This window comes from Vipera ursinii (assembly GCF_947247035.1).
Source record: "Vipera ursinii genome assembly, chromosome: Z".
Classification (NCBI taxonomy): domain Eukaryota; kingdom Metazoa; phylum Chordata; class Lepidosauria; order Squamata; family Viperidae; genus Vipera; species Vipera ursinii.
The window spans coordinates 95,958,006-96,030,094 of NC_139517.1; the positions used below are offsets into that span (position 1 = coordinate 95,958,006).

At 38.2% G+C, this 72,089-nt stretch overlaps 1 protein-coding gene across 1 annotated transcript; it reads right to left on the bottom strand.

The window, feature by feature from the left end:
• Window positions 1-2,593: 2,593 nt before the first annotated feature.
• Window positions 2,594-48,162, bottom strand: SCIN (scinderin). Its single transcript, XM_083377962.1, has 16 exons — window positions 47,825-48,162; window positions 41,837-41,991; window positions 40,385-40,546; window positions 36,568-36,717; window positions 24,812-24,904; window positions 22,423-22,555; window positions 21,368-21,456; window positions 19,602-19,817; window positions 18,184-18,305; window positions 16,919-17,009; window positions 13,733-13,903; window positions 12,637-12,814; window positions 12,403-12,524; window positions 10,523-10,600; window positions 8,830-8,890; window positions 2,594-4,258 (listed from the first exon to the last, which is right to left on the bottom strand). Exons 1-16 carry the CDS (start codon window positions 48,024-48,026, stop codon window positions 4,125-4,127), a joined length of 2,157 nt encoding a protein of 718 aa, XP_083234088.1. The 5' UTR covers window positions 48,027-48,162; the 3' UTR covers window positions 2,594-4,124.
• Window positions 48,163-72,089: the final 23,927 nt, after the last annotated feature.

Here is a 72,089-nt window from a genome sequence, read left to right on the forward strand (position 1 = left end):
GAGCCAGCAGTGTGTGGTGGCAGCCAAAAAGGCTAATACAATCCTTGGTTGTATAAACAGGTATAGAATCAAAATAATATGAAGTATTAGTACTGCTTTATAAATCCTTAGTAAAACTATACCTGGAATACTGCATCCAGTTTGGTTACCACGTTATAAAAAAGATGTTGAGACATTGGAAAAAAAGTGCAAAGAGCAATAACTAAGATGATTAAGGGCCTGGAGACAAAAACATATGAAAAACATTTGCAGGAATTGGGTATGGCCAGTCTAGAGAAAAGAACGACTAGGCAGTATTGAGGAGCTGCCGAAGAGGGGATCAGCTTATTTTCTGAAGCATGAGAAGGCAAGGCAAGGCAAGAAACAATGGATGGAACTAATAAAGGAGAGAAGAATCTGGAATTAAGAAGAAACTTCCTAACAGTGAGGACAATTAACTAGTGGAAAAACTTGCCTTCAGAAGTTTTAGGTGCTTTAGAAGACTGGACAGCCACCAATCTGAAATGGTATGGGGTCCCCTGCTTGAGCAGGGTTTGGACTAGAAGAACTCCAAGGTCCCTTCCAGCTCTATTCTGATTGATTGATTGTATTAAAAGGTTCCCAAACTAGGTACACATTCCATAACTAGTGTCACAAGTGTATTCTGTTGCATAATATAGTTCCTTTTCATGTTCTGGTTAATCCCTGTATTGAAAAAAATATTCAGATTATATGCCACCTAATGAGAAGATAGGATACATCACAAAGAGTGAAATATGACTTGACTTGTGTACAATAAATGTAATCTGAGAATACTGATTGATACAAGTGATATAACAAATTCCCATTTATCTGTATCACTTTATAGGCATTTGTTTATAATATGCCCTTATTGTACTTTAAACTTTTTAAAATTACTAATTAAGAATTTCATTTAGCTAGAGAAATTTCATGAAATATAATTTCCTTCTGATCTTGCCAGTAAACAAGACGCTAAACCTTCTTTAACATTTTTCTTCAAAAGGGCTGAACATACCATGTGTTTCTGTTACCTGATTCAGCTATTATACATTTATTATTGTTACAGATATAAAGAAAAATGAAGTGATCCCTTCTCTAAATTTTATCCTTCCTCTGCATTAAGGTATTTTTTTAAGTTTATGTGTTAAACATTTTTGTCTGACCTGATTTCTGATACAAAAATAAAATGGTCGTTACAGGTAACAATTTAAAAAGCAATCCACTTCCATGTTCTCCCAAAATATCTTTGTGTATAAAATTCAAACATTATTTCAAAATGCAAGGTATTCAGAATGTAGGGATTATCATTGCATGCATACATTTCCAGGCCTCCAGCCTCTGGAAAAATGCACAGATGATTCTTAACAAGGAAAGACTTTCATATTAAGCAGCGTATGGCTTTAATGTTTAAAATCAGCATGCTGAATTGGGCTTGGATGCCATTCAGTAATCAATGGAGTGAATTTGGCACAAACAAGTGCCAAGCAAATGGACTACTGCATTTTGAATGAATTACAGTTCCCAAGTAATTTTCAAGGAAAGCCCCAAGTCACTTGACATAGACTAGCTCCAAGGTAATGAACATGAAATACGTCATCAGGCACACACAGTTCTGACTTTTACCACTTTGCCCCCATTTGCTATTCTTCATTTGCCATATGACAATGGGTACTTGTTTTATCTAATAGTATGATTGATCGTGCTCTACTGGATGAGGTCTGTGGTGTTTTTTCCCCTCACTTCAGAACCATGAATATGTATTGCATGCAGACAGCTTTAGAATTTTTATCATTGTTTCAGAAAATCTATGTAAGGTTATTACATATGTGCTCCATTATTATTCTTTAAATGCAAGTTTCTAGAATTTTGGAAAACTTTAGTTATTTAATATCCATTGGAATGGAAAATAGTTATTGCAGTTAAATCTCTGTCCCCAAATACTGCACAAAGTGTTTGTCGATTGCCTTTATCAATTTAAGTATAATGTCTTCATTATAAATATGTGTGTTAAAATTGTTCTTCAGAATTTGTTATTAGATTGACTTCTGACACTGAATCAAACTACTCTTAAAATTATACATTTCTCAGTAATTAACCTGCAAATATAATTCTTTAATGGAATATGCCACAATAAAAGAATATTTAATAGTGGGTTTTTTTAAAAAGTATATTGCTTTCCTTTGATACAGAAATATAAACATGAGTAAACAGACATGCACTATGCAGATAACTATAGAAAAACTGCTAATAATTTTAGATATCTCATTAATGTCAGAATTTACAACTAAAATGGAAAAAATAACACATTGCTGTACTTCTGCTGACTGTATTATGCAAGGAAATAGGTAATCCAATCTCATTTTTCTATATTTGAATTTGACTGAATTTATATATGATATATAGATCTTTTATAAGAATTACCTACTCATTTTCCTGATTGAGTTAGTGTGATATACAGTGTTAGACTAAAGTGTGAAGCTTAGCAAGATGTCTTGTGTTTTTGTTAATCTGTTTCTCAGACTTGTAATGATAACGGAACAAGTAGAAATTTATACCCTGTATTCTGAGATAGTTCGGACAAAACAGGTAAATGATTATTTCTTCTGAAATAACTATGTAGGTATATTGTAGACAAATTCTTTAGAAGATGATCAAGATAATAAACTATCTGAATATATAGGTAAATCAAAAATAATTATATAAAAGACAACAGTTTAGTTCTAATTAAGAGGCTTTATTAATTGGAAGTATAAAATCCATATTTAAAAGCGTATGTTTAATTTACCATAAGCTGCCCCTCACCAATGAGAACTGAACAATTATTTTCACTTTTTGATCATCTATATTCACCTTTATCCTTCGTGTTCTCATCAAACTTAACACTTGGGTAGTTGGTCATGTCAAGAAAGAGAATTATAGGTCAAAACAGGCTTTCATATATATTTTTTAATCAGAAACTGAACATATAGTAAATAGATCTAGAGTCTACATACCAATCCAATTAATAATGCATAATAGTTTTGTTTCTCATAAGTGCTACAATTTCTGGAATGTAAACCATTTCAGAGCATCTTTAACTGGAAACAAAAAATTAATACTATTAAGATACATTCATACACTCAGTAAAAACAGGATTACCAGATCAGTACATTGGAAAAATTTCAATGAACAGCAAATAGCAAATAATGAGTTTTTCTGTATTTCTTTCCTGCCATCTAATGGTCACCACGTTGTAATTTTGTGTTTGTATGAAGGATGAGAACAGAATCATGGTGGCTCAACAAGTTTTTCTAAAATGTTTTATTCAGATGTCAAAAGAACAAATTACATTGTTTTTGACAACTCTTCATTCTGAACAACATAGTTTTCTTCCTACAGTGCTTTATAAGATACATGGGTTAGAGAAGTATTTAAATAACTTGAAATATTAAAACCAACTATTTTCACTTCCTTTCCTAATCATTGACAACAAGCTCAGGTATTGCCCAGTTGCCTCTTTCAAAAATTGGGAGTTTCCCTGGGCTGTACAATTCTCTGGGTCTTTAAATGTCAGGTTTGAAGAGTTAAGTTGTGATTATTGTCCAGGACTTGACGTAAAAATAGATGAAAAACAGATGTTATATGACTGAAGTATAAGCAAAACTAAAATGACTGCACCAACATGATGAGTCAGGAGAAATGTTGGCACAACCAGACTAGTCTTTCTTAAATACTTAATTAAAAAGCTATAAATTACCGAGCTAGTGCTCAGTCACACTGGGGTTAATAATAGACAAGTGCATGGTAAGCCAAGCTATAGGCAGAAAAGAAGGCTATGCTGTGGGAATTCCATAGTCTCTTTTCAGAGTGGAGCTATGTTGTTCAATCAATGAAATTGACGATAGCCCTAAATGTCACCCAGAGACTTGGATTTCTTTCTTCCTGAACAATGCATTTATGACGTTTTCTAATTATGCTAGGAGCATGTATTTATACTGTGACATGTTATATTTCCTAAATATACACCCAAAATTAAGGCACAGATCTCAATAATAGTTGTTTTTAATTCCCTTTGCAATCACAGACTCAAAACTGTTGAAGAATATGCAATGATATGTTTTCCATGGTTCAGTGTTTTGTAGCTATTAATTCTTCCATTTGTTGTAATCCCAGCCCAAAAACCAGCCTGTGAATATTGGAGGTTCAAAACCTTGTTTTACAATAACAATTGGAGTCCTTTTATCTCTTCCAGAAGGATCAGTCTCAATGTAGTTTTTGGCTGAAATACATGAATATGCAAAGTAATACTGTAATAACGTATCAGAGCAAAATAATTTTCTATTTTAGCTAATTTCTAAATCACTTTATTTAATTTCTACATCATTCTTACCCTTAAGAGAATCCTAGAGCCCAAGAGAAGTATGAGAAATCAAGCATAAAGCTATTCTAACAAAATCATTAATGTTTGAAAATAAGGGTTTTTTAAAAAGTTCATTAGATAAATAATCAGCAAAATTAAAACAGAATACTGAAGGAGTAATTGTTTTCCCATACACATAAATCTTGAATTGTTTACAATAAAGAGAGCATTCTGGGGATCAGCCAAACATCTGAAGAAAGAGTCCCATTACTGGACACTATCACTGAGATGTTCCTACAAACACAGCCAAACACACCAGTGGAACCAGAAAGAGGACCTCCCAGCTGATCTTAGAGCACAAGCTGGGGGGTATTGAATGAAATATTTTTTTAATATATCTAAGCCAAACTGATATTAATTTTATTATTAATTTCATTATCAATAACTGAACTTTCTGACACAGTAGTTCAAAATATAACCTTAATTTTTATATTCCCATATTTATATGATGATACCCAACTTTTTTTCTCCACCCCGAGCCAACCCAGTGATGCCCTCGCCGTGATGTCCCGTTGCCTGGAGGCGGTCCGGGTCTGGATGGGGAGAAACAGGCTTCAAATCAATCCCGCCAAGACTGAGTGGCTGTGCATACCGGCATCTCGGACTAACCAGTTCATTCCACCTTTAATGATGGGGGGTGAGGTGTTACCCCCCGTCAATAGGGCTCACAACTTGGGCGTCCTCCTGGATTCACGGCTCAGTTTTGAAGACCACATAGGAGCCGTGACCAGGGGGGCCTTTGCCCAGGCTCGCCTGGTGCGCCAGTTGCGGCCCTACCTGGACCGAGATGCCCTGCGCACAGTCACTCATGCGCTCGTGACCTCCCTATTGGACTACTGCAACGCTCTCTACATGGGGCTGCCCTTAAGGACCACTCAGAGGCTTCAGCTGGTGCAGAATGCAGCCGCGCGGGTTGTGATGGGGGTTTCCCGATACTCCCATGTAACACCTCTGCTCCGCGAGCTGCATTGGCTACCGGTTGCCCTCCAGGTGAGATTCAAGGTGCTGGTGATGACCTATAAAGCCCTAAATGGCTTGGGTCCAGGATATCTGAGGGAACATCTGCTGCTGGCATCAAGCTCCCTTCGTCCTGTGCACTCCCACAGGGAGGGTCTTCTCAGGGTACCGCCGGTAAAAGATTGCCGGCGGATAATACCTAGGGGGAGGGCCTTCTCTGTGGGTGCGCCTGCCCTTTGGAACCAGCTTCCCGTAGAGCTTAGGACTGCCCCTGACCTTCGCTCATTCTGCCAGGACCTGAAGACTTGGCTCTTTGAGCTTTCTGGCCTGGACTGAGAGTATTAATTGGGGTTTTAATTGGATTTTAATTGGGGTTTTATATTTATTCAAGGTCTAAATGTAATCATTTTAACTGTTCTTAATTTTTGTAATTGTTGCATTGTTATTTTAAAAACCTTGTGAACCGCCCTGAGTCCTACGGGAGAAGGCCGGTATATAAGTCTAATAAAGATAAAGATATATTAATCTCATTTTGGTTGTATTGGCCAGCATCCGCCTAGCTCTCGCCGCTCTGCCTCTCGCTGCCTGCCTCCTCGGCCTAACATGTCTGTCATATAGCGTCAGACCAACTGATGTTACCACATGATCACTCCCCCCACTATCACATCTGATGGTCTGATGCTATATGACAGGCATGTTCAGCCAACGGGGCAGGCAGCGGGAGGCAGAGCGGCGAGAGCTAGGCAGATGTTGGCCAATACAACTGAACCTGAGATTGAGACATCCAATCACGTGTGGGCAGTGGACTGACGGACCTATTATGTGCTCAATGGCCAAATTACCGACACTTAAAGGGCTATAAAACAAAGTCTTTCCAATGTTAGCTTACACTTTGGCAATGTTAGCAGTAGCTAACAAAAGCTTTGTGCTCAATAAAACTTTCTGTCCCGGAGATCAGTATGTCAGTATGTCTTTTTTACATACACACACACACACACACACACACACACACAGAGAGAGAGAGAGAGAGAGAGAGAGAGAGAGAGAGAGAGACTTGCTCCTATTATTGATTTTAACTGTTATACTTTCAGTTGTATACATCAAAGTTCTAAGGGATTGTGAAACAACTGTAATATTAAAAGTGGTCCACAAATCAGAAGACACACATGCATGGCATTTGCAAACACACAATGGACTCTTTTGTCTCTTATTAGCAGGTAAAAAAGAATAGGAGTGTAATGGTGTAATGTCTGCCAATTTTATATAAATTGTTAGCATTTTGAAATACAGTATACCATTTTGTATTGCAGTGAATTGATATAAGAAAGCTAATATGGTGTAGTTAGAGATACTAGGCTACAAACCAGGAGACCATGAGCTCTAGTTCTGCTTTAGGCATAAAAACAAATGGATGATCTTCAGCCAGATACTGAAGGAAGGCAATGGCAAACCACTTCTAACAATGTTGTCAGGGAAGTACATCCCACTTAATGTTACTAGAGTCAAGACTGACTTGAAGGCATACATACACAGACATGCACACAAAGATAAAAAGATCACTGCCTTGCTAATGACAGCTTAGAGAATAGCAGCTTGAAACAAGTAGCGAAGAGAGGCTGAAAATGTCTTAAAGTGGGGATTAACATCATGCTAAGCTAAAGTGTGATTGGCTTATTTGTGGTAATATGTGATCTCAACCAATATAGTTAGTTTATGGGTGTGTTATTCAAAACTAGAACACCAAGTTAATCCACTACAGGTAATCCTCTGTTAATGATGGTAACTGGACCAGAATTTCAATTGCTAAGTGATGCAGTCATAAGTGTGACATCACGTAATCATGTTTAGCAACAGCAGTCTCAACACCCCCATTGCCCCATTGCAGCAAAGTCAACAGGAAACTGTCAGGAAGTTGCAAGTGCCAGGCAGCTCACAAGTAGGTTGGCAAGCAGGTAAGGGACTGCTGCAGTCCAGCACAAATGCAGCTGCTGCTGGGGGCAGGATGGCATGCAAGGCACCCTACATTCTGCTGCTGTCATCTGACCTTTGCCATCATCTTGCTCCTGCTTCTGATGAGACATGCCTAGTTTGGCTTTTCAAAAAATGGCTGATGGCTGTATATGGCATACCAAGATCTCACTTTCTCCAAATCATGTAACCTTCCTGTAAGGTTTTGGAAGGATTCAAAGCCTGGTGAGAAGGCCACACACAATTTGAACAAGCTTGGGGAAAAAGGCCTTGCATCATTAGCAGGTTCCTTGCAAAGAGTCAGCCTGGGAGTACCTCATTAGTAGCAAGACAGTGAAGGTGCAAGGCCAGCAAGGGTGGAAAATGCAGGACACCCCAAAGGACAGTGAAGTATGAGGGGGAGGGACAAAGGGAGAGAAGTTGAAGAACCCCTGCAGTTGTAAGTGCAGCTGTACTGTGCCAAATGCATGAATTTGGATCACATAATCATGGTGTTGCAGTGGTTGCAACAACCATTCATTCAGCACCACTGTAACCTCAGTCACAGTAGGAATAATTGTTAAGTGAGAACTTCCTCTATGGTTCAGTAAATTGTAAACCAGGATGTTGCATAAACATAGTTTAAAGGTCTCAACAATCAAGAGAAATTATTCTAACAAATGTCAAGATATTCAGAGTAACAGCCAAAGAAAAAACTTAAAATAATTTATTATAACTACAAAATGTAAGATCAAACAATGAACCAATTAACCAGTGATGTAAAGAGAACTTGTAGTTAAAAGCCATCACACTTCAGTAATTTTAAAACACAAGTGACCCATGCTTACACAAACCTTATCTTTCAATACCTGTTTTCTTATTAAAAAGCAGCTTCTATTAAACCATATATTTTGAATGGCATCATCATTTCACTATAGAATCAGTCTTTCACAGAAAAAAACTGATTAACTATGTTTTCAGTGTGTAGTAATAGTTGTATGCAGCTGCAGCATATCTACCAGTGTGTTTAAAACACTGCTACCATGCAAATTTAGCCTTTAGATGGCAGCAAACAGGAAGAGAAAGCTATAGGGCTTTGCCACCATATCTTTGGAGCACATATTAGATAGGCATTAAAAATAGAATTACTGATTTGCAAAACTGATTAAATTTATTTAATGAACAACTGAAAAAATATGTAACAGAGAGCCATGGTAAAGGATGATGGTGACTGTACAAATGTGTACTCTTCAAAAGAAGCAACTACTATTTACAGAAATAATTGGTTTATCTTACTCATCTACTGTCTTCTGTCTTTTAGGAATAAATATAGCTGAATTAGCAATGTACTTGAAAAAAATTAACTTACTGAAAACCATTCTGGAGCTTAATAATCTTCTGAATAATTTGCTTTCATTTGTTACATTGACAGGAAATTATAGGTGCACATCTGAAGGGAAACACTGAACTTAAAATATGAGCATCCCGCAAATCAATCAACTATTTGGTCTTTTTTTTTTCCTTACCAGATTTAACTGATTCAGCACGTTCGGTTTCGTTAGCATCTTTGCCAATCCAGACAAATACCTTGGCATAAAAGGAAGAGAAACCCCCCCGATATATTAGCTTTTGAAATGGAGTTTGGAAATCTACAGATTAAACACAGGAAACTTGTGTCCAGTTTTAAGCATTATTTTTTCTCATTTGCTAAAAGACTACAGGTTGTACTTAGCTTTACTACCAATTGGGACCAGAATTGCCATTGCTAAATGAGGCAGTCATCAAGTATGCTTGATCTTATCACTTTTTTGCCACAGTCATTAAGTGAATCATCATAGTTGTTAAGTATATCACGGTCATTAAACAAATTCAACTTTCCCATTGACTGCTTGTCAGAAGTCAGCTGGAAAGTTTTCAAATGGCGATCACATTACTCTGGGATGCTGCAACCATAAATATTTATGAGTTGTAAAGCATCCAAATTTTGATTATGTGACCATGGGGAAGCTGTGTTAGTCATAAATGTGACAGCCAGTTATATTCATTTTTTCAGTGATGTCATAATTTTGAATGATCACTAAACAAGTAGTCATAAGTTAAGGATTACTATACCTGCAAATGCATTCTCATGTTTTATTTTAGTATCAAATTGTACATGTATCTTCATGCATGAAGCATTGTCTGAGTGTTTATTTTGCTATGCAAACATATTATTCCTTCTTACATTGAAAAACCAACTATTTATTTCACAGCTCATAATACAGACATATTCATTCAAGTCCTTCACTTTCCAGGAAATACTTCTCCATTCTAAGAGTTCCCTTATTTACTTGAGTAATACCCTACCATCTAATGCAGGAGCGTCAAACTGTGGGCCCACGGACCAGATGCATCATGAGGAAACCACGCCCACCCCATTGCTGACAATGGGGGAAAAGTTCTGATACATTGCGCGACATCACATGATGTCACGAGTTTGACATGTCTGATCTAATAGGTCTCTGCTGGGTAGCTTCCAAAAGGTTAAAAGTTGTAATAAAACAAATATTAAAACATGAACATACAAACCCAGAATATATAAAACCATATAAAAGCCATTAGTATTAAAGCATTAAAGATTAAATTATAAAAAATTATATAAAATATAAATAATTTTTTAAAAGTTTTCCTGTGCCAGCATTTTAAATAAGGATTTGCCATTGACTAAACAATGGAATTGAGTAATATCAAACAAATTTCCTGTCCCCAATTTGATTTCAGTATCTAGTGCAAGTTTTTTTTTTAAAAAAAGAAATCTATCTTACATTTCTTCCTCAACCTCATTTTCACCATATGACATTTCCTCATATACTTAATAGTTTATTGCAATATTCTCCTAATCTCATCCATTTAAATAGTTCATTTTGACATTAAGTTTGTTGTGGTTAGGAATGAGCTTAGAATCAAGGTGAATATTACTTTCACTCTTTTTCTAGATTTTTTTAAAAAATGAACAAATGCAGCTATCTAAGAACAGAAAGTAAGCACTGTGAAGAATTGTTTCTAAAGCTACCTATTTCCTCCTCTCTTCTATTTGCTGGATACAGAAATTCAAATTTTGATTGCCTATCTTTACCTTAAATGACACCGTTCATTCTGTCATGCACACATTCTGTACTTAGCTCTTGTGTAGTGTAGCTTCTGTCATACAGAATTCCTTTAGTAAGATAAGTATCTTACCTGATCCCAAGTATCTAACAACATGACATCATCCTCAGCCAAATCTTCTTGAGTGAATTCTCCAGGGACTTCTTCAATCTATAGGAAGTAATATTTTACTAAATCATATATTTCTCCTATTAAAAACACCCATTAAACTAAAATATCTCCTTATTAATTAGATGAGTTAACATCACATATTTTTTAAGATTGACAAAAGGTATATAATAACAAGGAAAAAATAGGTAAGACTGCAAAAGCTGAAAAAGTAAAATAGCTAGAAGGAGGCTGTGGTCATAGTCAAATGACATCAGCAATTCAGGTCAATTAAGGGGAGAAAGTTGTCAAAAGCTTAGTATAATATTAATCAAACAATAGTTCATGTACCCTGCAAGAGGATATATGAGTTAAAAGCAGTACACCAAAGTGGGTTAGACTGCAAGATTTCCCTAGAAATCTTAGCCAATACCCCACCATCTATAATTCCAGAGATTCATATGTGAACAAACCAAACAATGTGATACACCTCCTCTTGGCCAGTCTAAACAGAGGACGATACATTGAATAAAAATATTCCAATGGCACTATAATTACAGGCTCCAGTGAACATATGTATACTCCTGAACTACTTTCATAAAATATTTTAATACAGAATAAACAGCCCAATAAAATTAATTGGGTACCAGCTTACTGTACTTAAAGAAAAAATGATTAATTAGCAAATGTTCATGACAAAAACTTTTAGTAAAAAACATTTATGTTTTTATAAATGAGAACAGACGTGTGTGGGAATTTGTGTTGCACGTGTTATTTGACTCACAATTATAGTATTCACTTTTAATTAGTTATAAGCCTACCATATGCAGATACTGCTAAGATGTTCTCCTGTCTGATTTGTATCATTGAATATTCTCACTAGATGTTACAATTCTTATCATTCTACTTTAAACAGTTCAAAATTAGTAATTTAAACAGTATAGAACTGAAATCTAGTCTTGAAATTTCATTAGAAAATCAGAAATATTATTTTATTTTGATAGTGTATGTACAGTAAGCTTAAGTAAAAGATAAAAATATTTCATTTGTTTTAAATTTTGTCCTGATCATTCTGGCCACATAAAAATATTCTAAGGACTTGCACACTTTAAAATCATCTGAATTTGGCTCAAGTTTTACTTGACAGAATTCTTAAAGAATGCAATTATTTTACTATATTTCTAAAGTCGTTTTATATAACTGTATCAAGAACACTAAAGCTAAACATCTGGCTTATATTTAGAATATTGCATATCTCTTTGATCAGGTTTAAATAAATGTACCATATAGTAGCTTAGCGAATGAAGTTTATATTTCAACAGGAAGAAAACAAAAAATGAAAATTAATGTGTAGCATCCCAATATTATTCTATCAAGCGCAAGGCAGCAACATCTGTGGGAAAGAATCAAAACAGGCAAGATGACAGTACAGCATTGCAATTGAAATCCTGCCTTTTTGAACATGAGATGTAACATTAATGCACATAGAAAAGGAACAGGATTGTTTCCACCATCATTTTGCCTGGGGCACCCTACCCTCCCTTCCTCAAGTGCCTGAAGCTGTTGTGACAAGACCTAATATCTGAGTCTTTATAAAATGTTCTTTCATATTTTATGCTCCTGCAAAAATATTTTTATTTACTTCCAACATATACAAATAGATTTACTAAGCCCAGTGCTTTTTTTGTAAAAGAAAAAGGTGCCGGAACTCACACATCTCATACAACCTGCCTTGCCTACCCTACAAGGTTCCATCCAAAAAAAGTGCCGGAACTCCGTTCTGAGCGTTCTATGAGAAAAAAAGCCCTGACTAAGCCCAAGAAATAAACAACCATAGTAAGCCAGAAAAAATGTGTTAAACTTACTATAAACCTGCCAGTTTTATTAGAACAACCATATAGACGAGGAGGATGATCTTCTGACTCAGTTTGCAAAAGGGGTGATGATTGGTATTGTTTTTTTCCACCAAGCACAGTCCAAAATTCCTCTAAAAAGTAACCACACAAAAATTATTTAGTAAATTACCCTACAGAATCTTAAGAGACTACCTTTCTGATTGCCATGTCATGTTTTATTATTATTATTATTTGCACACTCACGGGGTTCATGACCTTCTTCAATTCTTGAAGTTTGACATTTTAGGATACCAGCCACATACTTTGCGCCTTTTTCTTCTTCCTTGCTAGCTCCTTTACCAATCCAGGTATACCCAGATTTAGTTGGCAATTTCAAAACAAAAACATCATTGGAATTCAATGAAATTGCATCAACATCAACCTGAGATAAAGAAAAGATAGATTCATTTTTTTTCTTTCCCTTCATTTTTGAATTTTATATTGTATGCAAAATTCTTTTTTCCCCAAGCACATATGCTTGAACTATGACGCTAAGTCTTTGAAATCAAACACTATGTAAGTAAAGCACAAATTATCAGTTATAATCTTAAGAATAATTAATCAGGAAAAAAGTACCATTACACAAAGAAAAAAATAATAAAAATAAGAAAAGAAAATATATAACATTCAATGTAACAAGCAAATCAGAAGTATAGCCAGTATTTCATGCACTTTAAATATATCAATATTCTAATGATGACATTTTGGGGGGAGAGGAAGTGAGAAGAAGGTATTTGTGTTTAATTAGACTTGTCCTTAGTTTATCAGGTTGCAGTTTGGAGACAAGTTGGTGTTTATGGCACTGTAAATTAAAATATGAGTTGTGGTCTCACAGGCACAAGGAACATGGGGAGATCTTAAGCAAAGAATTGTATTATCCCAGCTGCATTCATCTCAGTTGTTTTGTTCAGTTACTTATTTTGATTACCCAAAGTTTATTTTATTCCAGTTTTGTACCCATTTGCAGTTTTTAAAGATCTGTGCATTTTTAAAAAACATTTTCCCCAATGTTATTTCTTTTATAAAATGGTATTTACTAATACAATGTTCTGCATAATTTTAATGGCTAAAACTTCTCAAAATGTGTATTCAGTATATGGATATTTGCTGATCAGTGCAGATGAGTTTAAACTGCAATTTTACTGGATTTACTGGAGTAGTTTATAGCAGCAAAAAGGCATATATACCAAAAGTACAAGTCTGAGACAGATCTGTACGAAAATGCCTGGCCTTCAGTCTGGATGCCAAGTAATTATATCTGGTTACACACAGAACAGATTTCTGAATGGGAATTTCTTACCTCTACGATCCTGGTGATAGTTCCAAGGTTTCTGCGAATTTGGAACAAGCGGGTTGCAGCAGGGGGTACTTGGCCAGTTGCCTTAGAGGTCCCATCCTTGTAAACAATGAGTGGCCTATCTTTGAACAAACTCAACAAATGTGGAGGTTCCTTCCCTTGGCTCACTCTAATCTGCAGAATATTTTAATATAAAAATGCAGGAACATTTTTACAAGTCATATGGGTGAAAATCTATTGCTCAGTGCTGGCCTCAAAAATAGCTCTTCATTGCATTTTGGCAGGAATCATTTCTTGAATAATTTAAGCTTAAAATAAGATTTAAAATAGGATTGTAGCAGCATGTACTACAGTTATAGTAAGTCTCTTCTCTCTCCTACCATAGCCACAGTAGGACAGGCTTGCAACAATTTAAATATTCCCTTAAGTTAAATGGGGTGAGTGTATCTGTGTGTGATTCAAGAAGATTTGTAAAGAAGAAAGCAGGGGTGTTTGCCACACATAGGAAAACCCTACATCTATTTCAAGAATAACATTCCCTCAGCACTGTCTTGTTCTTCAAACATTGCAAAAATAATCTAAACGTATTGCCTTGCTAAAGACCAGAGACATTTTTTGAACCATCAGCAATATATATGAAGAGCAATGTACACTTTTCAATCCATATGATTAAAAATGTGGATTAACTGATTTGGCCAAAAAATTATCATAATAACAAAGAGCTTTGGAAAACTGATTTCTAGGTTATACTGAAAATATTTATTTTTTTTTTCTAAAAGATTACCTTTATCTGGCAAGGGAACTTAATAAGAATCCCTTCTAACTCCACTACTCTGTTCTGTTATTCTTTCTATGATCATGTGCTAGTTTGTACACTTCTTGGCCATAGACAATTCTGAAGGAAAAAAAGAGCAATGCAAGCATATACAGAGAACATAGAATAATAGGGTTGCAAGGGACCTTGGAAGTCTTCTAATCCAACCCCCTGCCCGTGGGAGGAGATCCTAACCATTCTGGACTTTCTTTCGGCTTGATGGGATCAAGCCGAAAGAAAGTCCAGAATGGTTAGGATCTCCTCCCACGGGCAGGGGGTTGGATTAGAAGACTTCCAAGGTCCTTTCCAACCCTATGTTCTCTGTATATGCTTGCATTGCTCTTTTTTTTTCCTTCAGAATTGTCTATGGCCAAGAAGTGTACAAACTAGCATTTGACATAGGAGAAAGAAGAAAGGCAGGCAGGAAGCAGTCGTTCTCAACTACTGGACTCTGTTCCTAAAATGTATGGGTGCTTTCCAAGATATTAGTCTTTTTTCAGGCTATTTGTGTACTGTATTTTTATACATCTGCTTGAATTCTTTTAAGTAACTTGGTTGGGTTATAATGCAGTTTCAAAAAGACAATTTGAAGCTGGCTAATTGTACCTTAAAGTAAGTCAGTTGTGAGTGGAGAAAAAGAATGATAGGTAGAAACAACACAAAAGAAAAATCTACCTCACAGGTTAAGGAAGGAGCAATTTTTTAAAATGTATTGTGGGCATCATATGTTTCACAGGCATTGAAGAGTATCAAGGCTTCTCTCAACAATCTACATTGACTGCCAGTTTCCTGTGAGTGTTGCAAACTTTCAAGCAAGATACACAATATTATACAGTATTATGGCTTACTAGGAATTTGATATGTATACTAATTCCTGGTTTCTCACCAGGCTTCCAAAAGTGAGAGCTGTCTAAGCACATGTTATATCTTCTCAGGAAACTTCCCTTGAGTTTGGTGTGGAAGGGGACAGCCAAATAACTGAAATATGAATTGGAGAGAGAAGAGTGAGCACAGACGAAATTTGATGTTTCCCTACATGCTACAAATGGCATTTCATCTTGCACAACACTAATCTCTCTCAAACAACCTTTTAAATATTGTTTTGACATTTGAGATCTCTACAATTTTATTCACACTTCTAGTGTGAAGTTTGTCTTCTCTTTTGTTGGTCCTCATATGGTTTAGTACAGGGGTCTTCAGACTTGGCCCTTTTATGACTTGTGGATTTCAACTCCCAGAATTCCTCAGCCAGGCACACTGGCTGAGGAATTCTGGGAGTTGAAGTCCACAAGTCATAAAAGGGCCAAGTTTGAAGACCCCTGGTTTAATATTACTATGGACTTATCCTCCCAACTTGCATTTGCAAGACAAAAACATTCTTGTTCTATCATAGTTTTAGTCCTAGCTGACTGTGGGCCCATGTATAGTTGATAATTATTAATGTTATGTTTTGCTGGTTTCTTAATTGTTATTATCTGGCCTTGTTTTAACTGGTTACTTTGTTGTATGTAATCCAGAGTCTCACCATGGAGACATTTAACAAATAGAGAGCGAGAGTAACCATGATCTTCTGGAGATTCCCAGGAAAATACAGCACAATACTATTTAGAACTTAACATTTGGAGTTTTGTGTTTGTTGTAAAAATAGGCAGCAGTGCCATCTGGTGACTGATAACCTAATTGCATTCTAGATTACCTAGTAAGGTAAAAAGGATTGTTCCTTTTCCAAAATATAATTACCGGTAGGACATAAAATAATAGAGTTGGAAGTTTTCTAGTCCCACCCCTTACTTGAGCAGGAGCATTTCAGATAAGTGGCTGTCCAGTCTCCTTAAAAGCATCCAGCAATGGGGCACCCACAATTTCCACTAATTATTCTCACTCTTAGAAAATTTCTCCTTGCTTCTAGATTGCATCTCTCCTTGATTAGTTTCCATCTATTGCTTGCTGTGCCTTCTGGTGCTGGGGAAAATAGGTTGACTGCGTCATCTTCCTGGTAGGCCCTCATATTCAACACTGCCATCATGTCTCCCCTAGTTCTTTTCAGTAGACCAGACATACCTAATTCCTGCAACTGTTCTTCATAGATATTATCCTCCAGACCCCTAATTGTTTCAAGTGTAACAAAGTAAGGGGATACTTTTGTTCTCTGTAAGGAACAAGCAGCATTAAAAATAGCTAAAAAATATCTATGTAGACCAAAAATGAATTAATGATCTTACTGAAACTAATTAGAAAAATACGAACATATTTGGTATGTAATTTAAAAGTAGTTTAAATTACATACCAAACACTGCTGCTTTACTTGTTATTTTTCTCATGTTTTCCCAAGTTTGCACCATCACAATTTTCATATTTCCTAAGAGAGTTCCAACCTGGACAGCGTGTCCATCAAGAGATCGATCAAGTTGGACAGTTAAGAATGCTGAATGAGTAAGCTCATCTTTAGTTGCATGAATTCCTTGCCTGTGGACAGAAGAAATACAATTAATCATTAATCATTTCAAACCATTCTCCCCCAAGTTTATATAAAGCATAAAGTCAACAAGCATAAAGTAGTGAGACTAGAATACATTTGGGGGAAAAATGAAATCACAGAAACTCAAAACATATAATCTTATATATCATCAACAATTTACAGGATTATTACCAAGGCAGACAGTAATATTTCTATAGTAACAAAGGGATTCTTTTCCCTATAGTAATAGAAGAGACGCTGGGAAATCCTGAATTATGTCATAAAAGTATGTAGTTTGCTATACTATGATTTCTTTTTATATCTCATTGCATTACAAATGTATTACATTTCACAGTTTGAGTGAGGACACCAAAAGTCAAAGGACTGAGGCAGTGTATCATTCATCTAAAACAATGTTAGTCTTTACTGTAAGTGGAGTTATTCTGAGAACAAAACTAACAAGTTTTCTCTCTCTTTGGTTTTCAGCTGCTTGCCTGTCTTGCATAAACCAGGTGGAAATTAATACAATTTAAGAAATACTTTTCCAGATTTCAGTGATAGCCAGATTCTTCTATCTAGACCATGAGTAATTCAGCCACAATTGTTACATTTCACTGTTCTTTCCCTTTTTCATCCATATCAGAAAAGCAAAGGTCAGTTGCTTTCCCTTTTGTGAGCATGATTTTTCAGGACTGATGGGTGTAAAAGCAGTTTAGCATACTTCCTGTCAGAATATGAACTGGAGTGATTTCACTCAGTTAAAACAAAACCAAAGGAATAGACAGCAGTTCCCCAAAACAAAAAGGTCAATATTTCCTGGTAGGCATTCAGCAACCTAATACAAAAATGCCTGCTAAAGGCAGAGTAGAGATAGGGCATCATATCAACCAATCAGAATGAAGACATTTGTTTTTTAAAAAATGGAATGAGGTATCAGCAACCACTTTTGATGCAGCTCAGAAAACTCAGGTGAAGGTCCTTTTCTGAGCAAGCTGAGAGCTGACAAAGGATGATGCCATCCATTCCAGCCATCCCAAAATAAGAGGAGGTCCATCCTTGTCCTAAGACAAGCTGAAGTACAGTATTATGCTTAGTATGACTCTATGCCTGCAGAAACCCAAAGTTTTCGGACAGACTATTCAAATCATATTAACACAGTAATAGCACATTAACTAAACATACCATGTGTAGATAATCTTGCCCCTAGGGTAGGTATACAATACGATGTAGCAGTCACCACCATAAAACTGCCCATAGCTACCCGGTTCTATAGGGATTCTGCCATTACTTTCAACTCGCCAAATCTAAGAAAAATAAGGTATCAATGGGAAACTACTGTAAATAGCTTTTTGTAGATCCTCAAACAGAATTTTTGATACACTATTATTTCCTGACTGATAATCTGTCTGAAATCTTTCACAGCAGAAATAAGTATATTAAGGTATAAGCTTAAGATTTTTTTCTATTTAGAGACATTAAAAGCACACTTAAATTTAATTTGATACTTAGATGTCAAAATAATAGCTTGTTCACATTTACTTAATACAGATTTGGTACCTTACACATCTGTGAGGGGGGAAAAATAGTATCCAACAACCCCTTAAATGGTCTTTTATTTGTGGCTTCACCAGAGGTCTCTGGTTTATAGGAACACTAATGAGGAAATCATATTATGTTTTGTTAAGAAATCACACAGTATAAATAATTCTTATCTTCCTGTGTAACATGTTAGAAAGGGAGAAATTACCAGGTTTTTTTTTTAATCTGCAAGGGATTCTGCAACTGAGGAAATCCTTTTTCCAATTTATTGGATTCGGGTTCTAGATGTCTTGGGAGTTCAATGGAAATTTTAAGAAGCATAAAATTGAATGAGTGCTATTAGAAAAAGAGTGCAAGATAATTTGTGTGTCTGATGCATTTCTGAAGGTCATATCTGGTTCACTGATTGGAAGTGTGGTAGGTAAAGAAATTAGATTGATCCTAGTTAATGCAAGGAATATTCTTTGCTGTAGAAAGAATAGTACAATTAAATGTGTCTGCATATTCAGAACATCTTGCAAATTCTTAATCTTGTTAACTTTAATCCTCAAAATATAAGTATGTCTCACTTCCCTTCTTTTATTAATTATAGACAAGGGAAGTGATCATCACTGGGAATGACGCATGCAGGGATGGCCAGGGGGAGGGGGAAGATGTTTTTCTCTCTCTTCTTTACTTGTAGTTGAAATAAAAATTACGCCTCCCCTGGTGTTTTTCTCTTAACAGTTGGGGGGTGGGATTTCCCCTTAATACGGTACCAAGAATGCCTTTCTGAAGTCTGGGTGGGGAGGCAGAAATGAAAGAACAATCAATTGCCCTTCCCATGATTCAAGGACCCAATGTAAAGTTTGCCTCACCTGCACTTGTTTAAATAGTTAAAGCATTGTGCTAAAATGTGTCCGTGTATCTCACAATAAAGTTTTATATTTACGAGCCAAAATACTTCCATTAAAATGTGAATTGTAAGAGTGTCTGGGATAAAAATAATATCATAAAGCAAAACAACTGAAACAGTAAGTATTGGAATTTGACAGCAATATAAGGTCAATATACATAAATACCTCCACTTTCCCAGAGCCATCATCTATCATGTTGTGCTGGGCTGCCATCTGGGGAGATTCATGTAACTTGCTAGCATCAAATTCAATTGGTTCAATTCTTGCCACTCTCTCCATGACATGCACTTTTCCAAATCCATTGCTTTGATCTTTGTCTTTCCAGTCTTTAAAGAACTGTTTGAAGATGGGTGTCTCACCTCCTTCTGGAAGAATCTGAATCTGTATGTCAGATCATAGAATTATATAAAAAAACTGAAATATGTGTAATTACCAGTACTATTATTTTCCTATACTATACGAAAATATATCAAATAGTACTTGATCCAATCTCTAAATATGCCCTACATCATAGGGCATATTTAGAGATTGGATCATATTCAACCCACCTTTGTCTGCAACAGGGCGGCAGGAAGGCCCCTGCTGGGCTGGGGATGATGGGGAACTGCCCTATGCAGAGTAGGGACAGAGTTACTATGGTCCCTGTCAATCAGGCTTGATTTCCTTTTTTTTGCTCCCGCCTTCCCTGTAGCTTCCTCTGAGCCTCTCATTCTTGAGAGTTAGCATTTCCGGCATCTCTTTCTCCTGAGCTCCTTGTGCTAGGTAACTGTTGTCACCAAAGAGCTGTTTTAAGGTTAGGGAATCTTTGGGGGGTATAATCAACTAGCACCCCAACATCCCCCATGCCCCACTTCAACTGCAGAAGCTGCACCCCACGCCAAAGCTCCTGCAATCACCTATCGGCAATCGCATGCTACTCCGAGGAGGAACGCTGGAGGCAAATGGGTGGAGGTGGGAGGCTTAAGGAGAAGAAGGCGTGGCCAAGGGTAGGGGGCAAAAGATCCTAGACCCACCACCCATCAGCTGTAGCTGCACGTGCTGATCCTGGGCTCTCAGCAGAACATAGGCAAACCTCATGCAGCTCCAGCTGAATCTCCACCCTAAAACTGTGTGTGGCTCCTTGCCACCCCCAAGGCCACCACCGATCAGCTGGAGCAGCACACCACCAATCCTGGGCTCTCAGCAGAGTCCCAGCAGTACCTCGCACAGCTCTCCCACAGGCCTGTGTGGCGCTGCTGCCGCTTCACCTCATCTACTTTTACACTTTTTTTTTACAATGCTTTTCAACCTATCATATGCATACCACCTACCAGGTGCTGAAATACCACCAGTGGTATGTGGGCCACTGGTTGAAAAGTCCTGTTCTAGGTGCTTATAACACATTTTAATACTAGCTGCTTGAGAAATTTCCTATTTGTTTAGAAATGCCAATAGCATATTGTCTGACTTCTATTTTACAAGCTTTGCTGCTTTCTAGTTCACATATATCTAATATATTTTGTATAGTTTTTGATCTGATTTTATTGTGCTTTTTATTTTGTTGTAGGATTTTATGTTGTGCTTTTAATTATTTAATTAATATTTATAATATTATAAATAAAATTAAAAATTTAAGCCTGCTCATGAAATAAACTTTTTTCATCTGAATATTTGGAACATTTTAATATAGAGGTCATATTTATTTTTATTTTTATTTTTAATTCCATTTATATCCCGCCCTTCTCCGAAGACTCAGGGCGGCTTACAAGCTTAGCAGTAGCCTTCATTCTATGTATATGCCTGCTTATTAGGGCTTTCACACACACCCCAAGCGTCATTATTACAAAGTCAGCTTAATATTGCTCACATCAATTGGGTTATGGTAGCCTTATAACTGAAGGTAATACACCTTTAGAAATCTTAAATAGCAGGTGTTTCTTAAATAAGCATACCTGTGTGTTAGGAGGATAATTCATTTGCTGAACAAATTCCTCAGCTGATTTCATGGCAGCTCTCCTCTCATCTGGATTAGCATTTTTACCTTATTAATATAAAGTGATAGTTCACATTACAACAATGAAGTGGTTTGATGAAAGGAACAGTTCAGAAACTCCTTCAGAACATGACATAAAAGATCCCAGCAAAAATATTTGAACTGATCCCTGATTTAGTCAACATGGCTTTTGATGTGCTAGTTATGAATTATAATAAAAAAATAATTTAATTTGATCAGGTTTACAGTATTCTTTATTGACTACAGGAAAGAAACCTATCATAGTAGATTTTTATAGCAGCTTTTTCATACTTGGCAACCTTAAAATGCATAGATTTTAACTCATACTATCCCACCACCAGCATGTTTAACAGTATTCCCAGGATGATGCATGTTTTACAGTATCAAGACATTCCAGGAAGCAAAGAAAAAACAACGAAAACAACACACACACAAACACATAAGAGAATCTATGCTGAGTACAGATTTGACATTTTCCTTTACAATGTCCTGAACAGTTTTAGTTTTATCAAAGAGTCAATTATAGAGAATGATCTACCAGGAAAACAAAGAAAGACCTTTCATCTCTTCAGATACAAAGACTTCAGACTTTGTATCAATGTATGTCCGCATGCTAAAACAAAGGTTTTCTTGGAGGACTACGATAGTGGAACTCCCGAAAGCTCAATTGCTCAGCAAATTCTTTCTGACAGATAAAAATCTTAGGAAAAATGTTTGCATTTCTCTCTTTCCTTTTGGTCATTTTTTTAAAAAAATATTTTTTACTCTGCAATTACAGTAATAAAGCAGGAGGCTAGAGTTATCTGTTGGATCCAAATATTCAATGGCGTTCCCACCTCAATTTTGTTTTAAAAACCATCTGACAAACTTTTCTAAGAGTTTCCTAGTCTGGCTAGGAAAATAGTCTATGTCAGATTTTCTCTTCTGAGGTCAATGTCTTCATTTCCATCTTCTGTTGGCACTTAAAAAGAAAGCAAAAAGACTTCCATTTACCTTTCCATACAAATATCTGTCTAGCTGCACCATAATCCAATATAAAACATTCTTCGGACAAAAGCATTGCTCTTGAGAATGGATTTTCTTCTGCAACAACTGTAATCTTCATAGAGCCACTGGCATCAGACACCTGAATATGCAGGACATTCACATTAAGATCAACTCACAGTTCAAGTAATTTCACATGGTTACTACTTCTAAAGTTCATGTACGGTATGTATCTTAAGTAAGGGATGTACAGGGGATGCCAGTGCATTCCACTCTGAACTTTCAAATTTGTGCTCCTGATGCAATGAAAGACAACAAAAAGCTAGAATCTGGTTTCTCTTTTTTTATTAGTTTCATTGGCTTTGCTTTAGGGTATTGTAATAACCTTAGATTAAAACTATACAAATTAAATTTTAATTATTTAAATTAAGTAATCTTAACGTTAAAAACAAACTATTACAGAGGGAGCTCTGCAAACAGGTTGGGAAGAGGCTGAAGGTTTACTAATAACATTGTTTATCACATTATCTCCTAATAACCCCAATTTCTTTTCCCATAGTAGAAGGGAAGGAAAACAATTGCTACCTTCATCTCATTTGTTTCAGCAAATTAGCGCTATAAAAAATGAAAATGCAAGAAGCCAAAAATTAAAGCTTTTCCTACATACACTTTAATTTCCTGGTCATGCTAAACAGGAAGCATTAACATCAGCAGGGACTGCAAAGTGGAAGCTTTTCCGTTACTCTAAAAATCCTTTGGCAGAATACAGTCTATTTAGAAATAAATATATCACACGTTTTGGAAAGGGGAACCAGCTCTACAGGATCATATATAGCGCTATATTAAAAGTATGCAAATCTTTTCCAGTTACTTAAGGTAGTTTTTTTGCAGTACCAAACACCTTTCAATAAATATGTGCCAGCTTTCCTTTATGTAATCTACTCCAGACATAAAAAGAGGACGAATCAGTGTTTCATTCCAATTCATTTCCCAAAGAAACAGCTATGCTCTCGTGCTTCATCTCCTCTTGTTTCCAGAAGAGGGAGTTGAACTATTATACTTTATAATTGGGTAATTTCTTTTTTCCTTATAATACTTTAGAATTCAAAAATCAAAATGACTATTTGATAGCATTAAATCAAGTCACTGAAGTTCTTTAGAGAGATTCTTATTCTGAAACTGTATGAGCAATTGTTTTAAGTCACAGACCAGAAAAACAGGATTAGTAGCTTATAGCTACCAAGCTGCTGTATGTGAAGTAGTTTCCTATTGTTAGTCACTATGTGATCAAGAATGGCTGATACCGTTTTCTTGATCACCTCTTTGTAAGAGAAGGGGAACTATACTAAATAGTGGACTGTCAGTTCCCTCCTCCACCCGTGCTATTTATAAATTGCTTGTGAATACATTTGTAATTACTTAGGCGTATAACTGCAGGCAAATATTAGCAAATGAAATTTTTCCTGGAATGGAGAACTATAAAATGTTACAAGTCCTTTTCTGCTATTCAATTGATAGTGTGGAAGTCTTCAAACTGGGGAGAGAATCAACATGCATAACAGACTGTTCACTTTTCTCTGCATTCCCAAGGTTTTAGTTGGATGATCTCAAAAGGAGCCAAACTTGCATTTACTTCAATGTAAATACACCCCCTCCATATTTTTTTTCCTTTATGAGATTATACTGTATGGAAACCAGAGGGGAAGCTTTTAGACAGGTTTAAAGTGTCACAATCAAAATACCAGCATTGGATACTTGAATCCTGACACTGATGCAAATTGAAGTGCAATGTTTGTGTGATGATTTGTGTGATGTTTGTGTGAATCATTTAATGACCACAACTGAGCCCATTATAAGTCATTGCAGTCATTTGTTAGATCACCATGTGACCTCTCAATTTAACAACTATTTTTATTACAGTCATAAAGCAAGTCAAAAAAAATCACAAATTGGGATCATCTGACTATAGGACACAGCAACCAGTCATGTATGCAACCCAAGCACCTGAAATGTAATCACATGATTGTGGAGTGTGTGTGTAGCAGCTGTAATTTCATAAATAATATTGTCAAAAGGTAGTCATAACTACCTTTTGGAGGGTCTGACAGAACTGAACTGTGATTAAGCAACTGGTTGTTAAGCAAAGATTACCTTGAAGCATGTTTCATCAATTTATGTACTTGCCACACACACATACCTGGTGACTGTGGATATACATTGCATACCTTTAATGTGATAAATCTGTCACAGATTTAAATGAGTAAAAGCATTTGAATAACTGATTTAGACTGAGAAGGGTATGAATGTAAGTTTAACAAAGTAGCCATATCAAACAATTAAAAGAACATGTCTTCATTGTTCTATATAAAAAGATGTGCAGAAAGAAAAGGATTCTTACCATGTAGAGTTTAGCATTTCGCCTATTAGTAATATCAGCAGTCTCATCATCATTGTCATTGCCTTCCTGAAGATTTTGCTTGGGACCCAAAACCTAAACATAAAAAAAAAGTTGGGGCTGAAAGAAAGATAGGATGGCAAAATAATATAAATAAAATGTCTCTTTTTACTTATGGATTAACAATCTTGAGCATTTTTGGTGATGTTGTTTCAAAGTGGCAGCAAATAAGCCCACCTAAATTTTACAATTTCAATCAGATGCTTTGATGTCTTTGGAAAGATGGGTGACAAGGGGTTTATTTGAAACAGCCACATGCTAGGAAGGTATTAGATATTAATCTTTTTCATATAATTGCAACATATAACTATATCTGTACAATTAAAATGAGAAAACCACAAAAGCAAGTTCTTAAAATTGTGTTATATATATATGCATCAAATGTGGGAGACTGCTGGAAATTCACTGCCTAGTAAATATATCACTGAATTCTCTTCATATTTAGTAAAGAAAAACTAATCTCATTTGGCTTAATGTCTAACCAGAATATATTTAAATAAGATAACTGCAATGCAATATTGCCCAGGGCAGGGTATATATTTATGAAGCAGCGTTCCTGTTGACAATGCAAATATTTGATAAGGGAGAAACAGTGAAGCTGTATAATATAGATAATAAAAGTACCTTAAATATATTTCAAACAACAAACTACCTCTATATTTTTCTGCTCTAGCATGATATTATGCAATAATGCAAATAAAACTGTATTTGCCAGATGTATTTGCCATTACTTAATTCATGGTATATGGCCCATTCTTACTTTGCTGAGGAGATTAGGAGCAGACATTACCAGAATATTCTATTCTCAAGGTAATTGGGAAAATGGTCAACTACCAAATTAAACAATCCCTCCAATAAACCCCCATATGTCATTTTTGCATCAGTTACTATATACTGATAACCATTGTGTTTTTAGTTCTACTTTAAAGTTCTACTTTAAACTACTATTGTTATTTCTGAAATTCCTAAATTGTTTGTATTATCTTTGCCTCTACATATCAATTTTTATGTTCAGTTTCAGGGACCTTCCTCATATGTCCACTATGATGATGAAAAATAATTTCCTTAGCTCTGAGATATTTTCAGTTGAATAGGTTATAATCAATGGAACGACATTTTGATAAAATCTGAAGGTACCTTTTAACATGCATGAAAATCCTTACTGGGCCTAGTCTCAAAGGATGTGGGTGGTTTTTTTTTAACCATGATCTGGATTACTGAGAATCTCCATAGACATTTAATGGGTCCCGGCAATGTTGCTTTCAGACTAGTACAACATAACACTTCCTTTGTAGGACACCAAGGAGCACAATGAGTGAGCAGGGTGATAGCTGGAGAAGATAGTCCCAGGATGGCCTTGGTAGTGGTGGCAGCATTAAATGGAATGTGCCAAAGTGAGTCACTGCTCATTCAGCTGTTTCTCCTTGGGTGTTCAACAACAGTGGGCAGAAAGTGAGATGTGGCCAAGAAAGAACAAGAGCAGCAACCAATGGCCTGTTCTGATGGCAGAGGCAGTAGCATTGAGTGGAAAGGCAAAAGGAGGAGGGGCTTATTCAGCTACTACTTGCCAGTTTTCTCTGGTAACAGCAGGGCTTTTTTTCTCATAGAACGCTCAGAACGGAGTTCCGGCACCTTTTTTGGATGGAACCTTGTAGGGTAGGCAAGGTGGGTTGTATGACATGTGTGAGTTCCGGCACCTTTTTCTTTTACAAAAAAAGCACTGGGTAACAGTATTAAGCAAGAAGTAGGAGAAAGAGCAGGCAAGTAGCCTCAGAGACATCTATCATGTTAAGATTATGATGGCTATGGAGTATACCTTGGCCTTTAAGGCACACACAGAAAAAGCAACAGAAATGGACAACTTGGAGTACAATAGTTTCATTCTGATCAAATAAAAATTAGTTCACTAAATCTAAGGTCTATTTTACTATAATTTCAAACTGGCTTCCAAAACTTTTTTCAGGTATTTTTGCGCTCCTGCAATTGTTCTTGTGGGAGGGAAGTTTGAGATTTCTGAGCAGTTTTAAATTATATTTTAATGCATCTGGGTTTTTATTATAAAGTTTAAAGTATTCAAAAGAAAGACACTATTTTTCATAACTGCTTAAAGGCTGAGGATTCAAAGATTTTTAAATATTTTTTCCACCTGCTCTTTTTAACAAGTAGCAGCTTCCAAAACATGTCGTAATGCTTCTTTATAAAGTGGATCTGTAAATTATTGTCCCAAGTAAACTTGGTCTAAGGTCCCTCTAAGCATGGCATAACCTGTTGTTCCAGCAAGAACCATGAGTTTAGACATTCATGGACCAACTCTTTCAGAAGTAAATAAATATCATGATCCACCTAAATTATCCAGGACTGAGTTCCTAGGTAGCTCAGTTACTTATTAACAAATAGCAAATCTGAGGTAATTTAATCTAAATCATCCCTCCAGCCTCTTACAGACCAGTTCCAAGATTTTCATAGAATCTCCAACTTGGCCTGGAATGGTAGTTAAGAGTTTTCAACATACTGGGAACACCTCACCCCTAAGTAATAGATATTTCCCAGCAGTTTTATAGAAATGGTAAATAGAATAGGTCAGGGGTAGGCAACCTCGGCTCTTTTATGACTCATGGACTTCAACTCCCATAGCTTACTCAGGAATTCTGGAAGTTGAAGTCCATGAGTCATAAAAGAGCCGAGGTTGCCTACCCCTAGAATAGGTGAAACCCGCCTTGAAATAAGTCTTAACTACATCCTGAATCTAGTCATACTTGCACTGCCCAACTACACAAAAGATCCAAGAATATGGATTTATTCTAACGTGGCCTCCTAATCATCTAACATTAAAAAATAATGCAAAATTTGTTTGGATTCAGCAGAAATTGAAATTGCAGAAATATGGTTAGTTCCTGAGAAAAATAAACGGTCTTCAGCTAGCAAACATCCTATTTCAACCCAGGTTTAATTTTCTATATTTGGTGGAACTAACAACTTTTACTGTTTCACTTTCTTCCAGTAAATTGCAACTGTTTAATAACAGCTTTATGTGTAAAAGAAGCCATGACAATATCGATAATTGCAAGGTAGAGTCATGAACATAATTTATAGCTGTCCAAGACCCTCTGAATTTATAAGTAGTTAAGATACCCAGGACACAATCATACAGAATGGATGAGTAGATTGAGTATATAATTTAATTTAAGTGTTGAAAAAGTGTAATTTCTTAAGAATGCTGTTTAATCACTTTATTCAAGAATGTCTTATCTTGCCTGAAGAAAGAAATGATATGTGTAACCATTCATTGTACATTTTCACTTGAAATGCTTGATCAATGTCCATTTACTTGAATAATTTTCATATGAGAAATCCTTTAAGAAGTCCTTTAATTTAATATTTAGCTCACTAGGCAGTTCTGCTTTTTCATGCAATTTTATATGTATCAACAAAAATATGTTGTAATTGATGATAGTATCTTTTTTAAGCATTCAGTGCTTTAAATAATTGGGAATTTATACATACATCAATTAACTTAGCATCTTTTGGCAAAAATTCAAACTTGCCTACTGGAACACTTAATATAGAGTCCAAGAAACATTTAATATAACAATGCCATAGGATAACTCACAGGGTTGCCTAGCTTCACACACACACACACACACACACACACACACACACACGGTTGAATCCATATATAATGTTGTTGTTAGCTGCGAACTTGAGTCCGACCCATCGTGACCCTATGGACAACATTCCTCCAGGCCTTCCTGTCCTCTACCATCTTCTGGAGTTCATTTAAGCTCACACCTACTGCTTCAGTGACTCCATCCAGCCACCTCATTCTCTGTCATCCCCTTCTTCTATTGCCCTCAATCTTTCCCAGCATGAGGCTCTTCTCCAGTGAGTCCTTCCTTCTCATTAGGTGGCCAAAGTATTTGAATTTTAGCTTCAGGATCTGGCCTTCTAAAGAGCAGTCAGGGTTGATCTCCTCTAGGACTGACCGGTTTGATTGCCTTGCAGTCCAAGGAACTCGCAGGACTCTTCTCCAGCACCAGAGTTCAAAGGCCTCAATTCTTTGGAGCTCAGCCTTTTTTATGGTTCAACTTTCACTGCCATACATTGTAACTGGGAAGACCATAGCCTTGACTATACACATTTTTGTTGACAGGGTGATGTCTCTGCTTTTTAGTGTGGTGTCTAGATTTGCCATGGCTTTTCTCCCCAGGAGCAAGCGTCTTTTAATTTCTTGGCTACAGTCCCCATCTGCAGTGATCTTGGAGCCCAGGAAAATAAAATCTGTCACTACCTCCATTTCTTCCCCATCTATTTGCCAGGAATTGAGAGGGCCGGATGCCATGATCTTGGTTTTTTTAATGTTTAGTTTCAACCCAGGTTTTGCACTCTCCTTCTTCACCCGCAACAAGAGGCTCTTTAGTTCTTCTTCACTTTCTGCCATTAGAGTGGTATCATCTGCATATCTTAGGTTGTTGATGTTTCTTCCGGCAATCTTAATTCCAACTTTTGATTCATCTAGCCCTGCCTTTCTCATGATGTGCTCTGCATATAAGTTAAATAGGCAGGGCAACAGTATACAGCCTTGCCGGACTCCTTTCCCAATTTTGAACCAATCGGTGGTTCCATGTCCCGTTCTCACTGCTGCTTCTTGGCCCGCATATAGGTTTCTCAAGAGACAAATAAGATGGTCTGGTACGCCCATCTCTTTAAGAACTTGCCACAGTTTGTTATGATCCACACAATCAAAGGCTTTAGCATAGTCAATGAAGCAGAAGTAGATGTTTTTCTGGAACTCTCAAGCTTTCTCCATGATCCAGCGTATGTTGGCAATTTGATCTCTAGTTCCTCTGCCTCCTCGAAATCCTGCCTGTACTTCTGGTAGTTCTCGATCCACATACTGCTGGAGTCTAGCTTGTAGGATTTTAAGCATAACTTTACTAGCATGAGAAATGAGTGCAATGGTGCGATAGTTTGAACATTCTTTGGCACTGCCTTTCTTTGGAATTGGAATGTAAACTGATCTTTTCCAATCCTGTGGCCACTGTTCAGTTTTCCAAATTTACTGGCAAATTGAGTGTAGCACTTTTACTGCATCGTCTTTTAAGATTTTGAATAGCTCAGCTGGAATACTGTCACCTCCACTAGCTTTGTTGTTGCTCAGCTTTTCTAAGGCCCACTTCACTTCACATTCTAGGATGTTTGGCTCGAGGTCAGTGACCACCTCATTGTGATTATCAGGGACGTTAAGCTCATTCTTGTATAGTTCTTCTGTGTAATTTTGCCACCTCTTCTTAATCTCTTCTGCCTCTGTTAGGTCCCTGCCATTTTGGTCCTTTATCCTGCCAATTTTTGCATTAAACGTTCCCTTCCTTCATCTCTCCAATTTTCTTGAAAAGATCTCTGGTCCTTCCTATTCTATTGTTTTCTTCTATTTCTTTGCACTGTTCATTTAAGAAGGCATTCTTATCTCTTCTAGCTATTCTCTGGAATTCTGCATTCAATTGGGGGTATCTTTCTTTTTCTCCCTTGCCTTTTGCTTCCCTCCTTTCCTCAGCTATTTGCAAAGCTTTCTCAGACAACCATTTTGCTTTCTTGCATTTTTTTTTCTTTGGGATGGTTTTAGTTGCTACCTGTTGTACAATGTTGCAAACCTCTGTCCATAGTTCTTCAGGCACTCTGTCTATCAGATCTAATTCCTTAAATCTATTTGTCACCACTACTGTATATTCAACAGGAATATGATTTAATTCATACCTGAGTGGCCTAGTGCTTTCCCCTACTTTCTTCAGTTTAAGCCTAAACTTTGCAACGAGAAGCTCATGGTCTGAGCCACGGTCAGCTCCTGGTCTTGTTTTTACTGACTGTATAGAGCTTCTCCATCTTTGGCTGCAGAGCATATAGTCAATCTGATTTCTGTGTTCACCGTCTGGTGATGTCCATGTGTAGAGCCGTCTCTTGGGTTGTTGGAAAAGAGTGTTTGCTATGACCATATATAATACTGGATTAAAATAAGCCTCCTAAATTTCAATGGGTTGCCTATATATGCATGTCATCTATTTCAATATTTCAGACTTAAGGCAGATTACTCCATATGGTATTTTTTCACGTAACTGAGAATTCTGGAAATTTAGCCCCCACAAAACATCAAAAAATCAGGTTACTGGTATTTTTAGAGGACCTGGAAATTACAAACCTGTCAGTCCATACTGTACAAGATATTTTAACAGAATGGGACAATTAATTAACCACAGGCATATACTTCAACCACTTTAGTGTGGGCCGCCCACTGCAACTGACCCACCGCAAGCATTTATTCTTGGCTGGACCACTGGTCCCCCGCCCCTTGCAAGTGACACTTGTCCCCAGCCAATAGCTGCAGTGCATCCAAGCACTGGGCTCCACCCTGCAATTTCTGCCGCCACCGCCTGTTGCATCCTGCCTGGCCCTGCTCTGCATCCTCCTTCTCTGGAACAATCTGGCATTGCTCAGTGCAGAGAGGGGCCAGGCAGGATGCAATGGGTGCCAGCCACCACCTCCTCCTAAAAGCCTGCGAAAGGGAAGGCCCTATCCCCAACCAGCCCGTGCAATGTGGGCCACCTCAAGTTCCACCAATCTGATGCAGGCAACCTTGATGAGACAGGGTGGGTGGCATTGTGGGTGGCTTGTGGGCCAGCCAGCTTCAAGCTTTGAGAACCTGGCAGAGAGCCTCCCCATTTGCTTCCCTGCCCCATTCTCTCCATCTAAATCTCAAGCAAGGCAACACTCAACAGTGCTACAGATGACTCAGAGGGGGTTGCTCATGCTACCCTTACAAATGCTCCTGGTAATCGGTCACCCATCCCTTTCCCAAGCACTGACGCAGGGGCCTCCAACACTATCAGTTCAACAAACTGGGCTCTAGCTTGGTAAGTGAAGCCAGGGTCTCAAAGCTTGAAGCTGGCTGACCTGGTAGCTGGCCACCCTGTCCCCTCAAGATTCCCTGTGCTGGGTTGGTGGATCTCAAGGCACTCCACATGATTGGAGGGGGGGGTGTCAGGACAGGGCCTTACCAGCTTTTCAAGACACAGAAGCTACCACCACCTGTTGCATCCTGCCCCACCCCAGTCTGCACCCACCAGAGCAAGGCCAGATAGGACACAACAGGCAGTGGCAGCAGAAGCTGCAGAGTGGAGCCCAGTACCCAGATGTCCCTTTTGGCTGGGGACAAGTGACCCTTTGTGAATCATCTGGGATGAGGGACAATGGCAGGTGACCAGTGGTGGAGGAAAAACACCAGTGGAGGGCCAGCCGGAATGGGTCAGCTGTACTGGGGGGCAGCAGTGAAGTGGCCACAGCTATGATCCTATGGTTAATTGTTCTAGACCCTGATTGTGAGTACTAAGAAAGAGATTTCTGATCAGAATAGCCAATGACTTGGGTTTAAATCCAAGTGGAGATCCTATTTATACATCTCTACAAAGCATGTTTGATTAAGCCCTGAATCAATTAGTTTAAAAGTAATTGTACACAGATTGCCAACCAAATATAAGGCTCCTACATGACATTTAAAAGTTTTTTGTGTTTAGATTAAGCCTTTTTTAATTCAAGAAATGAGAGACAATAATTACTCCATCCTGGAGCTGTTCACACAATTTTTTAAAGTTTGTTTCTCAGAAAAGTGTGAGCACAATGCCATGACAGATGTGAGAAACAAAAAAAAAACACATTTGCTATAGATTACTTCAACTGTCATCATGCTGAAAGCACTCAAGTTAAACAAATAAAAACCAATATTCCCACTGTGCCAGTCACTTTGTAATCATAAAGTGAGACAGACTGGCCCGTGAATTCTGTATTATTAAAGAATGATATTCTCAGTTTGTAAGTTAGTCCTATAGATTTTGGTCAATGAAGTATATCAATAAGTAATTAATTAGAAGCTTCCTTTCAAAGAATTGCTTTGCTGTTTCAAAAGAAAAAAGCACGTTTTATTATCTTGGATTTTATGAGAAAAATATATTTTAGTGTATATATTAGTTACTGAAGGAACATTTAAAAACTCTGCCATGAAAAAATCCTGAATAGTAAACATTTAATTATAGGTAAATCCATGTAATAATTGTGACTTATATCCTGGATAATGAAGCCAGAGTTTAAATCAGTTTCAAATTAAAATTTAGAAATTTGGCTACTTGTAAAAGAGAGCTGTTTCTATTTGAGACTGGAAAAAAAAGCTGGCTAAATTAATGACATTATGATTTAATTGCCACTGTAAAGAAGGAAAAAGTAAAATAATTCTATGTATATGCAAAAAAATATTGTAGTTCTGCTTAAATAGAAACAAAATAAATGAGTTTTATATATCAATGAAGCCGAAACTTTATGGAACAGAAGAATCAGTCATCTCCATTGCCACCTTCAGTCTTCATTTTATAACATAGTAATGTAGATTCTGTACTTTTATCACTGCAAAAATCAAATAATCTGTTATTTCAGATTCAGGTCCATATTACCTAAATCAGGGGTCCCCACCCACTGGGCCATGTCCCACTACTGGACCATGAAGCTATTCAGAACTGGGCAGCAGAAGCAGTGGGCAAGTGCTTGTGCGCACACAGGTCCATTTGCACAACCAGTGGGCTGGAATGAGTGTAACTCCATTTGTGTGAGCGTCATGTGTGCGTGTCTGCTGCTTGCCCAAATGAGACTGTGCGTGCACATGCTTGCACGCCATTCATGCAAATCATCTCTCTTCCCCCCACTGTTCCACAAAGCTAGAAAGGTTGGGAACCACCATCTAAATAATAAATCTGATCCAAGCTGGTCCAATAATACATTGGCCACCCCCCCCCCCACCCACAGCCACAGCCTTTAATGGCTATTGCACACTTCATGAAGCTATTTCATGTCAACTACTTTGGTAAATGGCCCAATGGTCTTCAGGGTAAAATATCTACTGAAAATAAAAAAAGCAGAAAATCTACAGTTGCTAATTATTTATATTACTGTAACTATTTTCAGCCACTATTTGACTAGTCTCAAAAAGCTTGCATAGCAGCATTGCAGATTTGTGATGTTTTACACACTTCCAAAAAATGAAATTAGAGCTATAGTCAAATCAACTTCAAATTCATTACTTAATAGGCAGAAATGAGAATGCAGGATACTTCATCCCATCTGGTGTTTTACATCATTATCCCTTCTCTCTCTGCCTCTTTCTCTGCAGTTTTGATATGTGCCTCTTAAATATGAAGTCAGCCTGCATGGATCATTTATCATCTTATCTGCAAGTGGAAAGAGAATGTGCTGTTTAACTTTTATGACTCTATGAAATATATAAGGAAGTTATTTCTGACTTTGAAATAATGCCAGGAGGTAAAGGGGGAAGAAAATGGCAGTATATTTAGTTAAAAGATAAGTGTTTATTTCCAAGATTTAATGAGATATATCTATCCCATGATTTTCAACATGCAGTTATCTAGTGCAAATTAGAATCCTGAGTGAGAGGAACAAAAACTCATAACTTTCTACTTGGTTTTTCTATAGATTCTTTGCTTTGGAGATTATAATCATCACATGTTGTATTCATTCAAGGACTATAAAAAATAAATTGAATACATTGCCTATGTTCAGTTCTACTATTTTAATATAATAAACTGCTAGGAGTTCTGTGAGAGAGTAGAGCTTAAAAAAAGTTTGTTGATCATAGGCAATTTTCCATCATAAGAGTTTTGCCTCTTGATGAGGAATCCTGGGATTTCTTTTTTTTAACAGATTCCATAGCCTAAAAAAGTTTGAAAGCCCCCGCTTTAAGTGATTATATGAATCAAGACAAACTACAGGAAACAATTGTGTGGGGGAGGGGCATGTGTATATATTTTATTTATTTAATTGAGAATTTTTAATGTGTGTGTTTATATATACACATACACACACAAAAAATTTTTTCAAAGTCAAAGATTTACTCCAGGCTTTTCATTCCAGGAATGCAATTACCATTAAAAAAAACACCAGAGAGTAAAAGTTCAATGAAAAGTACAGCTGGCCTATAAGAAAAACAAATCATCCTCCAACAAGCAAGTTTTTATTTTTTCTGTTCAGTTTGTGAATTTACTGACCCCAAATCCCCTGTCACCTTCAAAGCTATTTCTCAAGCAACCAAAGCTCACAGAACTTGAGTTGTCTTTGTCTCCACACCTCACTGTCAATTTGCCCATCCTTGGAAACAAACTTGACAGAGGCAGCTCTACTTTATCACTTTGCATGGATCCAGATTCTGCCCTACTCCTCTGCCACTGTTGGTGTGATACTGAAGCACGTGGGTTCAAGTATCATTTCTGAATGTTTCTTTCCCAGATTGCAAAATGTTCCTTTGGAGTAAGATAGCATTATTATACCAAGATTTCCACAGCTGATTCTCTCAACAGAGTTCTATACCATCATCATATAAAGTTGTCCCTTATACATTATAACAAATAAAACTTGTCTCTCTACTTTCCCCAAGATCATATCTGTATGGTTTCTTATGAAATGTAATCGCTTCCTCTAGACCACAGGTCTGCAACCCGTGGCTCTGGAGCTGCATGCGGCTCTTTCAGCCATCTCCTGCGGCTCCCAGTCCTCTGCCATGTGCAGTCCAAAAAAAAAAAGTTGGACTAAAAAAGTTCAACCAATCAATTCAAATATGCAGGGTAGGTGCATATCTCGCCTTGGCTCCACTCTTCAGTCAAACCCTGTTCTGCGCATGCGCGCATGTACGCACATGCACACACATTTTTTGCAGCTCCCAGTTTTTCCTTTTGTGAGGGAACCAGTTCCGAGTGGCTCTTTCACTGTTTTGGGTTGCTGACCCCTGCTCTAGACAACTCAAGAATTTTAGGTTATTCACATCACTATATTTCCTTGAAGAAGGAGAACGAGATAAAATCTATTTATGGTACAAATACACGAACATTCCCTATGCAAATTTTGAATCAAAAACATTTCTTTCCTGATACACCTGATCCTATTTTATACTCAGAGATATTGTTTATATCAATTGCTATTCTCTGGAGTGTTATAGACCAATTTCACTTCAATCTGTTCCATTCATTCAAACTATATCAGGTCATTTTTCAATGCACACTCCTTTCTGGTGTTCGTTCCATTTTGTTCAGCCTGCAGCTCACTAGCGGTCCACATAAATCAGACATGTCAAACACAAGGCCCGGGGGCCAGATCCGGCCCGCGAAGTGGTTTCATGTGGCCCGCGAAGCCATCCTGGAAACAGTGAGGGAATGGCCCCCACTGCCATGGCCCTGGCCCAGAGACCCTCCTTCTGCCAGAGACTCTCAGATCTGTCCCACTCCTGCCTAGGCCCCCATAGGCACCCTTGATGCGAACAATGTAGAGCTGGCCACGCCCACCCAGTAGGCCATACGCATTCTAGCCATGCCCACCCAGTAGGCCACACCCACCCTGGCCATATCCACCCAGCCCCCCGAGGGCAACCGCAATGCTGATGCGGCCCTTAATGAAATTGAGTTTGACACCCCTGACAAATCAATATTGACTGCTGAGCAAGAGTTTTAACCAAAGTTCTTTCCCAGCCTTGACAAGATACTAGTATCTATACCCTCTCACATATACAACAAACACATTCATTTATTAGATCTAGAACTGTGGCCTGAGGAAGGCTAGATAAACTAACCAACAGGCATTTTTAAAGCAAATGAATATGATACCTTTAGGAGCTGCTGGGGTTCACTTCCTTCATCCACAACAATCAACTGTGCTCTGCCATTCCGTTCATTGTCTCGAATGCCCACCGCAACCTGAGTAGCTTTCAAGCGCTCATATTTATTGCAGGTAGAGCCACACCACTGGTAGATATGCTACAATGAAACAAACACAGTTAACAGAATTTACCTAAGAAATCATGAATGTGAAGTATAAAAAATAAAGGATCCTTGGGACTTTCCTTCATTTTATGTATATAGCAATCAGTGACGTGTTACTGAGAGACAGCCACCACCCAGTAAGCTCTGTGATCAACAGGGACCTGAACGTGGATCCCCAATCCAAGCAAGTACCTTAACCGCTCTTTTACTGTTGAAATTATTTTCAGAATTCCAGGTGCTTGTCTTTCACTGCAAAATGCAGAAGGTAAACATTTCCCTTTTTTTGTCTTAAAATACAGAAGCATAGGTGAAAGAAATGAAAATCTCTTTGCATTTCATGAGAATTTGCACATTGTTTTTTAATATTAATGTGGATTGCATTTATGGAAGGTTTTCCTGTCTGAAAGATTCTAGGCCTGTCTTGGTCCCTTCAGGTAGGCTTTCCATATTTTATGGTCAACTAAGAATTCTGGAATTGCAGTTCCAGCAAAGAGATGCTACTTTCTAGTAGGTTAACCTTAATAATCAGGAGTTTCTATATTTCCACAGGGAAGGTTTTGTTTTCATAAGACGAAGCAAAGTCTTTCTCTATGCATATAAAATGTAGTTGCATAAATCATAGGTTCCAGGCAAAATTTATTCTCTAAGGATTATTTCGGTCAATTATTCACATCTAGCTAATGAAAAAAAATGAGGTGAGAAACACACAAAAAAACTAGTATAAGCTATCTCAGAACTCAGAAGACATACAAGGATTTTAAAAGGCAAACTCAGAACCCCTACTCCTCCATTAAAGGCGTAAAAGAAACTCAGCCACACAAAAAAAATGGGGCTATGGCTGATCCACTGGCCCAAAAGCAGCTTAGAAAAATTTCCTCTTGCTTTCAGAAATGGAGCAAAGGGAAAATGTCTATTACTATTGTAGTATAACTTGAATTTTAATTAGCCTATTTGGATGCTATTTACTAATGAATAGTACAGTTAAGCAAATAGCATGTTCTCATTTACCAACACTAGGGTAAATTTGCTAAGAAAGAGTTACAGAATTACTTGTATTTCTCATATCATGGAATATATGAATTTCCAGCATTTCTGTTGCACATAATACATCCCAAACACAGGAACAAAAATTAAAATAGAAAATATAGGGCCCATGTGGTTTCTTGGAAGTTGGTATATGTGTTGTTTGCCAGTTAGTATAACAAAAAAAAAAGAGTAAGGAAGGCAGCAAGGATATTCTTGTTTTCTACAATATGGATTTATAAATATTAATATAGTGAATAGTATAAAAGCATATGATATAGAAAATTAACTTTAAATTTTTGTTTTAGAAAATATTCAAGATTTGTTCTAGATATACCGTATATTGCATGAATAATTGCTTGGCATGTAATTCAATTCAATTCATGTTTAATTTTAATTGAATTGATTGGTTTATTGATTAATTTATTGATTCATAAATATCACCATTTATGTAGCAATTTCTGCCTCTGCTTGATTAAAAATTCTAATTCAACAGCAACTTGTGACACACACACACATTTGAGACTCACTGCATAATATTAAATAAGTTTTTTTCTAAATAGAACAGCTAGATTTGGAAAGAACTTTCTGTACACAGTAAACACAACATTGCAAACACAAACACAAAGAGTTTTATTTTTCTTTTCATTTTAGCAAATAATCTTTTTGCAAAGGAAAATAGTACATCATAATGGTAAAGGACTGAGAAGAAAACTCAGTTTTTTCAATTTTCCTATGGTAAAAGTAAAGAGGGTTAAGCCAAAAGAAGGTAAGGACAAGGTCCTGAAGTACTTTTTAGAACATGAGAAGTAAAAATCATTGCTATACTTGTATGAGAAGAACTGGTTTAAAGGTTTCCATTAATAGCTTCTGCTTTTCGCCACACAGAACTCTGGAGAAACATCCTGTTCAGACTGGGATTTTCCACTGTTACCAAAAGTCATTTAGACATTATTTCCATGACAGCCAGGATCAAAAACTTTTCATATAGGGCCCATGTGGTTTCTTGGAAGTTGGTATATGTATTGTTTGCCAGTTAGTATAACAAAAAAAAGAGTAAGGAAGGCAGCAAGGATATTCTTGTTTTCTACAGGCAGTAGAAAAGGGAAGAAAGCAATGTCCCAAAACAAGACTCTTTCCATTACCTGCTTTCCTTGTCGCGGCACTGACCAACAGCCACCTAGCGATTGGTCTTGGCCCATTTAAATTCCACTCGTGGTTACAGGCTGTTTCTTTTGAATAACAAACTTCTGTGTTCCCCAAATCTCTATGAACGAAAACTGTATTACCATGTTCTTGCCACTAGCAGTTAACATTTTGCGTCTATAGAAGTCATGTTTTACAGTTCCATGCTCGTCTTTGTCTACCTGCCAGAAGAATGACCACAATCTTCTAAATGACATGAATCATAAAACCATAAAGCTGGAATTACTACAGGCATCACCTGATCCGACCCCATGCAGAAAACAGGATGCATTACAGCATCGTTGACAGATGATCATCTGGCTTCTATTTGAAGAACTCTGAGGAAGAAGAACTTCTACCTTCATGTGGTTGTTTATCTGAAGGCTCCTATCATTTCCCTTCAATCATATACTACTGATTAAACTTATGCATTTCTTTAACTTTTCCTCAAAGGTTTGGTTTCCACACTCCACAGTTTCTTAGCAGTTGTCACTGAAACTTGCTTCAGTTGTCAGAATTAATGTATGAATGTGGTGCATAGAACCAAATACTACATTTAAGTGGGCTATAATCAGGATAGCAATTACTTTCCATACTTTGGACTCTATGCTCTTGTTACTGGATCCTAATATCTAACATACCTTTTTATCAACTGCTTACCACTTCGGGTTCTTATTTAACTTGTGGTCTTAAGGCCTACTCATGTCCACAATATAGGCAGGTGTATTTCTAAGTCACTCTCGTCTCATTGCTTTTGTACATCTCACTTCTGTAATTTTTGTTTCCTTTTGCAGTAAAATTGCATCAAGGTTATTTTTCATAATTCTGTGCATGAACCTTGGCCCACATTCCATGATAATCCAAGCTGGGGGCAAAACCACGAGGCTCTAGTTATGAATCATACCTCCTGATCACATATAGTGGGAGGAAACTAAACTGGGGATATACCAAATTTGACTCTTGTGAGAATAGAATTGTTTCAGTTCTTCAGTACTTCTACTTTCTATTGAGAAATGAAACAAAGTAAAACATATACACAGAGAGAAATATATACGTATACACCAATTTTTAAGCTAAGGTTACAGGTTACAGATTACAGAAATAAAATATAGATTTTGTCAAATTTAGGATTTCTAAGAAACAGGATTTCCTGCAAATTTACTTTTTGCAGCCTGTATAGCTACTTAACTATAAATTAATAGTAGTAAATCTCCTCTGATGCCTAATATTAAGTCTTAAATCATATAAATTTCATAAAACCTTTTTCCCACTCTGGTGCTTTTAGATGTTTCAGTGCAGGAGAATTATTAAAATTATTACCCAGTACATCTGGAGAAGCATTCAAATTAGAGTAAGGTTAGACAAGACATTCTGGTTGGAACTTAAACATCAGATAGTATCTGCAGGACTTTCTCTTGTTTGTTTTGGAAACTTGAGATCTGTGATAACTTACCGTTCCAAGGTCAACAATGAAGCAGTCTCCTTTGTTAAAACTCTCCCAGCTAAAAGAAACTTCTGTAGCCCTGACCACTCTCCGACCCTTGATATGTAGGAGTCTCTGAGCACTTAGATCATTTGTAATTACATGCTTAAAACCAGAAGCAATGCCACCTGCCTGGAACAACAAACACATCAAAGAACCCAGGCTTTAGCAGCATGTATTACATAACAAAACATGTTTCTACAAACTTAAATTTTGAGACTATGTATGCACTATATGCTTAGAACGTCCAGTAAATATAGGCAAACCATTTGCTTTAGTTCTCACACTTTCAGATATAATCAGCAATAGCAGCTCCTTCTAAGAACAGTTTCAGACAGTGAGTTCAGCAGAAATGGGAGATAAAAGAGGATCACTTCACAGATACCACAGCTTCCAAAAAGGCTGGGAAAGGGAAGGCCTGATCCACAACCAGCCCCTCCAACATGTGCCATCTCAAGCTCCACCAGCCTGGTGGAGGCAACCTTGACAAGACAGGATGGCTGGCATTGCGGCTGGCTCCTGGGCCAGTCAGCTTCAAGCTTTGAGACTCTGGCAGAGAGCCCCCCACTCCATTTGCTCCCCTGCCCCATTCACTCCTTCTAAATCTTGAGGATGGCAACACTCAGCAGAACTGCAGGTGACCCAGAGGGGCTTGTACAAGCTACCCTTACAAATGCCCCTGGCAACTGGTCAACCCCTGCCCCTGGGAAACACCTTTCCCAGGCATTGGTGCAGCACCCCTCGGCCCCATCATTCTACAAATTGGGCTCTAGCTTGGTAAGCAAGGCCAGGGTTTCAAAGCTTGACGCTTGAACAGGGCCATATGATGCAAACAGATAGGGAGCGTTAGGAGCAATTTTCCACATTTTTTCCTAGGTTTTGGGCTTTTAAAATATCTTAACATTTCAAAGACATTTGAGGGTTGGCTGATACCACTATTATTATTCGATTAAAATTATGCAGTATAGTTGCTTAGGTTTCCAAGGACTGGAAAAAATTAATTAGGGAACAATACAGCAATTTTTCTGACTTTTATTGTTTCTTACTTTTTCTTTTTTTCTTTTTTCTAATTTTTTTCCTTACGTTTTTTTAATTTTTAATTTTGCAAAAAAATCTCAGTAACAATTATAGAAAAAAAAGTCCTATCATTTTCTTGATTAGCTATCATCCTTGATAGTCAGGAAACTATAGTTCATGAAACAACTTCCTGGTACACTAAAGGAGGTACACTAATCTAAGAGTTCATCAACTGAATTCTCTCACCCATTTCATATTTCTTTAGCTAAAGAGGCTTGGTAGTAATTATGCCTATTACTTAAAATGGATAGGAGGGTTACAACCTCTTTTGATTTCAGATTTAATATTACACTGATATTTTAATGTAAACAATTCTTGAAAAAGCCTCTCATTTTCACACTATACCTTATACTTAATGCCTCCTTTAAAATATCCAACGAATTGTGTGGACTCATAACCTTGGATTTCTCGGTGCTGCACAGGTTTCCCTCCAAGATAATCATCCAGCTGAACTGTAAAGATGGCTGCAGCAGTGCTTTCGTCCTGAGTACATTCTTTACCTATGAGAAAGTGTAGGGTGGTTCTACTTAGAGGAGCAGAAAAGGAACAATTATGAATAATTAAATTACACAGCTAGCCATAAGCCAAATGAGGCCCCAGATTGTTGGGGGCAATAAGCTGACTTTGTAATAATGCCGCTTGGGGTGTGTGTGAAAGCCCTAACAAGCAGGCATATACATAGAATGAAGGCTACTGCTAAGCTTGTAAGCCGTCCTGAGTCTTCGGAGAAGGGCGGGATATAAATGTAATTAAAAATAAAAAAAAATAGTCCAGGATGCTGCAGATTCTGAATAATCACCCTGACTAGAAAACAATGATCCATCTTATGTGAATTTCTCTAAATTTTCTTTAAAAAAAAATTAAATTAGTGGCTATCATCACCTCACCTCAAAACACGATATCAAAGCAACTTCTTGTGTAAAAAATATTTGCTTGCTTTTGATCCTGAAATAGTGACTGTAGATCTCGCTAAGGAATTCTAGAAAGTTCAAATCAGAGAAGAACTGATAAAAAGCTCTACTCTTCAAAGAGCAGAAGGTCTATCATATAGAATAGGATATAGTATATTTTATGGTGAGCTACAAGACACAATGTCAAGCAATAACATAACAGAGTCACTTGAAAAGCCCATATGTCGGAAACTTGACACACGACTAGACTTGTGGATTTAAGTTGTAAGACAGTATTAGGAAAAATATCCTGGTGATATGACAATGAATTCAGTGACAGGTGTGCATTTTTTCCTTATTAAAAATCTAAGCAACAAAAGCATTTGAGAAACCTTATAATGAAGAACAAGTTTAATCAAACATGAACACATTTTATTAGGTATATTATTGTTTTTCCTGAAAAAAGTATCCCACTAGACATGTTGCTGACTGATTTTTGGCTTTCTCCTTAGTTACAGATGTATTTTCAACTCTCTAGAGATAATTCTTCACTTACAACTATAATTGAGCCTGGGATTACAGTCATAAATCATTATGATTATAAATTGAGGCATCATCTATCAGAACCAATTTTTCAGCATTTTTTTTGTGATGGTCCTTAAGGAAATCCATTTTATTCAATGGGTATTTTGGGTCAGATATTGGCAAAAAAAATGTCAAAGATTGTGCTCATGTGATCACAGGATGCTGCAAATGGCCATAAAGGTGAGTTGGTTGCCAAGCAGCCAAAATATGATCACATAACCATGGGAAGGTGGGCCATTGTATGATAAGTATCTTTTGGGAGTCCATTGAAACTTTGAAAGTTATTAAGCAACTGGTTGTAAGTCAAAGACTACTTGTACTCCCAGTGTTTTGTATATTCCTTCATTTATTTTTTAAATAATTAAATCCATGTAATTTCATTATTATTATTATTTTGTATAGACACTGTTTAGTTAAGTATTTTTCCCTTTGGTTTTGCAAATAAAAGAAATTGCATCTGTTGGGGATGCTCATCTCCAAAAATTGCTTTAGTTCTGCATATCCAGATTAAGCTGAATGTTTGTCTTCACAGCAAAGACATCAACAATGTCATCTTTCAGATTAGGATCAGGAAATTTCACTTTTTTTAACTAAGCTTATTTTTTTTAATGGGAACTTGTTGTTGTTGTTAGTTGTGAAGTCGTGTCTGACCCATCGCGACCCTATGGACAATGTTCCTCCAGGCCTTCCTGTCCTCTACCATCTTCTGGAGTCCATCTAAGCTCACGCCTACTGCTTCAGTGACTCCATCCAGCCACCTCATTCTCTGTCATCCCCTTCTTCTCTTGCCCTCCATCTTTCCCAGCATGAGGCTCTTCTCCAGTGAGTCCTTCCTTCTCATTAGGTGGCCAAAGTATTTGAGTTTTAGCTTCAGGATCTGGCCTTCTAAAGAGCAGTCAGGATTGATCTCCTCTAGGACTGACCGGTTTGATCGCCTTGCAGTCCAAGGGACTCGCAGGAGTCTTCTCCAGCACCCTAGTTCAAAGGCTTCAATTCTTTGGCGCTCAGCCTTTCTTATGGTCCAACTTTCACTGCCATACATTGCAACTGGGAAGACCATAGCCTTGACTATATGCACTTTTGTTGACAGGGTGATGTCTCTGCTTTTTAGTGTGCTGTCTAGATTTGCCATGGCTTTCTTCCCCAGGAGCAAGCGTCTTTTAATTTCTTGGCTACAGTCCCCGTCTGCAGTGATCTTGGAGCCCAGGAAAATAATAATGGGAACTACCAAGAAGCATTTAACCAAACAAAAGGTTCAGGAAGTCATCTGCAATGGATTTCTTTTTTATTTATTAATCTATCTAAGCCTGGTTTTGTTCCAGTGGCTTTCACTGCTCCTTCTTTTTTGACATCATCCAAGCTAAGTAGATTTCTACTATTCATCAGATCAAAATACTGTAATGAGTTCCATTTCTCCTAAATATACAGAAATTAAACAGTCTTCCTTTCTCATTGAACCAAATAGAAAATTGATTAATTTAATATGTTAACAGGTCAATGAATAAACATTAGAGACTCCCTCACTTTACAAATTAGACCCAGCTCACGCCATCATGCCAAACCATAAGGACTGTATCTGAACTGGTAAATTAATGTTTGCAATCAGAAAATGGTTAGTGAGATTAGTGAGGCTGCCACTCATATGCTCACTTTGGTTAGGTACAACATTATCAATTCATAATTATTTTTACTGTTTTGTGAAGCTGTTGTACAAACCTATGCAGCAAACTAAGAGAAGTGAATAATGGAACAGACATGCTGCTTTAAAACTAGCTTGATTTCATTTCTAAAATAATAAAAAAATCTATGGTTTGATGTAATGGTAACTGAGTAATGTATCCCATTTGATATCTATTTTATGGAATAATAATTTGTTGATAAATCATTTATCAGTAGCAAATTATTGCTCTTGTCTTCCAAACTAGGATTACAAGTCTGAATTTTGCTTTATAGCTATACTATTTCTGTAACTGAAATGTCCAAATTCTGTTTTCTTAGAAACTATTTTCCTTTGAAAGTTGAATTCTAGCCACTTCCATGAACTGAACACCAATTTTTGTGAAACTTGCACTCCCATGTGAATGCAAGATTATCCAGCCAAATCTAATTCAAAGCACATCTAGATAATTCACCTTTACCTCAGAAGCATTAGCAAAATAGTTTCATATATTTAAGCATTAATCATTTTCCATCACATGCAGAAAACACTGATATTGAATGTTGAAAAAAGTTGATTAAATCTTTTAGATAAATCAAGAAACATACTTTTATATTACATAACACTGTAACTGTAGCTGAATATTTAAAAGAAAAAGGTAAGACCTTCAGCTGAAGAGTTTTTCTTTCATACGTGAATACATGAAAAAGTACACAAAATTGAGCCAGGGGGAAAAAAAGGCCAGGCCATAAGCTGCTTAAATATCTCAGCTATAAATTACAGAGGATATTTACATGCCATTGTATTTACAATAGCAAAACCTGACAGTAAAAATGTGGAATACCGGAGTTTGCCAATATTCTCCACTGCTTTCAAGTTTCTTTGCATGTTCTGATTTGAATAGGGGAATCCTGAGAAATGGGCTATTTTTCTTTGCTCTGTCCTCACATCTTCACCCAGAAATAATTATTTCTACTAAACATAATCCAAATTACACAGATGCACTGTTATCTGATGAATTAGAAAATGCTGTATGTGTATGTAAGACAAGCAAAAGTTATTGCTTTATTGAATGGACAAAAGTGAGAGAGTTGATAAACAAGAAAACCTATCAGAATAATCCAAAGAAAACTGAAGTAACCATTGTCTTAAGTCAGATACAGAGGATTATCTAGGAAATCCTGCCATGCCTACTAAAAGTTAATAACCTCACTATACATAATTATACAAATGACAAGTTCCAGAACCACAGAAATCCAATTTCAGAAAAAGAAGGTGGCATTTGCTCTACCAGATAGATTACGGTGGTACTTTGAAAATATAATGGCTTTATTTTGACAAGACATTCTTTTCTGTATTTTGTATAAGAAATGGAATTCACCCTGCTGGAATTTGTCTTTCAAAAGACACCAAGTTTTTTCACACATTTGACAAATGCATCCCAACATAATGTAGAATATTATTAAAATAATTTGACAAAGACAATAAACAGCATAGATTAAAAAGCATCGAACCATTTACTCAACACTCAATGTCTTTAAAATGTGCCTAAAATACATTTAATACCTTAAAATCTTCATTTTCTAGTTTGATACAACTGGAGCAAATTGCCACTGCAGTTTACATCATGTGCTTCGTTAGTATTATTATGGAAATCATACCATTTGCATCAGTTATGTCATTTAAATAATGGCATCAGTATGCAAATCACATAAAGTGCTGCAAATGATGAAATTTTCTTCAATTGCATAATGAAGCCATCATGTAAATCAAGTAAATTGTGATGTACTGTAAATATTCTCTCTTACCGACTGGTCCACTAAATCTAGAGATACCTTATCTTGCTAACTGGTCTCCCTTAAGTAGGAACCTCACAAATTCCAGGTCACAGTATGACTGCAGATGCCATTACAGAGAAGGTGCTACAAGTAACTTACTTGATGACACTCTTAAAAGTCTTCATTAATGCAAGAGGACTGCTCAGAACAGAACAGATGGACTGTGGACTCAAATGGGAAAAGCAAAACTTGGAACCTGATCATGAGCTAATTGACTGCAAATGCAGTTGCTTTAGTAGAGGTGCAATCTTGCCAAGGCCAGGTACTTTATTCAGAAATAGTTTCATTATGAGAATATCATTATACATTTGTAGATATTTCATATACCACTAGAATCACCATTAGTGCACATGTACATTATGCAAGTACAAAATAATTGAATTTCTATCCCTAGTGTTTACAATCTAGTCCAAACTTTCTCAACTTGTTATGTTGCAACACAATTCCCAGAACTCACAGCCAATAGTTTTGTTATGAATTATAAAAGCCACAGTTGGAACACAACACATCTGGAGAATTCTAAACTGGGAAAGGCTGCACTAGATTACTCCCTCTTTTTGTAACATTTTTAATGTAACTTTTGTTCTCCAGAATCAACTTTGCTATGCATGCCTATGCCATCAAATCGAACTGTAACAACAGTCTTTGCTATACATACTGCAAGGAGATGCAGTAACTAAACTGTATCAGCTGAGTGAAGTTGGATAACATTTGGATAGCAAACTTGAAATGTGCTGTAGCCATACAACATCTGGAGAGCAACAGAGAGAAATAATTTGTGAGCTGAGTACTTTCAACAGAGAGACTTATTCATGCATTCCTAAACTGGCTGCTAAGTCCAGTTTGAGCTCTTTGTGTTCTGTTCAGCTAAAAGCTGAAAGATTTCATTTTAGTTCTCTAACTCCACCGGGAACAATAGCTGCTTTTGCAGCAAATATGTTCCTCCTAATAGAGTTCAACTTCAATCATCAAAGATAGTCAGTTCAACCAGGGTTTCCTCAAGCATGTTTCGGATACTGCAAGTTTCCAGATATCTTGGACTATAATAACCCTTCCCCAACTAATGAATAAGAGCTGTGTTGGACGCTCTTAAACTCAGCTCCTCTTCCTGCACTTGTTGGATTATTGCACTTACCTTCTCCTTTCAGCCCCATATCTCTGCAATGAAAGCTACTCTGCTCATCCCTACCAAGCACAGACTACGGCCAGAGTTGATCGAATACGATGGTAAATGTTCTTTGATCCCTCTGGCAGCTCTAATTTCAGGAAAGCTTCTTTAAGTTTATTTTAGTAAGATTTTAGCTAAGCGTTGGTTTTTGCCCCATCAATTGCTCCCATCCCAGCGGGTGGCCCAGCGCCCTACCTAGCCAATAGTGCAGATTGTAGAAGGTGGTGTTGCTCTTCTTGAAGGTGTGCAGCACCAGGTAGGCGTCGCCCACGTAGAAATCGCCGTACAAAGGTTCGGGCACCGGCACCAGTTCCATCTTCTCTATCCGCCAGATCTGCAGCCCGACCTTCTGGCCTGCCCGGGCAAACTCTTTGTGATAAAGCTCTGGCGGAGCCATCTCGCTGCTGCTTCTGCTTCAAGCGGTCAAACCAAGCAGACCAGCCAAAGTCTTCACTTAAATCTGTTGCACGTCTCAACTACTGAGCTTTATCTGCGAAGAGCAAAGCAGCTCTCTCCGCTTTATAAACTTTAGTCTGCCCGGGCCCTCTAGCGCCCCGGGAAAGGGAGCGGTCCCAATAGGCGGGTCTTGTTTACACTCTCTTACCAGCCCTCCAGCTCAGAAAACGGACGCCTCGCTAAGCTCGGAAGAGCACCTGGGCTGGCGAGGGAGGAGAACCGCCTTGCCTTGACGCTCCACTGGGAACAGGGAAGCGCACAGACCGCGGCTCCGATCGGCTGAAAGGCAACTTGTCTCAGGGAACAGCGAGCTCGTTCAGGAGGAGCCAGCAGGAAGCCTCGAGGCGGCCAAAGGACTGCGAAACTTGCTTTTTCTTCCAGCAGCCTTATATCCTCTCCATAAATTTATTTATAGCGCAAAGATCCAGCTAATGCCTTTTTCAAACAAATAGATAAAAATAAAGAAAGTAATACTGCCGTTTTTATTTTTACCTTTTTATATGTATCATTGTGAGAGACGTAAAGTTATCTAGCTAAGCCGTGAACGGGATTGGAGGGAAGGGGGAGAGGAAAGGTTACATTGGTGGTACGAATCCAGAGTTAGCAAACCACAATTAGTAACATAACTGTTTTACAGCCAACGCTGATGGTTTATTTAAGAATATGGTTTCATAAACACTATGTGAATGCAGCTTCACACATACCATTCTCTAATACAGACATGTCAAACACAAGGGGGGGGGCTGGATCCCACCCGCGAAGTAGTTTCATGTGGCCCGCGAAGCCATCCTGGAAACAGTGAGGAAACGGCCCCCACTGCCTTGGCCCTGGCCCAGAGACCCTCCTTCTGCCAGAGACCCTCAGATCTGTTCTGCTCCTGCCTGGGTCCCCACAAGCACCCTTGATGCAAACGATGTAGAGATGGCCATGCCCACCCAGTAGGCCATACGCACTTTAGCCACACCCACCCAGTAGGCCACGCCTATACTGGCTATACCCACCCGGCCCCCTGAGGGCAACCGCAATGCTGATGCGGCCCTCAATGAAATTGAGTTTGATATCCCTGTTCTAATAAATTCTTCATTGAACTGGTAGAGCGCAGAGGTCAGGAGACGTATGCCAATTAAAATTGGAACAAAAATATTCATAATTTGATAGAGAGGTTGCAATGAAGTAGGATTAGGAGCCCAATACCCACTTTGTGAAGCAGGCAAGCAGTGCATAAGAAGCAGCGTGGAAGAGGGCAGTTCTGGGTGGCAATTCCAGCCAGGTTTTGCTGCATTGTAGAGATAACATGACTCTAGTTAACTGTTTCCCAGACTTGTTTAAGATGAGTGGACTTCAACTTCCAGAATTTCTTCATTTTAGGAACCTAGAGTAGAGACTTAGCTAAGATTTAAGAGATTTACTAGAAACTCACACAATACAATTGGCTGTAATTTAGAAATTAGTATAAAGTGTGTATATATATATATATATTCTGCCAACCTAGCAGTTCGAAAGCATGTAAAAATGCAAGTAGAAAAATAGGGACCAGTACAGTGGGAAGGTAACAGCGTTCCTTTGCGCATGCCACAAATGGGGCTGTGAGCATGCACACTCTGCAAATGGGGCTGCTAGTGCCACAGCAAGGCTAGCGGTGCAATGGGGTGTGAGCATACACACATGCATGTGTGCACTGGCCAGCCACTCACAGGGCCTGGTGGCCAAGAGGCCACAGCCCGGTAGTGGGCCACAGACAGTAGGTTGGGGACCTCTGTCTTAACCACTATACCAAATTGGCTCTCTCACCCCCCCACCTCCTCCCCCCCTCTCTCTGTTCATTTCTATCAGTTTAAGGAAACAGCAGCATTGTTTTTCAGCAGAAAATAGGGTAAAGACAGGAAATCATAGACCGGAACTAGAACCCACAGTGCTTTGGTTAGCGTGAGATCTGATGTGAAGATAAAATACCTAAAACAGTTCTCACACCATGAAGAAAACAATGTGGTCAGATATGGTCTGCATACAGTTATGCTTTCCTGATAGTTCTATCTCAGAAAGAATTTTCTGAAGCTCTGAAAGAAAGGCCTGCCCCACGTATGCAAAAAAAGTGGCTGAATCTAATCTAAATATTTTTTGTGAGAAAAAAAACTGATTGGAAATTGAAAATCAAATTAGACAAATAATTGTACTTTATCAATCTTCTAGCTGTCTTGGTCCTGCATGAATGGTTGCAGGAACGAATGAAAATGTTTTCACCTATTATAATCATTACTATTTAGAGCAGACATGTCAAACACAAGGCCTGGGGGCCGGATCCGGCCTGCAAAGTGGTTTCATGTGGCCCACGAAGCCATCCTGGAAACAGTGAGGGAACGGCCCCCACTGCTTTGGCCCTGGCCCAGAGACCCTCCTTTTGCCAGAGACCCTCAGATCTGTCGCACTCCTGCCCGGGCCCCCACAGGCACCCTTGATGCGAACGATGTAGAGCTAGCCATGCCCACCCAGTAGGCCATACACACTCTAGCCACGCCCACCCAGTAGGCCACGCCCACCCTGGCCATACCCACCTGGCCCCTTGAGGGCAACCACAATGCTGATGTGGCCCTCAATGAAATTGAGTTTGACACCCTTGATTTAGAGTATCTTGTCTTGTACATCAGCTGCCCTGTGGAACAGCATTTTCGAAAAATCTGGATGTCTCAGATCATTTTGGCTTTTTGTAAGGCACCTGACTGGTCCCCAGAGTTTGAGGCCAGGAGATTAAATGAGCACTGTTGGCTGATCTGTCTGGTTTCAGTCCTTAGATTAGAACTGGAATGTTTTTAGATTCAGATTTTCATGTTTATCCGCTTGGTTTGGGTTTCTGCAGTATTTATGCTGTGTTATGTTTCAGATTTAATCCTTGTTTGTTGCCTAGAGTTACTGTTTTGTGACTCTTAAATAAATATTCAGATTACTCAGGAGATATTAATCTTCCTTAAACAACTGTCTTTCTGGTTGTTGGGGGTTTGTTTTTTAATAATTCACCTTTTTAGTACTATTTTATTTTTTCTTTTGACTTCAAATAGCAAACTATTTTGAAATTTTGGAAAGATAGCAAATAAATGTTTCAGATACACAGGCTATATTTTGCCACTTCATACAAACTTTTCTATAAATTTCTTCTGAATGCATATTTGATATGCAAATTTCTATCAAGTGAAAAATAAAAATAAAAATAAAAATAAAGCTCTATATCCATTCTACATTACACATAGAGAGAACCAATTTGATCTAATGGTTAAGGCACCAATTTAGAATGCAGGAAACTATGAGTTAAAATTCCACCTTAGCCATGAAAGCCAGCCAAGTGAGTTTAGGCTAGTCTTTGTCTCTCAGCCCAAGCCATCTCACAGGGTTGTTGTGAGGAGAAAAGGAGGAGGGGAGGATGGTATGCTAGATACGTTCACCACCCTGACATGGTGATGGTGGTTAGATATTTGTAAGATCTAAAAATCTCTCTCAGTTACTGGCAATGCAATTTTTTGTCTCAATACCCCTTTATATATGGGATATAACGCTTCTAACAATTTTTTTCACCTGACAAAAATTTGCATTACCAGTAATTGAGAGAGATTTTTAGGTCTTGAGGAGAAACTATATTTTAATTAGGCCATCTATCACTGATTTCACCACTTACATTCTGTATGTTTCCTACTTTCTTACTTAGAAAGTACGCCTTGGGGAGAACATTAGGTATGATTGCTTATATACATATATGAAAAACAAGTGGATTAAAAAATTAAACAGTATGTACCAAATATTAAATTAGATGCATATTTAGGCTAAGATTCTATTTTCCCTTTAGCTTTATATTTGAATTTGGAAAGGCTTTTAGCTCACAACTTTTGCCTTTTTAATGCATTTTTCTAAGTTCTTTTAATTGAATTGCAGGCCAAATGTTCTTCAGTTTAGTTTTGGAAATTCCATTGCAGGCTTCAGAGCACTTTAAAAAAGCTATTGGGCACTGGCTGATTAATTTTATCTAAAAGTTACTCTTATTAGAAAGGTGTAGAGATAATTATGTATTTGTTTCCTGTTTCTAACAGGAAAACGAATTTATGTGGGTGGGTGGGTGGGTGGGTTTGTATGCAATAATTCTAATTTAATTTACTTATCATTTATTCTACAAAATTTTTAGATCATTTACTAAAATGATTCTGGATAGATATATGATAAAATGTGATAAATAAAAGCATATTTGCATAAACAATTATTAGCCCTTTAAAAATCAACTTAAAAAGCATGGACACTCAAACAATTCTCTAGGCACCATCAAGTTCTGTTGCTTATTTTATTATCTTATTTTCAGAAATTTTTATGGTGGTGTATTGGTTACTGTTGCTACTGTTTCTGTTTCACATCTTTCCATCAGTTCTTGGATGTCCTGTGCTTCCTCAGTAGAAAATAGCCATATCAATTTCCAATTTTCCTTGGGAATTAATTGAAGCATGGAAAGGTAAATCAGCCGGGCAAATAACTGTACAATAAAATTATGCATTTAGTCATCCCCTTCTGAGTAGCCATGCAAATTTCACTTTATTTTCTTCTCCTACAGAAGAACTTTGAAAGCATTTTTTTCTCCATCATTCAGAAAATGGTTGGAAAATTCAGGTTTTGAGGTTGTTGTTTTTTTGTTGTTGTTAGTTGCGAATTCGTGTCCGACCCATCGCAACCCTATGGACAACGTTCCTCCAGGCCTTCCTGTCCTCTACCATCTTCTGGAGTTCATTTAAGCTCACACCTACTGCTTCAGTGACTCCATCCAGCCACCTCATTCTCTGTCGTCCCCTTCTTCTCTTGCCCTCAATCTTTCCCAGCATTAGGCTCTTCTCCAGTGAGTCCTTTTTAGCACAACCCAATAAATTTGGCCCAAAGTGTCTTGTTGCAAGTGTCAGTTTGTTAAAATAGATAACTTAGCGAGAACAATTTATAAATTCAATGTTGTGAATTAAATAATCGTCTGAATTAAATTATTGTCTGCCACATTCAATATTACAATGCACAAATGCATATGCAGAGGAAAAAAAATGATCAGTCTTAAGAATGAACCCTACTTGTTATGTCAAGTCTTTCTAACTTCGGGAGGTACTGCAACTTGACTTAGATATAGGCATGAGGAATAATATGGTAGGGCATAAGTCGTTTCTAGCATCTCAGGCCTTCTGCAGTCCAAAAGGTAATAGCAGACTGGTTTATATATAATTTATCTATATTTAGTATAGATATATTGTAGACTAGATGGTTTATGGCTGCTTGCTTCAACTCTTTGCACAGGAGACTCAGTTACAATGCATTGACAGACAGTATAAATAATAATAAATAATAATAATAATAAACCTTTATTGTCAAAGTACAACATGTGTACATAGTGATGAGACTGTAATCTTTGGGCTACTTTGGGAAACTTTTTTATATTGATTCACAAAAAAATATATTTTATATTTCTATCTTGAAATGCAAAGTTCCTAAAAAGTCAAGCTTATCAAGGAAAACATTACCATACTGTAGTTGTAAAGGTATTAGAGTAGGACTGGAGAACAGTTTTGGGTAGTACTATCTATCATTCTAATATACTGTATTAAAGAATGGAAAAACTGAAGGGTCAGGAAAGAAAGCAGGGTGCACTAGGTTTTGCTCCTAGAGTAGTGGAGATTATAAGTATCTAGAAAATTAATAAATAATGTTCCAGGAAATAGGCCAAATCTGGGGAAGAGTATGAATTATTAAAATGTTGATGTGTCCTTCATTTCTGAGAGTATGTTCTAATAACAGAACCTGATTTTGCATATTTACAATATACAGTGTGTGACAGCATAAACTATAGGAAGTTTTTTCCCTCCCTACCCTCAGGAATCTTCTTGAAATATACCAGACTTTAAGGAACCAGATAGCTCTGCCTTATTTATAATGCCTGTTTATCCTTCATAGTATAAACATATACTAGAATTAAAGTGCTTAGTTTTCTCACCTTTATCTTGCAGTATCCTGTTTATAACACTCAGGTTTATGTTTCACTAACTAAATTTGAGTAAATGGAGTGCATGTTAATAATTATATACATATATTTTGAGTATATATATATATATATATATATATATATATATATATATATATATATATATATATATATATATATATATATATATATATATATATATATATATTTGTGTAAATTACTAACAAAGAATTAAAGGGAAACTGAGATGCATTTCTGACTCCTTAGTCGTCCTCAGTCAGCTATACCCTTCTGAGATTCGAACCTGGGCTGATTGCATACAAGGCAGTGTTATTTGCCTCTAAGCCACAAGGTCCCTCTCGCTCTGTTAGCTTTTTTCTGCAAGGGAAGATATGTTTCAAATGTTAACTATTTAGATTACCTTGCTAGGCCCCAAACCTGGGGCAAATCTTTATTTCCTGTTTTCAGGAAATAAAGATTTCCTGAAAGGTAATCTAAATAGTTAACATTTGAAATATATATATATATATATATATATATATATATATATATATATATATATATATATATGTATATATATTCTACTTTTTTCTATTTAAAACTCTTCTTAAATGACTTACTATAGTAAGCATTTAGTTCTTATATTTATATCCTAGATTTATTTTATAGAATTCAAAATGGTATATATAATTCTCTTTCATTCTATTTTCTCTGTAACAATCACTCTGTGAGGTAAGCTAGGCTAAGAAAGAAAGACTGGCCCAAGGTCACCCAAATGATTTCCCAGTCTAATAAGGACCACTGCCTTGGTGGAGCAGTGGGCTAATGCCTCCTTAAGTAACACCAGCTGCCTGCAATTAGTGCAGGTTCGCGTCCCACCAGGCTCAAGGTTGACTCAGCCTTCCATCCTTCCGAGGTAGGTAAAATGAGGACCCAGATTGTTGGGGGCAATTAAGCTGACTTTGTAATAATGCCGCTTGGAGGGGGGTCAAAAGCCCTAATAAGCAGGCATATACATAGAATGAAGGCTACTGCTAAGCTTGTAAGCCGCCCTGAGTCTTCGGAGAAGGGTGGGATATAAATGGTTTTTTTTAAAAAAAGTGGGAAATCATGTGTTCTAATCCAGCATTTTTATCAGTATACCAAATTCAGGGTCAAACAAAAATAAATTGTAGTAAGTGAGAAAGAATGTTTGATTTATATAAATATTATGAAATTTAAAGTTCCATTTTCTACAGTCCAACTCTCTGGGATCATAATGGAGTTTTAATAATGGATATTCAACCAACTTTGTCTACAGAAAGTAATCCTGAGTTTCCTAAACTATATGCCCATTTGTGATCATGTATCAAAATGGATCAATTACTAAAACAAGTAATTATTTTTTTAACTCTCTAGCAGCAGATATAGAAGTAAAATCAGATAAACTGTACATAATCTATGCTACTTTGTGTTTTTCATTACGTGTCTCTATGTAATAGTTTGTGAAATAAATGAAAGGAATTAAGATTAATTAAAATTAATTAAGATTAATTTAGTCACAGCACTCTTCAACATTTTCATAAATGATATAGATGAGGGAATAGAAGGGGAACTCATCACATTTACAGACAACACTAAACTGGCAGGAATGGCCAACACCCCCAAAGATAGGCTCAATATCCATCTGGATCTTGACAGACTTGAACTGGGCCCTGTATAACAAAATGAAGTTCAAAATAAAATTCAAGTAAGGTTTCATATTTAGGCAAGGGAAAAACAAATCTACTGGTAAAGATTAGGTGAAACCTGGCTCAACAGTAACTGTGAGAGGAATCTTGGAGACATGGTGGATAATCACTTAAATATGTGTACTACAACTGCCAAAAAAGACAGCACAGTGCTAGGCTGCATTAATAGAGGGATAGGATCAAGGTCACATGAAATGTTAATACCACTTTACAATGCCTTGTGTAGGGCCACACTTGGAATACTGCATCCACTTTTGGTTACCACAAAGTAAAAAAGATGTTAAGACTCTAGAAAGAATACAGAAAAGAGCAACAAAGATGATTAGGGAACTGGAGGCTAAAACATAAGGAACGGTTGCTGGAATTGGGTATCTCTAGTTTAATGAAGAGAAGGATGAGGGGTGACATGATAGCAGTGTTCCAATATCTCAGGGGCTGCCACAAAGAAGAGGGAGTCAAGCTATTCTCCAAAGCACCTGAAGGCAGGACAAGAAGCAATGGATGGAAACTAACCAAAAAAAGAAGCAACCTAGAACTAAGGAGAATTTTCCTGACAACAATTAATCAGTGGAACAACCTGCCTCCAGAAGTTTTGAATGCTCCAACACTGGAAGTTTTTAAGAATAGACTGGACAGCCATTTGTCTGAAATGGTATAGGATTTTCTACCTGAGCAGGGGGTTGGACTAGATGACCTCTATGGTCCCTTACAACATCATCATCATCATCATCATCATCACCATCACCATTATTATTATTATTATTATTATTATTATTATTATTATTATTATTATTATTATTTGTCACACAGTCAGCCAGATGTTCAGACTGGATTTGGCATTTTTGTCTACCTATCGAGTCGTTACCAATGACTTGTGATAGGCAGATGTGGATGTTTGATGGTATTACAGATATCGTTGCAGGATGGAAGCAGTTCCTAGTAAAGCCACTTTTTGCAATTGACTAATGGTGAATTTGTCAATGCCAATGGTGTTCAAGTGGTGCTCCAGTTTTTTTGGGATTGCACCCAAGGCACCTACCCTTTGGTACTACCCTTGCTTGCCTTTGCTACAGTCTTTCTATTTCTATTTGTAGGCCTTTCTATTTTGTTGTTGTTGTTGTTGTTGTTGTTGTTGTTGTTGTTATTATTATTATTATTATTATTATTATTATTATTATTATTATTATTATTATTATTTAAACATGAACCTTAATCAACTGAACATTCAAATTGACTGGTGCTGATGGTTGACACGGGTTGCTGCCAGCATCCTAGGTATCAACCAGGTACCTCCTTAAAATGTAAGATGTTCTGAGTAGTGTAGTTTTTTGTAGCATTGCTGGTTATTGTAGGAGGCTGCAGTTTCTTGATGTATTGTACAGCTTTTGGACATAGTTCCCAGTGTCCCGATGACAATGGGTATCACTGTTACACGTATCATCCATAATTGCACAGTTTTGATGGCCAGGTTGCAATATTTCATAATTTCTTCCAGTTCTTTTTCTTCAACTCTGGCATCTCCTGGTACAGCGATATCAATTAGCTGTATGCTTCAGTTCTCTACAATTGCGATATCTGGCATGTTGTGTTCCATATGGTGATCTGTCTGTATTTGAAAGTCCCACAAGATCTTCACCCTCTTATTCTCAACAACTTTTTCCACCCTGTGTTCCCACGACTTTTCGGACACAGGCAAGTTGTATTTTTTACACAATGCCCAGTGGATTAATTTAGCAACTCGGTCATGTCTAGCTTTGTAATCAGTTTGCATAATTTTGCTGCACTCACACATTAGATGTGAACAGTTTCAACTTTGTCGTTGCAAAGTTGGCAATTTGGATTGTCAGTGGATTTTTGTATCTTTGCTTTCATGGATTTAGTTTGTAGTGCTTGTTTGTAGTGCAGCCATTATTAAGCCTTCCATTTCTTTCTTGATAGTTCCCATCTTAAGCCATGCCCATGTCAAGTTGTTATCACATTTTCCTTCAATGTTTTTCAAATGCTGTACATGCAAAGCTTTGGTTTTCCATATATTTAATCTATCATCCAGTGTTTTCCTTATATTCTTCCTTTTTTCTGTTATTTTTATAATGCTCTCTGTTTTCACAGCCTGCAGCAATTTTTCTGTACTTTGATTCACATAGTCATTCAAACTTCATTTTTCTTCTTCTACAGTTTGGTGGATTTGCAGTAGCCCTCTGACCCCTATTTTTCTTGGCAGGTACTCCCTGTCGATGTCACTTCGTGAATGTAGAGCGGTGCATATTCAAAAGTTTACGCGTTTTCCGGTCTAGGTTTTCTAGTTCAGCCGAAGTCCAATTGATAATTCCAACTGGGTAGCGTATCACTGGGACTGCCCATGTATTAATGGCTTTAATTATGTTTCCAGAATTCTGTTGTTGTTGTTGTTGTTGTTGTTGTTGTTGTTGTTGTTATTATTATTATTATTATTATTATTATTATTATTATTATTATTATTATTATTATTATATGAGCAAGCAGTGGGTGGCAGCAGTCAAAAAAGCCAATGTGATCCTAGATTGCATTAACAGAGGGATAGAATTAAGATCATGTGAAGTATTAGTACCTCTTTATAAAGCCTTGGTAAGATCACATTTAGAATACTGCATCCAGTTTTGGTCACTATATTATAAAAAAAATGTTGAGACTCTGGAAAAAAAAGTGCAGAGAAGAGCAACAAAGATGATTAGTGGTCTGGAAGCTAAAACATATGAAGAGCAGTTGTAGGACTTGGGTACATCTAGTCTACCGAAAAGGACTGAGCTGCTATGATAGCAGTATTTCAATATTTGAAGGGCTGCCAGAAAGAAGAGGGGGTCAATCTATTTCGTATTAGAAGGCAAGACAGGGAATATGAATGGAAATTAATCAAGAAGAGAAGCAACCTAGAGCTAAGGAGAAAATTCCTAATAGTGAAAACAATTAACCAGTGGAACTGCTTGCCTCCAAAAGTTGTGGTGGCTCTATTACTGGAGGCTTTTAAAAAGAGACTGGACAATCTCAAGCAGGAATGGGGGGTTGGATTAAAAGACCTCCAAAGTCCCTCTCAACTCTGTTATTCTGTTCTTTTATTTTACACATGATATGAAGAATGCTGGACAGTGTTTACCAAACTTAGTGAAGACACCATATTTTGAATTGCTCTGGAAGAGGCTCTAATGGAGGAGTTGGAGGCAGCAGCAGTGTGCTCCAGGGGCAAAAAGAAGCAAGGCCTCTTTAAGGAAAAGGTGGAAGAGACACAATCAGAAAAAGGAAAGGAGGCAAGATTGTCGTGCAAGAATACAATCTAATTTGAGGGCTAATCCACATGGAACTCCATTTCCATCTGTCCTGTTTGCAATTGTTCACTCCCTAGAGACTAAAATGGACAATCTGAAACTTGAGCTGTCCACAAACAAGGAATGTATATCAGAGGTGGTGGCCCTTTGAGAGCTCTATGCAACGAAATTTCATTTTAATGTATGCCATTTGGTGTACATTTAAAGTGACAATAAAGTTTATTATTATTATTATTATTATTATTATTATTATTATTATTATTATTATTATTGTTGTTGTTGTTGTTGTTGTTGTTGTTGTTGTTGTTGTTGTTGTTGTTAATGCTGGGAAAGGAGAAGGAAAGAGAAGAAAAGGATGACCAATAGCAAGCTAGATGAACTCAGTTACAGTAGAGATGAATGCACCAATTATGACTTGAAAGTAGTGGTGGGATTCAAATATGTGAACAATTGGTTCTCTGTATGGATGCCACTTCCTGAATCCATTCTGGGCCTGGGCAGCAAAAAATTAGCTACCAGTTCTGTTGAAATGGTGCGAACTGGCTGAATACCACCACTGCTTGAAAGGGCAGGTTAGGGGCACACAAAGGTCATGGTGAATATCTGTATGGTCTCAAAGAATCAAAAATGACTTGATGGCACATAATACTGCTGTTGACATTAGTCAGGAAACGTAGTGTTATGCAGTTAACTACCAGAAATTAAGTGATAGATTCAAATTCCTTTCAGTTCAATGATTGGTTTTTCTGCTGATTTCAAATGGATTGGAGGAGAATTAAGAGTCAGTTGATTAAAATTAGACAGAAGAAACATTTATATTCCAAATTAACTTGTGTCATTTAGAAGAGATCAATTCTACTCTCCTAGAAATAGATATGGTAGAAATAAGGTGTTTCTTTTCTACCCAAAACTTCAAGTGGTGTGAAGCCCAAGGAAGATCCCTGGTAGGAAAAGACCAATGCAAAACTGCTAAACCTTTTCCAAAATTGAGGAAAAACTATTTCACATCAAAGCATAAGATGATTCCTGTTCTGTTTATTAATAAGTGTGCTTCCTGGAAAACAGAATAAAATGCCTGGTCTTTTTTTAGGCTAGCCTTTTACTCCAGAGACCAAACAGAAGTTGCCTTTGTTATTGAAAAAAACAGTCACAAAACTCTTTTCATTAAAGAACAAAAAAGAAATTCAGATTAAAAACAAGGTTATTAATGCAAATGACATATTGAATTTGGAGGAATACAGCCCCAAAAGTCTTCCGAATTATCAATATTTAGGGTTTTTCTCCCTAGTTCCATCCATTTCTTTGTCCTGACCTGTATTTTTTGAAGTTAGCACTTCAAAATGCCCTTAAAGATCTTGCTTGTGGTCCCCATCTCATTGCAAACCTTTGCTTTAAAGATACAGAAATAATATGTATTATAGCAATACTTCTGAAACTGTCTTTATTTTCTAGCCTAATTGTAATCTTATATGGAGAAGCGACCAATATAATAAAAAATACTGAAACATGGAAAATGTTATGGACTCCAATAACAAGAATTGACATTATAAACAAACACCATATAAAGGATCTGAATTTCACATTTTCATACTGCGAATATCTTGATCCTTGAATGGACTCAGGGACCTCTAGAGCTTAGACAAAAACAGCACTTGCTATTATAGCTTTTCATATAGATGAATGCCTTTAAGAGCATGATTTCAATTTTTCTTATTCAGACCCATCATCAAATGTCTTCAATTTATATTGTTATGATATTTACTTATTGTTCTAATTTTTATTTCATCTCTGCAGTGTGAATCCCTATAAGGGCAAAAAATTGGTAACATTTTGATGAGAGTGGGAGCAACTTCCAACTCCCTGCCAACTTTCTCATTTGCTAAGAGATAAGATAAACTTTATTGTCATTTTTTTTTCTACTGTGGGCACAACAGCACACATCAAAAATGAAATTTAGTTGCCCACTCTCAAAGTGAAACACATACATGACACACACCTAAACATACTATATACAACATATGTATAGTCCCACACTCCTACATATACATAACAAATAAATATTAAATACTGTCCATCTTGAATATATAAAACGGAAGGGGGAAGCTTGAGAGTTCACAAGGTTAATGCTGTATGGAATGAAGCTATGGTTTAATCTGGATGTTCTGCTATGGATATCACGAAGCCTCCTCCCAGAAGGTTAACAAGGAAAACAGGTCGTGAAGAGGATGTTAGTGTCCCAGATAATCTTACGGACCCTGCTCAAGCAACACTTCTGTGCTATGTCCTAGATGGAGGGGAGGGAACTACCAATGATCTTTTCGGCCATCCTCACCACTCTCTGCACCGCCTTGCTGTCTGAAGCAGTGATGTTTCCAAACCAAACTGTAATGCTACATGACAGGATGCTCTTGATTGTCCCCCTGTAGAAATTGGTCAGGACAGGGGAAGGAAGATGTGCTCAGTGGCGTAGCGTGGGTTGTCAGCACCCGGGGCAAGGCAAGTGACGTCACGGCACCGCCGAAAATACGCGGCCCGCAGCGGCGTAGACTTTCCAAGAAGAGTCGCGCGCATGCGGGATGCTTCCGGGTCCCTCTCGAGGGCGGCTGGGCGGGGCTCCGACCTGCAAGAGCCGCTGCATTGAAGCTCGCACGTGAGCCCCGCTAAATAAAGCCACGCATGCGCATGAAGCTAGGCCGGCCGGCGGGTCCGTCTTCGCTCGGCCAAGCCTGCCGGGGCGCCTGCGGGGCTTTTGCAGTTGGCCTGAGCCTGGGCGGAGAGTTGGGCGCTTCTATTTATTTTATTCAGTTTATGTGGCTGCCCATCTCACCTGCCGGACTCGTTTCGCTTTGCAAGAAAGAGCAGCTCGAGAGTGGAGCCAAGCCGACTCTGTGCAGCCCTTGGGGCTCCCTGAGCAGCTCAGGGCAAGCGCGCCCCCCCAGATGTTGCGCCCGGTGCGGCCGGCCCCCCCTGCACCCCCCACGCTACGCCACTGGATGTGCTTTTCTCATGCGATGCATATGTTGTAATTGCAATCTGGGCACAGAAAACCCAAATCACAATCGTGACTAAGAATGCTGCAATGGCCACAACTTCACAGGTTGTAATCATAAGTGCCATAAGTTCCTCATAAGAGCCATTGTAACTTTGAATAGTCACTGATTGAATAGTTGTAACTTGTGGGTTACCTGTATTTTTTTAGATCTATTCCTTTTTTATAATATAATGTTATATTGTAATATAATATTATAATAGTATTAATTATAATCAAAGTGTTAGCAGTTTAATTATACTGTATAATGCCATTTTATGATCATTTATTGTGTATGTACATGGTTGTGTTTTTTTAAAATTTAACATTCACTAAACTAATAGCATGGGCACATCTACTTCTATAGTAGATTCCAAATGTTAAAAAATAATAATAGTAACATTTGGGCAAATATTTTTGGAACGTTCCATTATCTACTTTCATTCCTTGTATTTCAGCTCCTCTACAGTTTGAGCTATACCTGTGGGCAGTAAGAAGCCTAAAGGTTCTGGCTTTAGATACAATGGAAGGCTGATATCCTTAGACAATGACCATTCACATTGTCTTAAGGATAGCGGTGAGGAATGGTTTTGGGGAAAACTTTTTTCTTCGTTCCTTCCTGTCAGATGTTGCTTTGGAAAGGAAACAGATATACTCGGGAATTTTTGCTTTATAGTTGCTGCTGCTTTTCTTCTGCTTTCTTTCTGCTTCTTACTTGCCTGGAACGAAACAATTGAACACTCACTGTGATTCCTAGAGAATGTATCCAAGGATTTGTTATAATCCATTTGCACATTACCCTGGAGCATGCATCTCGCTATTTCAAACTTCTTTTCTTTAATCTTCTACCCTTTCCATTAAACAGAAACTTGTTTAGTTTGTTTCACCTAGAACTCATCTATTTAATACACTCATCCTCGTCACTTTTCTAACTAATCGGAATTTTATATGCCTTTTCTCTTTTTGTTGTTATCTATCATTAAAAAAGAACATCCAACACTCCAATTATTTCCATAATGACAGCAATACAGGCTGCCTGATTGTGTGATTCTTTACTACATAGTAATAGCCAGGGCTTTTTTTGTCATAGAACGCTCAGAACGGAGTTCCAGCACCTTTTTTGGATGGAACCTTGTAGGGTAGGCAAGGCGGGTTGTATGACATGTGAGTTCCGGCACCTTTTTCTTTTACAAAAAAAGCACTGGTAATAGCATATGTTAAAAATTCAGCAGCTACAATTACAAGGCTTAATATTGTTTGATAGTTTTCAGGAGTTCAAATAACAAACCTCTGTGTGAATAAAGTAAGAATAATGCAGTGTTTCTAATGAACTACAGGTGAAACTCGAAAAATTAGAATATCGTGCAAAAGTTCATTTATTTCAGTAATGCAACTTAAAAGGGGAAACTAATATATGAGATAGACTCATTACATGCAAAGCAAGATAGTTCAAGCCGTGATTTGTCATAATTGTGATGATTATGGCTTACAGCTCATGAAAACCCCAAATCCACAATCTCAGAAAATTAGAATATTACATGCAATCAGTAAAACAAGGAGTGTACATAGAACAATATCGGACCTCTGAAAAGTATAAGCATGCATATGTACTCAGTACTTGGTTTGGGCCCCTTTTGCAGCAATTACTGCCTCAATGTGGCGTGGCATGGAAGCTATCAGCCTGTGGCACTGCTGAGGTGTTATGGAAGACCAGGATGCTTCAATAGCGGCCTTCAGCTCTTCTGCATTGTTAAGCCTCATGTCTCTCATCTTTCTCTATGGGGTTCAGGTCAGGCGAGTTTGCTGGCCAATCAAGCACAGTAATCCCACGGTCATTGAACCAGGTTTTGGTGTTTTGGCAGTGTGGGCAGGTGCCAAGTCCTGCTGGAAAATGAAGTCAGCATGCCCATAAAGCTCGTCTGTGGAAGGAAGCATGAAGTGCTCCAAAATCTCCTGGTAGACGGCTGCATTGACCCTGGACTTAATGAAGCACAGTGGACCAACACCAGCAGATGACATGGCTCCCCAAATCAACACAGACTGTCGAAACTTCACACTGGACTTCAAGCATCTTGCAGTGTGTGCCTCTCCATTCTTCCTCCAGACTCTGGATCCTTGGTTTCCAAATGAGATGCAAAAGTTGCTCTCATCAGAAAAGAGGAATTTGGACCACTGAGCAACAGACCAGGTCTGTTTTTCTTTAGCCCAGGTAAAACACTTCTGACGTTGTTTGTTGTTCAGAAGCGGCTTGACAAGAGGAATACGACATTTGAAGCCCATGTCCAGGATCCGTCTGTGTGTGGTGGCTCTTGATGCACTGACTCCAGCCTCAGTCCACTCCTTGTGAAAGTCCCCAACACTTTTGAAAGGCCTTTTCCTGACAATTCTCTGTCATCCCTGCTGCTTGTGCACCTTTTTCTTCCACACTTTTCCCTTCCACATAACTTTCTATTAATTTGCTTTGATACAGCACTTTGGGAACATCCAACTTCTTTTGCAATTACCTTTTGAGGCTTTCCCTCCTTATGGAGGGTGTCAATGATGGTTTTCTGCACAACTCTCAGGTCAGCAGTCTTCCCCATGATTGTGATTCCTACTGAACCAGACTGAGAGACCATTTAAAGGCTCAGGAACCCTTTGCAGGTGTTATAGCTTAATTAGCTGATTAGACTGGGACACTTTGAGCCTAGAATATTGCACCTTTTCACAATATTCTAATTTTCTGAGATTCTGGATTTGGGGTTTTCATGAGCTGTACGCCATAATCATCACAATTATGACAAATCACGGCTTGAACTATCTTGCTTTGCATTTAATGAGTCTATCTCATATATTAGTTTCCCCTTTTAAGTTGCATTACTGAAATAAATGAACTTTTGCACGATATTCTAATTTTTCGAGTTTCACCTGTATGTTTGTTCCAGGCCAAAATAAATTCCAGCTAGGTCCCAAAATAAAACTAAGCTCAGAATATATCACAGAACATATCATGAAATATGGAAATAATTATTTCAAGGAATTGTCATAAGATTGGAGTCTATGGAAATTCTCAATCATCTAGATCATGGTTATCCCAAAGGTGTTTTTTCAAAAGAAGCTCCTTGGATGAGAAGCAAAAGGTTTCAAGGAAAAAACCCAAAAAGGTCCCATTGCCTTTTGAAAAAAAACAAAAACACATTGGGACATAAGATTGGAGATATCTCTAAGTTCAAAATCACATTTACAAACTTACTGATAGCGAAAAAAACAAATTTGCCTAAGCATGTTTTGTATTTATTTTTATTTAAGCTATTCAGAAAATCAAAGTAAGAATATTTTGGTACAGTTCTAAACATTCTTAATGAAAGATCACTTGCCTCTTTCAGCCGCAGTTTGCTTAATGTTTCTTCTACACAATCTATAATGGCATTAGGTGCACCCCAATGGTTTCTATGCCTCTGAAAATAAAATAATTAAAAGTGTTTGGGAGAACTATTAAATAGTTTTGTAGTCAGAAAAGTATTTTTCATTAAATAGGAAGCTACAGTTAGCAAAATAATAATGTCAATAATAAGGATTCAATAGATAAATAAAAATGCTAAATCCAATCTAAGCATCTGGCTGACTGCAACAAAAACATAAGAATAACGGTAAGAAAGCTTCTTATATAAATATTTTTTTAAAAAAACGAAAACAAAATAAACCTACTGTACTTTGAATCTGAATATAAGTGGTATTGTTATTGCTTTATAATTTAGAATCTCTACCTGAATCCTTTGAAATTAACAAAAGAGCAAAGTGTTTTCTTATTTCTCTTTAAAACTTGCAACAATAGGACACATATTATGGTCACTACTTCCTCATAACCATAGACACAAATGTATAAATCTCTCCCATTTCATATATTGTCCTTTCAAGTCTGCAGATGAACGTAGATGACACAATGCCAAATAAAAATGTTTCTATATTTAGGAAATACCAAATTATCTAAATAAGGTACAGATTATTTCCTCTCCTGAATTTCAGTACCTAATCTTAAAGATGAATTTATTTGGTATTGGATATTTAATATCCTCTGATTTGCAATATTTTTTTTGCTGGATTCTACTTTGGTTTCAGTAGGCTTCTAAACTCTAATCCAATTTTCTGTGATTTAAAGCAAATAAACATCATGAATCTGAACTGAACTAAATGAATCTGAAACTATAAAGAATAAAACATGTTTGATTTAACTATAACATTAATAATAAAATGCTTTACTTTGGACTCAGCTGATGTCACTCTTCCATATATTTTGAAAAACTGCAGTAATTATACATTCTGGTACCCCCAAAACATGCACAAAATTCTGGACTGAACAGTTTCTTCCCTAGTAAAAATTCATGACATTGAAAGCATTGATATTCTAAGTGAGGTGATCTGAAGTACAGAACACAAAAACATCACTATTATGGTAACGGTGAAAATCAGTATAAATATCTAATCATTAGTCACTTTAATTGTGTTAGAAATTGTGCTTTTGCATACAAAATGTTCTCAGCTGAGTTTCTGGCATCTCCATTAAGTTGGAGAATGTTGGTCAGCTGTAAAATGCTGAACAACTGGTTGAATTATAAAAGTAGCTTTTCTTTTCGTATTGGAGAAGGGGGACATCAGCTGTGATGATCACCAGTTCAATAATTTTCTCTTTGAGATGATCCCTAGTCACAGCAGCTTTATTCAATATCATGAAAAAAACACCAAACAAGGAAAGGAATCTGCTCAGTTTATATGAACTTCATCAAAACATATAGTCTTTTCAATTTCAGGTTTTTCCTTATACATTGAGGATGGTAAAAAGTATGTGGGCTCAAAACAATCTTGTGTGATGATGATTATCAAAGGAAATTAAAAGTCAAAGAGGTGTGGAGAAACTGGAGACTGTACCTTTACCAACCCAATGACCAAAATATTACACTACTTATAGTTGGGAATTATACCTTTGATACATGATGTAGTCCTTAATTTATGACCACAGTTGAACCCAAAATTTCTGTTAAACAAGACAGTTGGTAAGTGTGTTTTACCCTATTTTAGAACTTTTCTTGCCACAGTTCTCAAGTTGTACTTGTTAACTCAATAACACGGTTGTTATGTGAATCTGGCTTCCCCATTGACTTTGCTTGTCGGAAGATCACAAAAGGTGATTACATGACCCCAGGACACTATAACTGTCATATGAGTCAGTTGTCAAGCATCTGAATTTTGATCATGTGACCCTGAGGATGCAGCAACAGTTATAAGTGTGAAAAATATATATCGTTTTTAAAGCAAAAATAAAATGTGCATGGAGGTGTGTATGTAATTAAAATCTGAGATAACCCTCCTCCATTTTCTTTATCTGGAGACTTATTACAGCCCCTTGGTCGCAATAATATCTAGGACATGGAGATGGATGAATTATCACCATTCATCACCGGAGCTGCGAAATTCACCACCAATAGACTATTCTACCAGCCATCGGACTTTCTCCCCTCCTGCGACCTACCCAGAGCTGGATAGTGGTTTCCTGAGACTCAGGTCACTGTGAGAGGGTGACCATGTCTTCAGGAACCACTATTTCAGTTCTGTGGATTTAATATGCAGTTTGTTCCAGCCAACTCGTTCTTTACTCTTATCTCTACCTTTAATGGCTTACACCAGAAATGAGCTACTTACCCTGAGAACTTCCTCCCTCTCTCAGATGTGGCCTTCCAACCTGCGCCGCTGTTTCCTTAATGACGGGTCTTGGGACCCCGAGAGGTGGCATGGCGCTAAAAAGAGGCTTTTGGGTTTTCTTTTAAAATTTTTTGAAGGGTTGGGGAGGGGAGAGGGTCAGGCCCGGCAGAATGAGAGGAAGATTCTACCAGACCTTTCTCAGTCTAGGTTGGCCGATGGCCGTGGCAATATGGGGGCCAGGGAGAATCTTGGGACCCAGGGGAATGGGGTAGGGATACCGATCCCCACAGTGATTGGTAATGGCGGCAGATGGATGAGCAGAGGGCCATAACGTAATTTGAGATCACGCCCCTGCTATTTTCGAGCTGTGGCGCGCTCTGACCCTCTGGCTCTCACCTGCTGTCCTGGGGAAGTGGGAGGGCAGACACCTGAGCTCAGACTGATCTATTTCAATGCCAGGTCTGTTGCGAATAAAGCTCCCCTCATCCATGATTTGATCGAGGAGGAAGACGCAGACCTGGCATGCATCACAGAAACTTGGTTGGGCCCAGAGGGAGGGGTCTCTCTGATTGATTTATGCCCTCCAGATTTCCATATGCTGCATCAACCTCGGGCTCAGGGTAGGGGAGGTGGCATGGCAGTCATTATCAAAGAGACCCTCCGTCCACGGGAGACCACTGCCCCTCAGATAGACGGATGTGAATCCCTCCTCTTAAGGTGGGTTACTGATGGTCAATTGGGCCTACTGCTGGTATACCTCTCTCCAAGCTGCGTAGCAATGGCTCTACCCAGGCTACTTGACGCCCTCTCAGGACTGGCGGTTGAATTTCCCAGACTTATGGTTCTAGGAGACTTTGATCTGCCTTCCCTGGGCAGTACATCAGAGGTTTGCCCGAGAGTCCATGGCTTCCATGACGGCCCTGGACCTGAACCAAATTATTCAGGACCCGACTCACAAGGGGGGAAACACGCCTGATCTTATTTTTATCTCTGGGCAATGGCTTAATGGACTGGGTGGGATTACTCCAACATCTCAACCCCTTTCATGGACAGACCATTATCTCCTGCGGTTGGGCTTCTGTCACATCACCCGCCGCTGTCAGGAGGCGGAACCGACCAGATGGTTCCGCCCCAGGCGCCTGATGGACCCAGATAAGTTCCAGATGGCGCTTAGACTGATCCCTACCTCCCTCTCCCACAGCCCGGTCGAGTCCTTAGTTAATGCCTGGCAACAGGCTGCTTCGGAGGCTCTCGACCGCGTTGTGCCTTTGCGTCCTCTGACCCGGCGCAGGTCCCGACTCGCCCCTTGGTTCTCCAACGACCTGCGGGAGATGAAACGCCGGAGAAGGAGCCTAGAGAGCATTTGGAGAACCAGTCGGTCCGAGTCTGACTGAACACAGTTAAGATCCTTTTCTAGATCTTATCTTGTGGTAATGGAGGTGGCAAAGCGCACTTACTTCACCACCCTCATTGCATCCGCAGACAACCGCCCGGCCGCCCTGTTTAGAGTGGTCCACTCCCTTTTAAATCAACGGACAGGAGAGGACCCCCTACGAGGACGAGCCGAGGAATTTAGTAAATATCTGGTGGACAAAATTGCTCAGATTCGGGCTGGTCTGGACTCTGACTGGGCAGTATCTGACGAGAGGAAAATGATGAGTTTGGCCAAGAACATTTGGGAAGAGTTTGATCCTGTGACTCCGGATGAAGTGGACAGGATCATGGGGAAATTAAGTGCCACCACGTGTTTATTGGACCCGTGTGCCTCGTGGCTGGTCTATGCGTCTCAGGAGGTTACACGAGGCTGGCTCCTAGCAGTTATCAATCCCTCACTGAGTGAAGGGTACTTCCCTGCCACCTTGAAAGAGGCGGTAGTAAGGCCCCTCCTTAAGAAACCTGCATTGGATCCAGCTATTTTAAACAACTTTCATCCAGTCTCCAACCTTCGCTTTCTTGTGAAAGTCGTTGAGAGCGTGGTGGCACGACAACTCCCTTTGGTCTTGGAGGAAACTGAGTATCTAGATCCGTACCAATCGGGTTTCAGGCCCGGATATAGCATGGAGACGGCATTGGTCGCACTGGTGAATGATCTCTGGCGGGCCCGAGATAGGGGTTACTCCTCTGTCCCGGTCCTATTAGATCTCTCAGCGGCTTTTGATACCATCGACCATGGTATCTTGCTGCGTCGTCTTGAGGGGTTGGGAGTGGGAGGCACCGTTCTACGATGGTTCTCCTCCTACCTTTCAGGCCGTTCACAGACGGTGTTGGCAGGGGGGCAGAGATCAACCCCAAGGCCCCTTAGTTATGGGATGCCTCAGGGATCGGTGCTCTCGCCCCTCCTGTTCAACATCTATATGAAGCCGCTGGGTGAGATCATTCGTGGTTTTGGGGTGAAGTATCACCAATATGCGGATGATACCCAGTTGTTCATCTCCACCCCAAACCAACCCAGTGATGCCCTCGATGTGATGTCCCGTTGCCTGGAAGCGGTACAGATTTGGATGGGAAAGAACAGGCTCCGGCTCAACCCGGCCAAGACTGAGTGGCTTTACATACCAACATCTCATTTAGTCCAAGAGGTTCCATCTTTGATTATAGGAGGAGAGATGCTACCTCCCATTGATAGAGCATGCAACCTGGGCGTCCTCCTGGATTCACAACTCAGTTTTGAAGATCATATTGGAGTCGTAGCTGGGGGGCATTTGCCCAGATTCACCTGGTACACCAGTTGTGCCCCTTTCTGGACCGAGATGCCCTATGTACAGTCACCCACGCACTCGTTACCTCCCGTATAGACTACTGCAATGCTCTCTACATGGGACTGCCCTTGAAGACCACCCGGAGGCTTCAACTGGTGCAGAGTGCAGCTGCACGGGTAGTGAGGGGAGCACCCCGATACTCCCATATTACACTCCTCCTGCGTGAACTGCATTGGCTACCGGTTTCCCTCCGGGTGAGATTTAAGGTGCTGGTACTTACCTTTAAAGCCTTACATGGCTTAGGCCCGGGATACTTGCAGGACCATCTGCTGCTGGGAACGAATTCCCATCGCCCAGTACGCTCGCACAGAGAAGGCCTCCTCAGGGTACCGTCGGCCAAACAATGTCGGCTTACGACCCCCAGGGGAAGAGCCTTCTCTGTGGGAGCGCCAGCCCTATGGAACCAGCTTCCCCCTGAGCTTCGGATGGCCCAAGATCTCCAGTCCTTTTGCCGTGGCCTCAAAACACTCCTTTTCCACCTAGCTGACCTGGACTGACAGGGATTTTAATTATGTTTACAATTTTAACTCTATTCTTTAATTTATTTTAATTTATTTCAATTTTTAATTTTAGTTTACTGTACAGAGACCTTTAAGTTTTGTTGTTGTTAGCCGCCCTGAGTCCCTCGGGAGATAGGGTGGGATATAAGTCCCATTAATAAATAAATAAATAAATAAATAAATAAATAAATAAATAAATAAATAAATAAATAATAAATAATAAATAAATAAATAAATAAATAAATAAATAAATAAATAAATGTCTGTGTGTGCTTTTATTTATTTTGTTGATTTATTTATTTTGTTATTTTATTACTAAAATACAAAAATTAGTTTTCGACTAAATATAATTGAGATAAAAATGGAAGAACTGAAAATATCAGATGGAAGTAAATATACATTTTAAATCTTTAAATATTTTAAATAAGAATTAGATAGCACTGTTTTCCACATTCATGCCGTAATTAGAACTACTACGTTTTCCCAAAAATAAGACCCAATCTTATATTTTTTTGCCTCCAAAAGAGGCATTAGGTCTTGTTTTTGGGGGATGTCTTACTCGCTTACCTCAGCACCACCGCAGCCAGGCCTCCTGCACCCCAACACATATCGCGCCACCACCTGAGTCCTTCTGTGGCCTCTTGTGGCTGCTCACAGCAGGACACCACATGGTGCATCATGCCAGTTCTGCCATTCGCCGACCATGTGACATATGCCGGTGCCGCACGCTAGGTGACATGTTGCACAGGTGCCATTACTTATGGTAGGATGCATCACGTCAGTGCCGGTGCTTTCAGAAGGGTGCTATGTGGTGCAGAGTACCATGAGCGAGTGGCAGAACTGGCACGATGCACCACGTGGACTCTTACTGTGAGTGGTCACTAGCAACTAGAAGTGGATGGGACTATTGCTGGTGGTGCCGCAGCCATGAGGCAAGGCAGATGTCGGGGCATAGAAGGCCTGGCTATAGGGGCCCTGAGGTAAATGGCTGCTGGGTACATGGGCAACTCCACACTCCAACCCCGCCCT

What these genes read in the sequence shown, in the direction of transcription:
- SCIN (XM_083377962.1), bottom strand. Translation starts at nt 48,026, where the DNA reads ATGGCTCCGCCAGAGCTTTATCACAAAGAGTTTGCCCGGGCAGGCCAG. An exon ending in TGAAGAAGGTCATGAACCCC is followed by an intron (nt 12,525 to 12,636) that starts GTGAGTGTGCAA and finishes GTTACTTTTTAG; the next exon opens with AGGAATTTTGGACTGTGCTT. An exon ending in ATAAAACTGGCAGGTTTATA is followed by an intron (nt 10,601 to 12,402) that starts GTAAGTTTAACA and finishes TACTTCCTATAG; the next exon opens with ATTGAAGAAGTCCCTGGAGA.